This window comes from Rattus norvegicus, chromosome 1 (genome assembly GCF_036323735.1).
Source record: "Rattus norvegicus strain BN/NHsdMcwi chromosome 1, GRCr8, whole genome shotgun sequence".
NCBI classification, from domain to species: Eukaryota; Metazoa; Chordata; class Mammalia; order Rodentia; family Muridae; genus Rattus; species Rattus norvegicus.
Window position 1 is genome coordinate 178,707,006 of NC_086019.1, and position 72,089 is coordinate 178,779,094.

The 72,089-nt window shown below is 40.8% G+C and overlaps 1 long non-coding RNA gene across 1 annotated transcript; it reads left to right on the top strand.

Moving 5' to 3' along the window:
- The first annotated feature begins 6,672 nt into the window (after positions 1–6,672).
- On the top strand, positions 6,673–29,294 carry LOC134484912 (uncharacterized). Its single transcript, XR_010062722.1, has 3 exons — positions 6,673–6,791; positions 27,530–27,656; positions 29,113–29,294. It is a non-coding gene; the product is annotated as an uncharacterized LOC134484912 (long non-coding RNA).
- Positions 29,295–72,089: the final 42,795 nt, after the last annotated feature.

The window sequence follows — 72,089 nt, forward strand, 5'->3', positions numbered from 1 at the left end:
TTTTTGGAAGGTTGTAGAGTCTTGATAGGGAGAACATTGACATTGTGCTAGGTCACTGGCAGTGGGCCTTGAGGCTTTATAGCTTGACTACCTCTTGTCTACCCCATGCCTCCTCTCTGCTTCTGGCTGCTCATGTGAACAGCTTCCTTACATTATTGCTGTAATGCCTTCCTTTACATAAAGGACAGTATTCTTTCTTAAATCACAAGCCAAAGTAATCCACCCTTTTTTAATTTCTCTTTTTATTGGGTAATTTTTATTTACCTTTCAAATGTTTTCCTCTTTCCCCCACTCAACCACTGACCTCTTCCCACCTTCCCACCATGACATTCCCCTACACTGGGGGTCCAGCCTTGGCAGGACCAAGGACTTCTCTAACCTTTGGTGCTCAACAAAGCCATCTTCTGCAACATATGCAGCTGGAACCATGAGTCTGTTCATGTGCACTCTTTGGATGGTGGTTTAGTCCCTGGGAGCTCTGGTTACTTGGTATTGTGGTTCTTATGGGGTTGCAAACCCCTTCAGCTCCTTCAATCATTTCTCTAACTCCTCCAATGGGGATCCCATTCTCAGATCAATGGTTGGCTGCCAGCATTTGCCTCTGTGCTTGTCATGCTCTGGCAGAGTCTCTCAGGAGACAGCTATATCAGGCTCCTGTCAGCATGCACTTCTTGGTATTAGCAATATTGTCTGGGTTTGGTGACTGCATGGAGGATGGCACTGGGGAAATTTTCCTGAACAGAACTCTAATGGCTTATGCTCTAAGATCAAGAATTGACAAATGGGACCTCATAAAATTGCAAAGCTTCTGTAAGGCAAAGGACACTATCATTAGGACAAAACAGCAACCAACAGACTGGGAAAAGATCTTTACCAATCCTATAACTGATAGAGGGCTCATATCCAAAATATACAAAGAGCTCAAGCAGTTAGACTCCAGAGAGCCAAATAACCCTATTAAAAATGGGGTATAGAGCTAAACAAAAAATTCTCGGCTGAGGAATATCAAATGGCTGAGAAGTACCTAAAGAAATGTTCAACATCCTTAGTCATCAGAGAAATGCAAATCAAAGCGAACCTGAAATTCTACCTCACACCAGTCACAATGGCTAAGATGAAAAACTCAGGTGACAGCAGATGCTGGTGAGGATGTGGAGAAAGAGGAACACTCCTCCAGTGTCGGTGGGATTGCAAACTGGTACAACCATTCTGGAAATCAGTCTGGAAGTTCCTCAGAAAATTGGACATTGCACTACCCGAGGACCCAGCTATACCTCTCCTGGGCATATACTCAAAAGATACTCCAACATGAAACAAAGACACTATGTTCATTGCAGCCTTATTTATAATAGCCAGAAGCTGTAAGAACCCAAATGTTCTTCAACAGAGTAATGGATACAGAAAATGTGGTATATCTACACAATGGAGTACTACTCCACTAGTAAAAGCAATGACTTCATGAAATTCATAGGCAAATGGATGGAATTAGAAAATATCCTGAGTGAGGTAACCCAACCACAAAAGAACACATATGATATGCACTCACTGATAAGTGTATATTAGCCCCAAAGCTAAGAATACCTAAGATACAACTTATAGATCACATGAAGTTCAAAAAGAAGGAAGACAAAAGTGTGGATGCTTCAGTACTTCTTAGAAAGGGGAGCAAAATACTCACAGGAGGAAATATGGAGGCAGAGTGTGGAGCAGAGACTGAAGGAAAGACCAATCCTCTCTTTCCTACGTGGCTTGTATTGGGTATTTTATCATAGCAATGAGAAAAGTGACCAAAACAACCAGATTGAGAGAGAGAGAGAGAGAGAGAGAGAGAGAGAGAAAGAGAGAGAAAGAAAGAAACAGAGACAGAGAGACAGAGATGGAGAGACAGAGACAGAGACAGGCATAGACAAAGACAGAGAGAGAGAGGAAGAAAAGGAAGAGGAAGAGGAAGAAGAAGAAGAAGAAGAAGAAGAAGAAGAAGAAGAAGAAGAAGGAGGAGGAGGAGGAGGAGGAGGAGGAGGAGGAGGAGGAGGAGGAGGAGGAGGAGGAGGTGGTGGTTATTGTTATATTATTCATTTTCCAAGTGGAAAAGTGACTTGTTCAGGCCCACATGGACCCATAAGCTATAATGTTGGATGCTAAGGTCAATTCTGCCCTACAGATTCTCTCATTTTTTTTATTACACCTGACTACACCTAGCATTGCGTACATAAAATACTTCAGGAACAATTTTCTATGACATCATTTAATATTCAGTTCCCGCATTGTGCCAAACTCTGTGCTGGATGAATGTGAACAAGTTGTTAATTAAACATCCCAACACATTAAGTATACAGATTATTTTGATCAACTAAAAGGTATTGTGAGATGCTATTCATGAAAAAGATAAATAAATAAATTCTCTGTTTCCAATTTATACTAGTTACTAGTTGACCCTACAACCAAGTGATCTCATCTCCCAAGCTTCAGCTTCCCATGTTTCTGTGCCAAAAGCAATAACAGAACCTAATTCATAGCTGTAAGGAATATGAAGTAGGTTACTATATATACAGTGCTTATGGTAATTATTCAATGAATGCTAGTCATTCATGTTCTACACTAACTTTCAAATAAAAGGAAACTCTCTTCAGTTCTTTCCTGAGTTCATATTCCCAGGCTGGGTTGTTGTGTATCTTTTTCTGGGGAAGCCTAAACTTTTTTCTTCACTCAAGGTAGGTGTCTTAGAGTTTTACTGATGTGAACAGATACCATGACCAATGCAGCTCTTGTAAGGACAATAGTTAGTTGGGGCTGGCTTACAGATTTAGAGGTTCAGTCCATTATCAACAAGGCAGGAGCATGGCAGTGTCTAGTCAGGTATCATGCAGGAGGAGATGAAAGTTCTACATCTTCATCTGAAGGCAGTTAAGAGAAAACTTGCTCTCACATGGTTAGGAGAAGGGTCTCATTCATTGCCCACCTCCACATTGACACACTTCCTCTAACAAGGCCACACCTTCTCCAACAAGGCCACACCTTCTCCAACAAGGCCACACCTCCTAAAAGTGCTACTCCCAGAGCCACGCATATTCAAATCACCATGGTAGGGTACCAATTATAGGCCAAATGACTATTCCAATCTAGTTTGGTGAACCCCTGAGGGTTACTAGAGTTACTAACCAGATATAACTGGCTCAAAAGCAGGTGCCCTGCTGTAAAGACTGCTCAGATAAAGCAGATGATAGAATTCTGGTGTCCCAAGCAGTGGTTTACTGTTTACATGATCAAAGATAAGGCCCTTGTGAGTTTAGTAAGTTTCATGAGCTTTCTGAGTCTTATGAGCTTCCATCCTTGAAAGAAATAACTACATATCATAGGCACACTGCATTCAGCCACTTGTTTGGGAGGCCATCAGTCTCCACCAGTAGCTACACGTCATGAAATGGGTCCTATATTTTCTAGAATTGCTTACCTACTGGTTATATTCCAGATCTTTTATATTTGAAGGTCTTCCTACACCCAACTGGTCCCGGATTGCTTCTAAGTCATCTCTCATCTTCCCTTTCATGTGAGGGAAGTGATTAGGGCCCTTTCTTGGCGGCTATGAGTACTGGATCTTTGAGTACAGCTTGACCTTTTCCTCACATGTAGACCATGCCCCATACTTGTAAGGCTACAGGATACAAGGGTCAGGATGATTGGGAGGAAAAAGTTTTGCTTCCTTATATGGATTGCTTTTGGTTCTATAACAGAGTGTATAAGAAAATGAAATTGAAGCTGCCATTATATTTTAAAAAAATCAAGACATTCAGTTATGAAACATAGAACATATAATTAACTTTATTGAGCAGAACAAAACGTTTTATAAAAACTCACTTAGACTGAATTAATATAAGGATGCTTAGCATAATGTGTATAGTTCAAATTACCGCCTACTAATCATCAAGCAGTTGGCTGGGAAAGTTGTTAGACTTTCAATCTGCAAACAAGCAGAAGAAGCAAAGGCCTATTTTTACTTTCTAATGATCACATAGAGGAATGGTTATGTGGTTCACAAGATAGAGAGAAGGCTTCTGTTCTGAGACGTGATATCCTAGGTTGGTGGCAGTGTTTTGCACACTATGTTTCATGTCTGTCTTTCAGCCACCGTCAGTTTGGCTTCTGGCCCCATGCAGCTGCTGTCTTTCCATAAGGAATCTCTCCCATGCTGTGGTGGGAATAAGTTTCCCCATCTTACCCATGCTAATCCTGATCCCAAATGATGCTCTAAAGACTGTAACTGCATGACTCAGTCTCACTAGGTGGGCTAGGCTGGCTCCCACTGTTGCTTCTGCTTGGAATGTGCTTTTTTTCTTTCTTTCTTTTGACAGCCTATGGTCCTGGAGTTCTACATGACTGTTTCCTAGAATATCAGAATCTGCCTGTTTGATCTTCACTTCTACCATCTTCATCTAAAGCTTGCCGGACTCAACAAAGACACGAGGGATTAGAAAGTTACATTTATCCAACTGAAAGGACTCATATAGCAGAGAAAGTAGAAAGGATTTGGAACCAAGTGGGTCTTCTCAACTTGGAGACTAAACACCCCGGGGATCCTCAATAAGTCTATTGCTATAAACAAGTAATAAACCTTAGTATTCTTTGACAAAATACTGTTAAGACTAGCTTAAGAAACAAAGAGGAGGGAAGCTAGAGAGTTTGCTCAGTAGTTAACAGCACAGGCTGATCTTGCAGAAAAACCAGGTTGAACTGCCAATACCATATAGCAGCTCTAATTCCGGTCCTAGGGAGCTAAAACCTTCTTCTGCTCATATATGCATGCAGGCAAAATGCTCATACATACAAGAATTAAATAAATAAATAATAACTAAAGGAAGAAATGAAGAGGAATTTGTTCCTTCTGCAATGGTCAAAGATAGACTTTGCTCATCTTCTATGTCTAAATGACATCATGAGACTTGTATCTATCTCACCCTTGTACAATGTTCCCTGATGGTGCAATGCTCAGGTGAGCTTATCTCCAGTGGATGCCTCTGTCCTTTCATAAATATTCCATTGGCTCAAAATGGTTCATACATATTCATATAAGAACTATAGTCAGCCATTAATATGATGGCTAACTTAGTCTACCCAGAGTTATTTCTGCACCTCAATTGTCATTGAGCTTGAACACATTGGACTTTTATTCAGAGATCTATTGATTCTGCAGGGTCTTCTGGGGCTACCCAAGAGAAAAGAATATTATTCAGGCTTTTTGCAAGATAGTGGCCCACTATCTTTCTTCTTCCCTCTTTTTTAAATATAATTAGTAAATGTATCACTTAGCTTCCACTGCATAACAAATATGAGAAAGCACAATGGCTCAAAATAAATGCAGCCAGCGATTCTGTGTCTTCAGTAGTAAAGCTGGACTCACCTATGGTTCATCTTGGCTGGACTCACCCTAATGATTACTAATACTAGGTGCTCAGTGAGTTTGTAGCAACCTTGATCGGAATGCCTAGAATGGCTGGGATGAATGAAGCTTCCTCTCCACATCCTGTTCACTTCTCTAGCAAGTTAGTCTGAGCTCATTCCCATGATGACCTAAGAGTTCCAAAGAACAGAAAAAGATAGCAAATTTCAATGATCAGATACTAGAAAAACATTTGTCTACTTCATATTTGGTAATATTCCATTGATGCAAACAAACAACAGGACCAAACTAAGTTTAAGGGATGGAGGCACACACTGTTTTTTGGAAGAAAAAACTTCAAAATCACAAAAACCAAAGGGTCAAAGAAAAGACTGGTATGATTTTTTTTAAAAAGAAAAAATACAAAAAAAGCCCTGTTTTTATAACCCACCAAGATAAACTTGAATGACTGTAGAAAAGTGGGTTTTGTATTTGTTTTGTCTTAACATCTCTAAGAACTTTTACTGATTGACTTTTTAAAAATTAGATTATTCTATAATCAAATTCTGGACCGCACTGTACACCCAATGTTCTTCAGCCATGTCCCCACCTTTCCTGAAATATCTATCACAGCTTGGGGTACTCAAAGTGTGAAGGCAAATTAGTGTGGTCCAGGTCGCTGACCTAATTCAGTGTGAGTCTCCAATTCATGCATACAGTAGGAGACTTGTTAATTTATAACGTGCTCCACTTTAAAAGTTCTCATCCTAACTTGATCCAGATTTTATGTTTTTTTAAAACAGAAGTCTTTGATGTATAGGCAAGAACTTCGCATCTTAAATAAATAACAGGTCAAATTCATATTTAGAGACATGGACCCAGAGCTGTGCAGTTTTATCACTAAGATCTACTTTATGCTGGTTTCTAAATTAGAACGCCTCCCAAGGAGCCTAAAGGTTCACCCTTTCCATGACTCTGAGTGGCTTTACACGTGTCTTCAGTGTGGCCTTTCACCTCTTATCCATGGCTTAGGGATGTGAACAGTTAGGGCTGTTCTAAGTACCCAAGATCCTTCCTATCTCTGAACCTTTGCCTTTATTTGACTAGTTTGGACCAGAATAATTGACGTTCACACTTGAGGTACTCAAGCTGTAATAGAACCTTTCTGCCTGGGACTCATTCTGAGAGCTCTTCAGGGTTCCCTTTATCTGGACATTTCATTGTGTTCTCACAACACAGGTTTCTATGTGACCTCCTTCAGAAATCTGTAGCGTCTCAACACTGTACATAGGGAAAGGGTCTCTATGACCTTGTTATTCTAAACTTAGCCCAATCGATGCAGTCATATTTGTCTCTTGTTTGGACTTCTGGGATGTGAGCTTTGGAGACTGAGGTCACTTACAGCTATTGTAATAAGGTTTGACAGATATAGAAGAGTCTCTAGATATTTGTTGATTGAATTAAACCTCTGTTACAGTCATGAGTTTCCCTTAATTTTATGGGAGAAAACCAACATATGATTTAATAATAACCTGGTATCAATGACTCACTAGTATTGGACATTTATTATTATACTGTCTTATAGCTCATTTAATCTGCTTAAAATTTTTATGTGGCGAGACTTAATATTTAAAAGTTATAAAAGTATTACTTCTGTAGTTAAACTCCCTGATTTTCAAGTATTATTATTAATACTTAGAGAGTATTAACTTTGGTTTACAAACTAAAACCCAGAACAATTAACTTTGCTAAAAACAGGTACTTTATGCTAGTTTCTAAATTAGAACGCCTCCCAAGGACTCTGCAGGTTCCTTCTTTCCATGACTCTGAGTGGCTTTACATGAGTCTTGTGTGTGATCTTTCACCTCTTATCCATCAATTAGCATGCCCCAGCTACAAATATTAGAAACACCAAAGTAAGATGACTTAAAAATATAGATGACTTTTTCTTTTTGACTTGTAACATATCCTCCCCAATTGGCACCCCTACAAAATTAGATAACTCAAAGGGTTAACTTTTTTTCTAGAATCTTAGTGTTTAGATTTTTCTGTTCTATCTTGTTGTCTGTCAATCCTATCTTCAGACTGACTCACCTAACAGGAATTAAAATTCCAAGCCAACACTTAGCCAGAACTGCATCAGCATAGAGAAGAGGGGCGTCCTTTCTCTAATCACTTGGAGAACCTTTTCCAAAAGCTGCACAATGGGTCTCTATCCTTAACTCACTGGCTGGACTAGATCACACTTTATTCTCTAAACCAATCAATAGGAGGATGAAGAGGTTTAAGTCTCAGGATTGCCTGAAGATGGAGAGGGAGTCACCAAAGAGAAGGGTAGGTGTGACAAAAATCAACGGATTCCTGTTGAAGGCAGGGGCTTGGGAGACCGTAGAGTTTTAGGTGAGAACTCTCCATTTGCTGAAGTTTTCAAGCCAACATTTGAAGATGAGAAAGTTTAACTACAGAAGTAGCATTTCTATTATGTTTAAAGTTTAATGTACCCAGTTCTTCAAGACTGTGTGAGGCTATTGACTAGGTTTTTATTGAATTTACAGATAAATTTGGGGTGAATTGATGTTCTAACAATATTGAATGGAACATTTTTCCTGCTTATTTAGGAATTTAATTCCTTTCAGCAATGTTTTGTGAATTTCCATATAGATTCTGTATGTGCTTTTGTGAAATTTACTCTCAAATTGTGCTTCTTGATGCCATTATAAATAGCACTAGTGGTTTCTTTAATGCTAATTATTTGTTGCCAAATATAGGAATGTCATTGATTTTTGTATGAGTCTGTGATTTCACTAACATAACTTATCAAATCACTTTTGAAAGTTCCTTGAGATTTTAATATAACCATGGCAACCAAGAATAGGGATAGTTTCCCCTTGATGTTTCTGATCTATATGATATTTTGTGCTGGTTAGGTTTTTTTAAAAAATATTTATTGCATGTGTATGAGTGTTTGCCTACATGTGTGTATGTGCACCTGGTACATGCATGCCTGGTACTTATGGATGTCAGAAGAAGGAGATTCCCTGGAATTGGAGTCTTGGATGGTTGTGAACCATCAGGTGGGCACTAGGAATTAATCCTGAAATTTTGGAAGAGCAACAAGTGCTTTTTACCTTTGAGCTGTCCCTTCAGACTTGATGCAACTAGATTCATTTGGGAATAGAGTTTTAATGAGGAATTATTTATGTCAGGCTGCCCTATGGGCTTGTCTCTGAGGGCTGCCTTGATTGTTCTTTGTAGAGGTAAGACCCACTCTGAATGTGGGCAGCGCCGTTTCATGAGCCATGTCAATATGAAGAAAGCTAGCTGAGAGCAAGCAAGCAGGCATCACGGTGCATGCACGTCTGTAATAGCTGAGAGCAAGCAAGCAGGCATCATGGTGCATGCACGTCTGTAATAGCTGAGAGCAAGCAAGCAGGCATCACGGTGCATGCACGTCTCTAACCTCCTGTTGGTGCGTGTGAGATGCGTGACTGCTCTAGTTCCTGCCTCAACTTCCCTACAATAATGGACCAAACCCGGGAATTGTGAGCTAAAAGAACCGTCTCTTCCCTACGTTGCCTTTTGCCATAAAGAGAAGTGAAAATAGGGCATAACCTACAAGATAGTTATTTTATTTTCTTACCCATTTTGTCGCTAATGCCTCCAATATTATGCTGTATAGAAGTCATGAAAGCTGATATTTTGTCTTAAGAAGCACACAGGTTTTCCTCTCTAAATATAGCAGTAACTATGCATCATATGAAAATGTACTTTTTCAATACAAGGACATTTTATCCTAATACCTTCACTTGTTCAAGTCATAACTAAATATAGAATTTTGTCTAATAGTCTCAGTGCCTATTGAGATGATCATATCAGTTTTCTTTTGGTAGTATATTGTTACAGTACATTATAAAGATAATTTCTGAGTATTCTTTCAGTCTTATAGCTCTGAAATAAACCCTGCTTAGTTGTAGCCTATTCAAGTATGGGATTTGATTTCTGGAGCTTCATTGCAAATTTTGACTTTCTCCATGAAGCCCAGTTTTCTCCAGCTTTCTTTTCTTACATTTCTATTGTCCTTTTGTGACGGAGTAATGCTGGCCTCAAAATGAGTTTAGAAATGGTCTTTCTTCCACATTCTGGAAAAGGTTGTGTGTTATTGTTAAAATGACTATAATTTAGTTCTCAGACTTTGGTGGAACCTGACAAAGAGGCTCTCTGAGCTTGGGTTTGTTGTGTGGTGCGTGTTAACCTCACATGTAATTATTTAACAACTATAGGAAAATTTGGGCTATCTATTTTGTTTTGGTAATTTATCAAATTTATGGACATCAAGTTTTCATAATACGTGATATCTGGCCTGATGGTATTTCTCAGAATAATTGCTTCATATATGGAGGCTTTCAGTTTAATTGCCAGTACTGTAAAAACAGCACTCAGAGAAAAATACCATGGTTCCCTTCCATATAGCTCAATGCACACAATTTCTATATCTTTTCTCATGCTGCCCATTGCTGTTTTCTTTCTCTTCATTTCCTCTACACTCACCTGCCCAGTGTTATCACCACAGTGGTCACATAGAGCCTTCCCTTTGTTCTACTGGCTTTCTTACTCTTGACAGCTTGTACTGTTACATTTACTCTGACCTTTCTCTCTCCATGCTTTGGATTTGTTCCTTGTTTGCTGCCTGACATTGAAACCCCATTTATTGGCTTAAGAAATTGGTTTTGTTTTGTTTTTCCAAGACAAGGTCTCTCTGTGTAGCCCAAGCTGTCCTGAAACTCACTCTGTAGACCAAGCTGGCCTCTAACTTAGAGATCTGCCTGTCCACCATGACCAGCTGGCTTAAGAAATTTGATTTGAGAACTTTCTTGGTATCTAACAAAAATGACATTCTTTGCTTCCTTTTGTGTCAAAGAATTGACATTTCTTTTTCTGAAGGAGTCAGATAATAAATATTTTAGAATTGGTGGAATACACAATGAACACCGTCTTGTCCTTGTCATCTCCTTTTCTACCTCTCTTGTTCATAGCCATTTAAAAGCACAGAACTTTCTTACTTTGAAGTACATATCATTATAGTTTGTTGACCTTTGCTGGAAATGGTGCCTTAATTATACAATACAAACCACAATACATTGCAATTTTATTGCTATTTAATTCAACATATTTTTTAGTTACTGTTGATACTCCTTTTTGACCTAGATATTATTTTGGACTAGACTGCTTAATTTGCAAATTCTTGGAAAGCATGAAACCATCTTCCTGGTATTTGTCTGTAGCTTAATTTAATTTCATTAGCGGTTTTACTTAACATGCTTTCAAAGCCTTAGAACCTTGTTACAGAGTATCTTATGGTCTGTCTTGTTTGTACTAAAAAAGGAATGTGTTTTCTGCTCTTATCTAGAGTGTCCTATATAAAAGTGTCATTCAGGCTGGTTGATATAATTATTATTATTGTCTAAATCCCTACAGATTTTGTTTTCTCCTGGTGTCTTCATTTATCAAAAAGGATATTGAACTTCCACACAATAGTCATGGATTTAGATTTATAATTTAGATAAATTAGATTTATAAAATTTATTTATTTATTTATTTATTTATTTATTTATTTATTTATTTATTTATTTATTTATTTATGTGTTTGATCTGCCCTATATGTCTTTATACCATGTACATGCCTTATGCCCAAGGAGGCCAGAAGAGAGAGTCAGATCAGATAAATGGAGTTACAGAATGTTGTGAACTACCATGAGGATGCTGGGAGCCAAAATGCAGGTCCTCTGCATGAACTGCCAGTCTCCTAACTGCTGACCCAGTACTCCTAACTGCAGCCCTTTGGACTCACTTCACTTCTTTCGGTGTCTATTTTAAGAAATAATGGGTGAATTTGATATTTTACTGGCTTCTTAAACATATAGGCACTTCTATTCATTTGTAGGCTTCTTTATATATGGTAATACTGCTTATTTGAAGTTTATTTTCTTCTGACATTAGTACAGCCAATGTGCTGTCTTTTGCATGGTATGCATTTCTTAACATTTTCTTAACAATACTGTGTGATTATTTAACATAGACATTGGAGAATTATTTCTTTTCCTTTTTCTTTTTTTTTCTTTTTTTGGTTCTTTTTTTCGGAGCTGGGGACCGAACCCAGGGCCTTGTGCTTCCTAGGCAAGCGCTCTACCACTGAGCTAAATCCCCAACCCCTGTAGAATTATTTCTTGATTTTTAACCCCAACATCACAATTTCTGATCAACTTATATTTGATAATCATGTCAGAGTTGTACTTTAATTTACTATCTCTCTATTTGATTCCTGAGGACAGGGACCCTGCAAGTATCCATGGAAGGCAGGGAAAGCATCTGCAAAGAGGGGAGAATAAAAACTTGGTTCAGCCTGTCTTAGTCTGCCAGACTGCAGTGGTTCTCAACCTTCCTAATGCCATGACCCTTTAATACGGTTCCCCATGATGTGGTGACAACTCCCTGTGCGCGGCCCCAATCATAAAGTTATTCTCTTTGATACTTCATAACTGTAGTTTTGTTACTCTTATGAATTGTAAACATCTGATATGCAGAATATCAGATATGCAGAATTCTGATATGCAGAGTATCCCAAAGGCACCATGACTCACAAGATGAGAACCACTGTTCTAGAGTCTCCTACCAAGTGGTTTATTGTCAACACACTAACACAATATAATTGGGGAAAAAAGTTTACTGGTGTAACACAATTCCTGGTTCACAAGGAGGCAATAATTAAATCAAAGCTTAATTCAAAGTTTATGGTTTATCTTCTAAGAAGATGGGTTCTAGAGATAGGCTACCATAATAGCTTAAGGGCCTAAGAAGGATCTGGCCTGGTCTCAGTCATACAGATAACTCAGAGGTCAGTAAGCTGGTTGCCGTCTCTGATTCTGGTTCTGGGAGCCTGATATGGGCTGGCCCAATAGACATTACAGATCACCGGGTACTAATCATCTCCAGCTCTAGCCTCTGGATGGAAGAACAGGTTTTACATCTTTTCAATTGAAAAGACAATTCTAGGTGTTTAACGTTCCTGCTTTCCCTGGAGATCTATGTGGTCCCAATAGATTCCTAGTTATACAGGCATAACATGATCATTACTGTTTTAAACGACGCCTTGCCTTTTGGGGGCCATCACTTGACTTTGTAATGTTTCTTTTTGTCACGATTCAGTTATTGGGCATACCTTGTGTGGTTATCTCAGGGTTTACAATATGGATCTTTAAAACATCACAGCCTACATCAAAACTTTATAAATGGTTTGTGTCTACTGAGATCTACGTCGTCTTCCCTCTACAGTCCTGCTGCTGGACTCCGTGCTGTGCTTCTACTGTGCATTGATCTCTACGCATGCTTAAACTCACAAGATGTTTGCTTTTACCTGTTTAGATACCCACTACTTTTAAGGACACTAAAAATATAAAATAAAAATAAAAGAAAGAGGGAGAGAAAGAAAAATGGTATTTTAATGCATTTCTATAAACTTAATACCATCTCTTACTTACACTGTGGAGCTCTGAATTTTCCATAGCTATCAGTTTTCATCTGCCCAAAGAAAATCTTGTTGAAATGCTGGCAGTAATTTTTTTCTAGGTTTAAAAACAAATGCTTTTATTTTGCTTTCACTTTTGAAGGATGTGTCTCCCTTGGCTGACAGGTTTTTTTGTTGTTACTTCCCTCCCCCACCTCGGCATCTGAAAGATGTCTCTGGTCTGTGTACATTTGAACAAGAACTCAGTTGTCATTCTTGTCTTACCTTCTCTGTCCCCTCCCTTCCCAGATTGTGGCAATTTGATTGTGTTCTAGTTTCATTTTCTTTCCGTTTTCTCTGCCTGCATGCAAATGAGCGGCTTGCATATATAGATTATTTTTTAAATAAATTTGGACATTTGATGAGATTTTATCAATTTATATCAATTTTGGAAAAATTCAGCTATTAATTCTAATACTCTCCTTGACATCCAGGTTTATCCACCCGTCTGGTTTAGTCACATGTGTGCTCTGCACTTGATCTTTTCTTATAATGAATTGAAACTCTGTTTTGTTTTTGTTTTTCCATTCTTGCTCCTTTTACAGGTAGCACCTTTTGTGATGAAAAGCCTCAAAATCTACCTCAGTCATGTTCAAGTATACAATACATTATTAACTAGTCGTTGTGATAGTCAATGCTGCTGCGGAATTTCTTCTTTCTGAATAACTGAAATTTTTCTTTGATCAACATCTCTCCCAACTCCCTCCCCCTTCACTGACTCTTCACTATGATAACCACTATTTCTCTCTCTCTCTCTCTCTCTCTCTCTCTCTCTCTCTCTCTCTCTGACTCTACAATGAAGTAAAACCATGTGGTATTTATCTTTGTGTATCTGGTTTATTTACCATCACAAAATGTCCCTTGTGTTCAATCGTGTTGTAAATGACCAGGTTGCTTTCTAACAGGCTATTTTGCCCCAGAACAAGTACTCCTCTCCATTTCAAAGCCTAATGCTATTACGTCATTTATGTCTGCTCCATTAGTTGTGGTTGTGAATCCACTGCTGGGCACCTATGAGGATACCTCCTCATGGTGTGAGCAAGGCTGCAATATGCATGTCCCATGCAGACGTCTCTTCAACAAACGACTTTTCATATGCTCTGTAGATGAGACTGTTCAATTGTTCTATTTTTAATAATTTCAGAATTGTCCGTTCTGTTGACTGTTCTAATTTGCCTTCCTACCCAGTGTTTCAGAGCTTCCTTTCCCTGTGTTCAGTCAACCCGTGCTCCCTTTTATCTTTGTATAACAACCACCCCAGCAGGTATGCATGGTGTCACCTGTGGATTTAAGTCTGCATTTTTCTAATTGACCATGTTTTTAATTTCCTGGTCACCCTTATGCTATCTTTTGACAACTAACCACACAGGCCTTCCTCCTGTTTTGAGTGAGCTATGTTTTAAATATAGAATTGTTTTACTCCTTGAGTATAGTAGGTCCTGACCTTTTATCAGATGTGTGGTTGGTATAGGTTGTTTCTTTACTGTAGTATTTCCTTTTCTGTGGAGAAGTCTTGTAGAAATGACACCACCGGCTTCCTTTGTTATACATTTAGATCATAAAAAAAAAGAAGAAAAAACAAAACAAAAACAAACACCCTTTCCCTACACCAATCTCAACTGTGTTTATCTGCCAAAGTCTTGTGTTTGGAGGTCTTATGTTTAAGTTTTTTATTCATCTTGAGCTTTGTATAGGGGGTAAAATTAGGATCTATTTTCATTTTTAATTACTAAATATGCCTAGTTTTCCCAGCACCATTTATTAGAGACATTGTCCTCCTTATAGATGTTTCATCTTTGTTGAAAATCAATTGATCATAAATGTATAGAGTTTATATTTGAGCTCTCTATTCTGCTCAATTGGTCTACATAGCTATTTTTTTATCTCAATACCATGGTTTTAATTACAATAGGTCTGTGCATGGTTGTGAAATAGACCATTTCTTCTATGTTCTTTTGTTCAAGATTGCTTTGGGGTCTTTTTGTAGTTTTATATAAACCTAAGGACTAGTTTCCCAATTTCTGCTAAAAACCAGTAATTGGAATTTTGGTAAGATTTTCTGTGGATTTGTCGATGACTTTTTGTAGCATGAACACTTAAAATTATGATTTATTTCTACCTTTGAACATAGAATATCTTTTGTTCCTTGTCTTCCATTTCTTTAGTCAATGCTATTGATTAGTGAAGATGTCACTAGTTGCCAGTGAAGATGTTCATATTTTGGTGAAATTCATCCCTGAGGGTTTTGTAGCAATTATAGGAGATGTTTGTACTCAGTTTCTTATTCAGGTAACTTACTAGTGTGTGGCAAAGCTACTAGATTTTGAAGGGTGGTTTAATATTTTACAATTTTATAGGATTTGGTGGGATCTTTGGGATTCTGTATATCCCTTTGTTTGTAAACATCCAATTTATCCCATTTATTTTCATGTTATAAAGCACAAAGTTTGTTAAAGATGTTTTTGAACAAATGTTAAACACAATGTATTTGCTGTTGTGCCTTTGAGCTCACTGAATTCTTTGAGCATTTATTCTTTAGTGTTTAATCTGTTATTCCCATTTGATTTATTTTGTTTTATACTTCAGAGTATATTTTCATCACTATAGGTTCTATTTAATATTATTTTAGTGTCATTAATTTCCTTTAATTATATTCTTCCTTAAATTTACACATTAAACATATAAACTAGATTTATAATGACTGATTTAAGGTCATTTGTCTAGTAATTTCATCAACTTTTCCTTTGGTCTGTGCGCTGTACCCATGAAATTTTACATGTGTAGTTCTCCTCACTCTATATCAGTCATGATGACTTTATATTCTTGTGAGAGAGACTTGGCTAGATTTAGAAGCTGGAATGTTTTGGGGTATCGCACAGCAAGCTCTGATTGGATGGACGCCTTTGAGGTGTGCTTTAAAGCTTTGTTGCTGCTGCTCGAGTGCAGTCTTTAACACTAGGAAAAACCCTTAGTCCAGATCATATGTTATGCACCTTCTGAATAGTCTACCTGATGGCTCCACCATCCTGGAAGGAACCAGCACTCTTCCCTTTGAGTGGGAGCTCACACCTCTATAACACTTAGTGTGTTTTAGTTGTCTTGGTTATTTTTTTTTTGCACTTTATGTAGTTTTTGCTCATGCTTTCATATGTTCACCCAGCATCAAGCTAAGTAACTTCTTTAGAAGTTCTAAAGTCTTTAGAAGTCTATGTAGCTCCTTTTTCCTAGTATTGCAAATTATAGCCATTCTGAACAACCTTATGCTCTGAATTGTTTCCTTAAATGAGGCAGATTAGCTACTGAGTATGACTTTCCTTTGCACTGTAGCATAGAAATACCTCCTGGTGCTAAGATGGTGCAAACATAGGGTTAGTTTTCTTTCTCTTTCTTATTGAGCTCAGAGTCTCACTTTGGTGTCTGTGAACCATGTTTGCGTATTTCTGACTAGGTCTCTAACATTGGTGCTGAAATAGGAGCACGATTCTCCTGCCAGTCAATTATTCTTTACTAAATAAAGTATAGGTCTCCCTAGTCTTCATATGTAATGATACTTGAGAATGGTTCTGTCAAGTCTGAGGAAGAATAAGCCAAACTTGTAGGAGTGTACAACTTTTTGAGATACTGCAATCCATAGTGTTGTGGTTTAAACCCAGTTCTGTTTTAGGTCCTAGCTTGGACCCATACTAAGTGTAAAAAATGGCATTGTCCTTGACAGGAGGTGAATATATGCTAGCAACAGAAAAAATAATTACAGTAAAACATAGTGGCACCATTGTAAATCTGTGGTGATTGAAACAGAAAAGGCCATGCCTTATTTACTTTGATTATCATAGTACAGATGTGGCTGGATATCAATACATACTCAAGTCAATATTCACTGCTTCTAAAACTAGTAAAATCACAAATATGGGCATTCATGCCTTCCCCATGCCCAAGGCCAATGGTGAAGGGAGAGCCTATAGCTCGATTCAGCATCTGGAGTTACTGAGTAGAGTCAGTAGGCCCTGCAGTAACAGAATTCTGCCTTATGCTTACAAGCTGCTGCCTGATTCAAATCCACCTTTGGAGAGTACAGCTCAGGTAAGGAAACATTAGGAAGCCTGGTAGATTTAGCAATGAACTTTAAAAGTAGTGCTACACAAGGCTAGTCTGCAAGGATATTTAAGCACAGCATTATCTATTCAAGAGGTCTTTTCCTGACATAGACAAGTATCATGTGCCCAAAGATAGTTTCTAGACCCAAGCCACAGTGGTGGAAGTACATGCCACACTAGGCTCTCCTCTTTTGCTCTTTTCCTTGTCCTCTGCCTCCTTCAGCTCCTTCCTCTCCTCCAGTTGGCCCTATTTAGATTCATTGTACAAAAGTCTAATCAACCAATAATAGAATAATCTAACTTAGTTACTTGCTTATCATTGATATATGTGACTATCTTACAGGCTAGGAAGAGCTGACTGGATATGCTGAACGGGCATGGATATATATATATATATATATATATATATATATATATATATATATTCAATTTTTAAAGTCAAAACACAAAACAATTGATTTCATCTTGGCACTTGGAGATACATATAATTATACTTAAATTCTCTCATGAAAGCAATGAAGATGTGGTTAGGTCTCAACCTCCTAGAGGCCCAAAGAAGCATCCAGAATTCCTGTGTCTGGGATTCAGGCTTAAGAAGTTACTAAGTTCTGAGGACATAGCTTCTCCATGAATTGAGGTGTCACCGTCTGAGTCTCTAAGGGAAGCTAGTTCATCTTATTAGTGGCAAATCTATTCCTAATGAGAGGGGTTTGCAGGATGATAGAGGGTCACATGTTCATTGGGCAGAAATATGATGTGAGGCTAGTTGGAAAATTGGAGCCAGCCCTAAATATTTCTTACTTTCAACTCTATCGTGGAGGAGGTAGCTTGCTTTAAAATATGTTGACTATATCTTCTAATTAAACACTAAAACTACTTTTTAATATATATTCAAAATGGTACAATAATTGCTAAATTATGCAGATTTTTATGGTGGGCCTGAAATAAGACTATTTTTTTAAATTGGCACCTTTTGCTGATTCGAAGATGTTAATCACCGGGACCCTAATAGGCCTATCAGACTTCTCTAATGTACTCAAATAAAATGAGCAAAATCATTAAATGTCCAAATATTGATTTAAAGTGCTCTAGTTGGTAATGAAATTTGGCTCTCTCCTTGAGACAAGGCACAGTGGCTGTGTGCTTTAATTTCAAGAAACAGCTGTATGGTGAAGAAGGCAGAGGTGAGAGAGGGAGAGGCACAGGGTTGGGGAGATTGTCATGACCTTAAGAAATATTATACACTGACCTCACAACTGGAATGGAACCATTGATCTCAACAGACAGAAATAGTCGAAGGTTTGTTAACTTGGTACAAAAAAAGTAAATATGTTGTCACATGAAAGCCCAGAGAGAGTGCCTTCTAAATGGAATGAGAACATGTCACATGACTAACTCCAGGCTCCAGGTCCTTGTACTCAAAGGATAGCATGAAATGAAATTCAAAATAAATGTTCATCACAGGTGGAGTAACTCCATACCCAATCACCTGTAATTAATCTCTAATGGTTGCCATAGTAAATTACCTCAAAGACTCTAGCTTTGACACAAATACATATTTTCAGACTTTAGAACGGAACTGTAAAGTCAGAATGTCACCAGTACCATGCATTTCCAGAGGTGCAGTGGTAAAGTTGATTTGTTCCACTCTTCTAATGGGGGTTGCAGGCTTTCTGGGTTTGTAGACACAAAACTCTAGTCTTAACTTTTGCTTCTCCTCCGAGTGTGTGAATCTTCTTACATCAATATATCTTATGAAGTCAGTTTTTACTGCCATGAGGGTCCACCTACATGAGTCAGGAGGATCTCGAGATCATGAACAACACCTACAAAGGATGTTTTCCCCAACAAGGAAAGAGTCAAAGGTTCTTGGAATTACAACACGGCCCTGTTTTTTCAGTCACTAGACTGTTATTTCTCATGTGAACCTTGTATACACCTTTAAGGAGTAGGAAGATAAACCATAAGATGTTTTGTAAGTGCTGAGGTTGGGCATAAGCTCAGGTCAGGGTTCAGGAAAGATTGCATTTAAGACAAGCAGAGATGATACACAAGGGAGAGGGGGTGGTCATCTGGGAAATGATAGCAAATGAGGAAGAGCAGAATGAGGGGGACACTCATAACAGAGCTCAAAGCCATACAAACGTTGAGCAAATCTTGAGGTTTAAGTAGAAGGCATAATTTTTGTTTCATCTGACACAGGTCACAGTTTGCATTTTAAGTGCACGGGGAAGCATGGAAATTAGCAGAAGCTGGCTGAGAGCCTGCTGTCACCTATGTAATCTGGACCAGGATGGTGGCAATCTCTATACGATGAAAAGGAGCTTGATCACTAATACAAACAACACGGAACTTGCTACAGACCTGAGTTTCAACCCTTTTTCCATCCCACTGTATTCAGGAGTAAGCAAGTAGCCAGAGGATTATGTTGAACAGAAGAGCTTTAGGGAGGAATATAGATGCCCCTGACCATGGCCCTCTGGCAGACAGTATTGTCCTTATTTAAAACGCACCTGACTTAGACTGATGTCTGGTGTTGCTACAGCCCGACTCCTTCCTCTGCCTCATTGGCACAGGCTTCAACCAGTCATTTGAGGTCTTTGTTATTTCTTTGGAGTACTCATATGCTTGAGGGGTCCTAGCATGCTCCCCTGGCCCTGCCTCCAGCTTCCTGCTCTAAGTTTCATATTAATATCACCGATACGTCATCGGTGAGAGATTGGAGGGGATGGGGACATGCAGGTCAGCTGAGACTAGATCACAAGTCCAACTCCTCCCACCTTGATTTTCCTATTAACACACTCAGCTTGAGCACCAAGTCCAGGAAAGGGACAGAAAGGGCAAAGGTCATGGGGCACATGTCTAAATGACAGAGTAGAAAGTAAATTAAGACATTTTTGTTGAGGTGGGGACTGAGGTGAGTGGAGTATGGGTATATGAAATGGTGTGTATAGTTTGACAAAAATATTTCAGTCAAGATACAAGTTTGAATGTGAAGAACCCATAAATCAGAAGTGTAACAGAATAAAACAATGTGCAAAATGACAAAAAATATTTACCATGAATTTTAAATTAAGTAGCACTTGTAATTTGTGTTTTGGTAGAATGTTATTTTATAATAACTGTAATAACCACCCAGTAATAATCAGGATCTGAAATACAAAATCAAATCAGCAAAGGAAACAGGTAGGAAAATCTACTATGTCCTCAGTTCCTACCTAAGATTAGAAAGAATCAAGATACTGAACAGTGATGAAATTTTTTCAACAAATGTAGACAAATTATAACCTGAAACTAATTTCCAATGGAATAAAAGTAATAGAATTCTTTCATATTAGTAAGCAAAAAAGATCCTACTGGAAACACAAGTGTAGATCCCATAGGCACATCGGTTTTGATTACATCAAGTCACCTGTCTGGAGGACAGAGTAGCCAGCAAGGTCCACTGGACCCACATCCTGAGTTGAATCATGAATCCAATAGTTATAGAGATCAAAGATCTCCAGGAGTGTTGGAAAGTTGAATTTGGAAAAACCTGAACACTCTGGCTTGCCATCCTAAGAGATTAAGTTCAAGTGAATTGAAACTCAGAGGCCAGAGAGGCAGGCAGAAAGATGGGAGCCTATCAGCCCATCTGCAGAGGGAGACGGACCCAAGCTCAGCCATAGATGCTCATTTCCCATATCCGTAAAGTAAAATTTCACATCTAGAGGAGGCACATAATTATCAAATTATTCAATCTAGAACAATGTTTGTGAGCAGAAGATAAAGACATAAAAGCAATAAATATAGTTAACTCTGGTGGCATGAAACAATATTAAAATATCAGAAGCAAATGGGAGTTCAAATTTGCAAAACAACAACAACAACAACAACAACAACAACAACAACAACAACAACAACTTTGAGCTGTCGATCTCAGGCTGCTCCTCACAGACAAGATACTGGATTAGCAACATGGTCAATGCAGCCAAAGAAATGGCATTTGGAATTTAAAAAGATGACATAGTAAAGGAGTGGGAGAGAAAAAAAGAATATTTCTAGGAAAATAGAAAGCAATATTAACAAAATTGGAGAAAGAACGAAAGTCTCCAGTCCACTTTATTCTACTTGGGGTGATATGTGTATATTCTCTGTCCTTTCCCAGAATAAGCTGCTCCTTGTTGGCGTCCAGATGAGCAACAACCCCTCACAATAGCTATAATCATTACAAAACTTCCAGAACTATGCTTGTTCTTACAGTGATGTATAAGCAGTGAATGAGATTATTATGTATTGTGTCATGTGCCCCAGGAGTTGGTACATAACGGATGTTTAGTGCACAGCTATTGAGCTGTTGAGACATGCCCCGCCCCCCTGCAGCCATGACACTCATAGGGGAAGCAGCCTGCACATCCCCACTTTCTTTTCCCTTGATGGCTGTTTCCCAAGACTCCTCCTCAGTGTTGCACCTTACTTGCTACTTCTCCTTAGTCTGAAGCTGGAAATATATTAATGAGATACAGGTAACAGCCCACATGTTCCTAGTGGCAAGAAGCCCTGTCCTCCTCTGGCCTTCTACCTCATTTGTATCTTCCTAAGGTGTATTTACTAAGTGGCAGGTTGAGGAGCAGGGACAGTCATGAGCCTAGACTCCTCATGACTCCTCTTCCCCTTTTACTGTGCTCTCACAGGGCTCGGGCTCTCCCCTCTCTTACCTTTAAGATGAACTGAAAAAATGGGGCTAGGGGAAAGTCCCAGTATGTCAAGTGCCCGCTGGGCAAACATGAGGACACGAGTTACGATCCCCAGGACCTACATAAAAACACTGGACAAGATGGTGTGCATCTGTAACTTTCATGTTTGGGATGGGGATGGAGACAGGGATTCTTGAAGCTCATTTGGCAGTCTTTCCAGCCACATCTGTGAGGTTCTGGTTCAGTGAGATGGCCTATGTCAAATAATTAGAAAATCCAGCAGATGCTTTATGTGACCTCTGGCCTCTGTGTTAATATTCCACACCCAAAACAATCTACAGGAAAGAATAGTTGCAGAAACTCTTCTCTTGGGTGAGAGGGAGAGGAGGTGGAAGGAGGAAGGGAGGGAAGGAGGGAAAGAGGGAGAGAGGGAGGGAGGAAAGGAGGGAGAGAGGGAGGGAGGGAGGGAGGGAAGGAGGGAGACAGCATGTGAGCACAGTGAAAGGGTGGGAGGGAGGGCACTGACAGTCTTCAGCACTGGTAGGGCTGGGATGTATAGTGCTGTCCTCTGCCACCACACTGGGATGCCTACTGTTGCCACATGCCTAAGTCACTTTGACCTAAATCTGGAAACTAGGTTGTTGTTTTGTTCTTTATTTCTGAACCCTTTTTGTTCATTTGTTTCTCAGTTTGGGGTTTTGGAAACAAAGCATTATTTCAGAGGTCTTGTGGGGCCATTCAGGGTCTCAAACAAGAAGGCACTCGGCTACAAGCTTCTTTCCCTGTAAGATCTCTCAAAGCAGCTGCAGGCCACCCTGGATGGGAAGGGGATGACTGTAGCCATTGTCTTCTGAGTGTCCATTCTCTGGTCATTAACCTCTTTCTATGAGGTGCCTCATGAAGTCAGACACAGGTCATTCCAAACACGTTACTTCCTCATATTCCACAACCTACCAAATCCTGTCAGTTGCTTCTTTTAGAGACCTCTCACAGCTCTGCATTTCCCTCCTTGTACCACTATTACTGTTCACAGGAAAATTGGTCATGGTGACTCCCCTGTTAAGACCCTTGTCTTTACCCTTTATCTCCATCTGTGCACAATCCCAACAAGCCAGTTTAAAGAACAAATGAGATCATTCGTTTCTTCATTACTCCATCCTATCTCACTTTGGTTTGATTTGTATTTCATGAATGACAGTGTGCTGACATCTTTCAGGGCTTCATAAACCAGCTGACTACCTGTATGTCTTCTTTGAAAGTGTCTTTTTCAGTCCTTTGCTCCTTTTTAGTAGATATTAGAGCTTTTTGTTTTATGGTTGTTTATCTTTTATTTTAGAGTTGTAACTATGGGATGGAGACTATATATACACTATATATACATTATACACACACACACACACACACACACATATATATATATAGTATGTATATACACTATGTATATACACAAAAATACATATATACACTATACTATATATATGTAGTGTATATATGTATATATATAGTGTGTGTGTTTGTTTTTTATGTATGTATTTCTCATGCTCTTGGTGGATTATCTTTTCATTATGTGTACTGTTTTCTTTGTTTTGCACAAAGAAGAAAGATGCAAACGAAGAACCAAAGAAAAATGAGTTGGCAAGGATGTTGGCGAACTCTTGTACACTTTTGGTGAAAATGCAAAATGTCGCAGCTGCTAAGGAAGGCAGGATGGAAGCTCCTCAGGACAGTAAGAATAGAATGACTCTGCACTTGGTCATTTCTGCCTCTTGTGATATATACAGAAGAATTTAGAGCAGAGACAGGGGCAGGCATTTACATACCCAAGTCTCTAAGATTGTTATTCAACATACTGAAATACATAGAAGTCATATTTATCATTACATGAACAGGTGAACAAAACGTACTGGGCACACATGTCAAAATGTCAGAACTGCTACAGCAAAGCATCTTCAGCTGCATAATTGACAGACAATGGAAATTCGTTGCTTACAATTCTGGTGGTAGGAACCCATGCTCAGGGCACCGGCAAAGCTGGTGTACAGGGAGAGCTGTACTTCAAAGCTGTTGGCTTCCAGCTGCATCCTCTCATGGTAAAAAGAAGAAATCCTCTTAGTAGAACTCTTTCTGAAAGAAGTTTGAGGCAGAGTCTAACTATGTAGCCCAGGCTATACATGTGTTCATAAACTTCCAACATCAGCCTCGGGAGTGCTGGTGGCCCTCAGCCTCTGAGACGGTTTTGACTAGACAGGCCACAATGCACTGAATCTCCTGAACTCACTCATCCTGTGTAACTGCAATGCTATGCACCTTAACCAGAATTCTCTGCTTCCCAGGATCCCCCTCTACCAGACTTTAAAAACAGAGCCGACTATTTTAGGGAAGGGTTTCTCAAACTTCTCCCACTCATCTCCCCTCTCACCCCAGAAATTTTCACATGACCCTGAATATCCAGGAAATAAAATAGGTATACAAATCAAACATTTTCTGATAATAAGAATTGAATTTAAGACAATTTTCTAGCATACATATAATTTTACTATTTATTAAAGACAAAGGCAAATTTGCATACTAATGAGATCGATGTGCTTGTTTATTTTTACATAAATAATTAAATCTTCACTGAATACATGATATTTCAGGATGTCTATAGAGTATCTTCAATATTTTCTAGAGTTGATCCATATTCTGATTTTAGAATCATTGATGCTATGAATGCCACCTGGCACAAACATGTTGCATGAAAGCATCAGAAATGTATTTGGGGTCATTTCAGGAATCCTTGGAAATTCTGTCCTAATCCCAAATTCTAATTAAATCAAATTAAAAATCTAATGATTTTTAAAATAAAAATTAAGAGAACAATTTAAATGGTAACTTGTATGTATTTGTATACATGTTCTCGTGTATGTTGATGTGCATATGTATGCACAGATGTTAATATCAGTTGTCTTCCTCGACTGCTTTGCACCTCATTTTGGAGGCTGTCTCTCATTGAACCAGAGCTCAGGACTGGGCAGCCTGAGTAGCTCCTGGGCCCCCAGAGATCCTCCATTCCGCCTTTCCAGCTCTGCGATTACAGGAGCCCTCATGCCTGGTCCTTTTGTTCGCTACAAGGAAACGAACTCAGATCTTCATGCTTCGGTGGCATTTACTAAGACATTCCCTCAGGCTCTCCGAAGGTGATTTTAAAAGTTAGACATTCTGATACAGTTCAGCCTGCAGGTGTACTAGTCAGATCCATACTGAGGAACGACAGTAGGAAAATATGAATTTTTTGCTTTTTGACTCGGAAGCATTTTGTTTCTGTAAGAGCAGAAAACACGGTAGTAGTAAGATTGCTGGTTTTCACCACATACCTTGGACTCTGAACTGAGATGTGTTATCTCCCATCGGCGCTGCCCGAGTAGTGTCATGCGCAGTGCGAAGTGTTTCAGAAGGGAGGCTGCAGCGACATCTCTGGTGCTCCACTGCCAGGCACGCCGCAAACTCCTTGAATTATAACACATTTGATTTTCTAACTGACTTTGGTTATTGGGTATATTTTACCTTTACTGTTGCTAAAGGTTTCATGGCCCCCATGTTTAGTCACATGACTTCACATGCCAGGTTAAGAAGCTGGAGACCTATGAAGTATTCTTCCTTCTAAGGCTATTCCATTTTACTTAGCAAAATTTATTCCTATTGCTGCATATTGCAGGATTATTTTCTTTTATACACACACACACACACACACACACACACACACACACACACACACACACACACACACTTTATATATACATGCACCATTTTCTTTACCCATTCATCTACTGGAGGGCATTTGTACCTTTTGGTCAGGGAGCGTAATGTTGCTGTGAAGAAGGGGATGATGCTAATATTTGTTCAAGATTTCACTTCTCTTGGGCACAAACCACAAAGAAGAGCTTTGGGGTCATGAGAAACACTCTCTTTACTTTTCTGTAGACCTTATGGATTGTTCCCACAACAATGTTCCATCAGCGATGTTTCCTCATGGTTATATTTAACAACTGGCTCACGGAATTCCTGAAAACGTCAGGCAGCACCACAGGCCAGGGCAGGCCAATCTGACACCAGTGATCTGGGGGCAATGCTGTCATACACGGTTGCACCCCTGTAGTCCTTCCCAAGCCTGGCTCAACTGCCACATGCTTTACACACCTTCCATGACCCACCTGTCACCTAGCCTAGACTATCCTCTCTTCTCTGGCCTGTCCCTGCTTCCCCCGTGTTCGCCTCTCATGACTCATGCTCTGGTTTAGATGTTTGTTTTTCTGTCTTTCACTCTCAACACACTGTGACCTTATTAGCTCAAGCATACACATTTTTGGCCTGGTGCCCAGAACAGATTAGGGCCTTTAGTATATGTTTGCTGAATGGCTCCAACACATTTGCCTCCTGGTTATGTCTGAGAGGAAAACCAAGCAGGCAGCCTCATGCTCAGATCCCACAGCGGCTCCTCAGGCCGTGGTCAAACATGGTCTGCACCCTGAAGAAGCAGCAGTTCATAAGAACGAGGTTAAGGCAGAGTTGTATCTCAAGCAGTGTCTCTGTCTGAGAAGTGGCCAGGATTCCACAGAGAGCCAGAGGCTCAGACATCATAGAAGAATAGGGTGAGCCTCCATCTTAAGTAAGAAGTAAATGGTTCCCAGGAGTTCTGGGCTCACCCTGGGAGTTTTGTCCATTCTAGGAGGTGGGAGATACTCTGAACTTACTCTAAAGATTCTCATCTACTACACCTATGTGGCTAAGACCTTCAGAGTATGCTGCTGTGAAGAAGGGGATGGAATGAATGGAACTGGACTCTGATCTTGGTAAGGTCCTACCTCCCAATTCCTTCTGCTGGCCGTGGCTGTTCATAGCATCAGCAAGAAAGGACGAGGCAGAGCTGTGGTTCGGAGCTTTCCCATTGGATGAGTAGATTTCCTCCTCCAGACATCTCCTGGACCACTTAAACATCTTGCACATTGTCTTTAACTCTCATCTGTGAATGTGTATGCCATACCTGTCTTAGTGCTGGCTTTGTGTCTGTGTGAGAACACCACCTCCCAACCAGCTCGCAAAATGAAGTCCCATGTGACAGAGAGACAATGCTTCCTCAATGTAGGATCCTTGGCTGGCCTTGAATATCTTTCTTTATATCAGTGGACTTTGGAAATCCAAAAGAGCATGTTATTCCATTTCAACTTTGGCTTGAGAATTGTTAAGGAATCACTTCTTGTCTGAGCCTCTTAAATTTTGTCTCATTTCCATTTCTTTTTTGAATCTCTATCCAGTTTCTCTCTCTTTCTTCCTCCAAATTTGATTAAGAAAACAATAACAATACAACTCCTGATGGGTTATTTCTCCGCCAGTGAAATGAGTCAATTCAAACCAGATTAGATTATATTAAAGGAAGGTTTATTGGGAAGCTGCTCTCTGGCGGGCAAGTTCCCTGGCCCAAGGACCTAGGCAGGAAGTCAGCATGGGAAGGTGGGGGGTAGGGGAGGGAGAGAAACAGAAGGAAAGGGCACACATGCAGAGAAAGGGGGAGGGGGAAAAGGGGAGGGGAGAAAGAGGAGGAGAGGGGGAGATCAAAATGTTTGGATTATATAGGGAAGAGTCAGTGGGAGAAGAGCTGCCCAGAACCCAGGCTGGAAAGTTCAAAGTTGGGGTTAGGTATGCCAGGTAGGGACTGAGGGATGCTGGGAGAACTTGGTGGCCAGGTCAGATTTGCTTTGGTAGGTAAAATATACATCTCAGTCCCTTTCCCTATAGTCCAAACCAAACAAGTCCCCACAAAAATGAAACTTCTTTCCTTGAACAGGCACTGCTGTGTATCACCAACCATTGGTTCATTGCTGCTTCCGCTATGCATCACGTACCAAACACCACCCTTGTGAATGTGGGTTCTCCTCTCATGGTCTGCTCAGCTTCCTGCCACTCCACCACCAGTAAGTCCTGAGCATCTCAGCTCATCCAGGTGTGGATTAGCCATGTTAGAGTTCTGTATTTACTACATTTAATCCTCAATGTTAGATTCTGCTATCCCTGTTTTACCAAGTAGGGAAATATGACCCAGACATACAAATTGTTCATCTTCATAATTCTGGAAAATAGAAAGCAGGACTCCAAAATGAAACAGCAGCAGCAGCAACAACAGCGAAAACAACAAAAACAGGTTTAACTTATTCTAAAGTCTTCACTCTTCGTATTTCAATAAATATACACACATGTACACACCCACACACACTCACACACCCTCACATGCGCTCACACATGTACACCCCTACACTCACATGTTCACACAATCACATGCAAATGCACACTCAAGCACACACACTACGCACAGTCACATGTGTGCATGCTTGCATACACGCATAATCACTGAATGAAGAACCATGTGAAAACATCCTCTTTCCTAAGTGGCTGTTGGTCCTTTTTGCCAATGGGCCCTGTCAGAGGAGAGCCCGTCACTGTGGAGTAGTTATTATGCACATTACAGTCCCATATTTCTGAGTTTGCTTCACTAAAAGGAGGCACCAGAAAGCCAGCCTTGTTTTCTCTTGTCTTGTGGACCCCACACAGTGACTGGCATTAAGTAAATACCCAGTGATTTATGTGATTGGCACACTGGGACTGGAAACCACTGAGAAAGAAAGTATCCCCTTGTCCTGAGGTACTGACCTCTGTCCTCTTCCATTGCAAGTCAAGACCTGCCCCAGGCAGCTAACATTCTTCAAGCAGTTAATTATCATGATAAATGCCCACCCCTACCCTGCTGAGCCTTGCATCTGCTGATGGCATATTGTTGAATTAGAAAGCATAACTAATTAAAGGTGACCTCACACCAGGCTGCTGGGTCTCCTGTGTCAGGACTAACCACAAAACTGGCCTTCAGTACATTTCTTCCTTCCCTTGCAGAGCTCTCTCTCCTTTCTCCTCTCTCTCTCTCTCTCTCTCTCTCTCTCTCTCTCTCTCTCTCTCTCTCTCCTCTCTCTCTCTGGGTGTGTGTTAATTTCAACGCTCTCCCTGCATCAGCGAGCAGATGAAACCCTCAGCCAGCTTTCATCTTTCAGAAAAATGAATAGTGCAGAGAGAACATTATCAAATGAGCTGTTGAAGAAGTCAGTGAATATGTCATTGGGTGTGACTGCTCTGTGAATGAATTTAGATTTATCTCTGTTATCCTCCTGCTTCCCCCTCAGCCCCCCCTTGCTGGGAGGCCGTGGGGCAGGCCTGTGTGCCAGGAATCCTGACCCACAGCTGTCTGTCTTGGCTGACAGGTCCAGCAGTGGCCTCTGAGCATGCTCAGGAATTTGTTTTGTTAACGTTGTGAACAATGCTGGACAGCCTTATTAAATGCCCCACACCGGCTGCCTGCATTTCTCTTGTGGATTTTATTTCTAGGAGCCACATGTGCCTCGGGGACATCAGTAAGTACGCAGGATGGGGGCGAGCACACTCTTACTCCAGAATGATCCTGTGCTGCCAGGAGCTGCTGAATGATAGTGGTAACACCAGATGTAGAAAGCCATTTTCTTTTCTTTTCACATTGCTACATTGTTACATTAAAATTGAACTTTCCTTCTTGGGTCATTCATTCATTCACTAACCCCCTGGCCCAGTCATTCATTCATCTATTCACCAAATATTTACAGAACACTTGCTCCTGGGAGGCAGATCTCAGTGAGTTGGAGTTCATCCTAACCTACATTGCAAGTTCCAGGCCGGCCAGGGCTACATGGTGAGAGCTTGTGTCAAGATAGGTAAGTAAAGGAAGACGAGGGTGAGCACAGTAAAAGTATTCAGGTGTCTGAAGGAAAAAGGATAAACACAAAAAGGGGAGAAAATAAAAGAAAATGGGCATCTGAGACGAGAGACACAATAGAGGAAAGGGAGGTGACACACTTCTAAGACAAAGAATGCAGGAAACCCCGTCAACTGCAGAACCTGCTTTCTAAACATGAGGGTGGATTGAGTTATGTGGGAAATATGGGAAATCTTTGAGAGTGACAGAACTTTTCTTGACTCTTGATGAGCTTAGTTACCTCTGGGGGGTTGGGTATCCCCAAATTCAATAGTTACCAAAGCCTTCCCTATCCAGTCAGTGGGTTCTTTGGATCTTGCCTTGAGATTTGAAGAGTACTGTTCACAGGTCACAGAGGAAGAGTTTTAGAACTCCTTTATTATAGGGACTTAGAGAGGAAGAGAGGAAGAGAGGATGTGTGTGTGTGTGTGTGTGTGTGTGTGTGTGTGTGTGTGTGTGTGTGTGTGTGTGTCTGGAGTGAGTCACTGTCCAGCTGCTAGTCTGCAGGCTTTTATGTGGCTCACCGTGAGATGTGGGGAGGGAGATGAGCTAGTCAGTCCAATTGTATCTGACTGTAAGGTATGCAGTGCTTCCTGTTGGTAAAAAGTCAAGAGTGGCTTTCAGGCAGGGTTAGAGAGGATGGAGAACCAGGAGCCAGCTCCCTTCTGGCACTCCTGGCCTTCAAAAGGTCATTCTTAGAATTTATGCTTTGGGGTCCTTGCCATGCCTGACCAGTTCCTGTCTTCTGCTTTCACCTACAGGCTGTTGGAAAGTTATCCCTGAAGACCCTCATTGCGGTCTCAGAGTGTACGGATAGGAAATGGTCTAAAAGCTACAGGGTTTTCAGGATGGAGGGAACTGAGGCGGTGTACTACACTGGGTAGCCACAGGCTGGCAGCCGTGCCACCATCAATAAAAGGAGAGTCCTTGGTTCACCTCCACCCATGATGCCTTTTGGAATAAAGTCTCAGGAGTGCAGTTCCTTCAAAATGACTCTGGGATAACAAACCCTGAGATCTTTGAAATGCACACAGGAAATCAAGGGGACCAGGTGACACCAGGAAAAGCTGTGGACTCATTTGTTTATTTACCAACTATTAAGCACCTGCTTTGTGAAAACGCTTCCCAGGAAATCTGCTGACCTGAGTTACACAAGCTTTGGATGTCCCAGTGGGAATGGGAGCACAGGAGTTTGGGTGCCGATGATGATGACTTCACAAAATGGGGAGGAGTGGGTCAGAGAGACTAGTTCAGAGCCCATTGTAATTTAGCCAGGGCTTGGCTGTAGCCAGTGTGAACGCACATACCCACACCAGAGAGGTAGGTGAGAATGAAGCAGAGAAAGAGCACAGAGACAAAGCCAGTAACAGGGTTAGCAGAACTCAGTGATACTATTGAGAAAGGGGAAAAAAAAAGAAAAAAAAAAAAAAAACAAGGATTTCGTTAGCATTCAGTAGTATAAGAGATAAAAAGGAATATCCAATTAACACACCATATAATTGCTTGCAGACATTCTTTTTTATTTAAAGATGAAATAGGAAGAGTTCTAATCAAAACTAGGGTCACAGCCTACATATTAAATGAAAGAAATTGATTGGGTTTTTATTATGCCCTGACTACTGCCAATGTGCCTGGATCACAGATTGCCATAAATTTATACTTATAAACTACTAATTGCCCAAGTCATAATGGTAACAATGGGATAATGAAATCACTCTGATCAAGCTGAAGCCAAATTCTGCTTGACAACATGGGGACTGTGTGAGGGGGCGGGAGGCAAGCAAGAAGGACGCTCCCCTTCGACAAACACCAGCAGGGAAGCACAAAGACCTCTGAGGTCCCGAGTCCTGTGCTAAGGCTGGGGGCTTCCTTTCCAATAAATCACTTAAGAAGGAGGGCGTTTACGTTTTTAATATAAGCACTTGTATCCTTTATTTGTCTTGAAAAACTAATGACTGACTTAATCACATTTGATTAAAGGAGATGTGTTGATGTAGTCATGTGTTTCTGATTGCATTAGGCTTGATTGAAAGTGGCAGGGAGAGTATGTAAGAGTCTAACTGGCCCCTATATCTTGTCACTGGGGCTTGGCAGGCAGGGTATGGCAGAATCCTGAGGGAATCACTGTGGTGAACAATGTCATCTTTCAACTAGGGGGAGGGAGTCTGGGGTAGTAATCTGCAAAGTAAAATCAGGGTTTCTGTATCAGGGTTGATGAAGGACTCGAAATGGATTCTCCCACACTTCCACTTTTAGAGGATTAAAAATATTAATAGAAGGGGAAAGGGGCAAGCATGCATACAGATAGCCTCTTTCTAGAAATATGGATACTGAATGACAAGTTCAGGAGCTTTAATTTTCCCCCATTAACATGCACAAGAAGCCAAGTGTTTACATTTAAGAGTTAATAGTTAAGTCCAATTTTCAAAATGAATTTATTGAAAAATTTGCCTTTTTCTAAAGGTCAACATTGATACAAAACCAAAAATAGACTCTTAAGCCCTGCTATAACAGTGTCTGAATGTGTAGATTGTAGGTGTTTTAAGTGAGTTCATGAGACCATGGACTCAACCAACTATACCCTGGACACAGCAGGACGGGCTTCCCACAGTTTTTCTTCAGTTTAGATCTTTCTTGGAGAGATAACTTCCACCTAAGGTCATAGCATCTCACCAGGATGAATGAAGGGACCTCCAGTTTATCTGTATCCCCTCAAAATATGTTTTCTAGTGAATCTGAAAAAACACTAGACATTTTCAAGGTCTGCCATGCCATGCCAGGGTATCAGTGGTGAACTTGATAAAACATAGATTTTACTTATTTCTTTAGTGTTTGTGTATGTGTATGTGGCATGGGTTGTGCACTCACATGTGAGTATGGAGACTAAAGGACAGCCTGAGTGTCATTCCTCAGGAGCTATCTGCCTTGTCTTTTTCAGACATTTTTGTTCATTGGCTTGGAGCTTATCAAGTAACCTAGGCTGTGTGGCCAGCAGAGCCACCTGTCTTCCTCTCTCACACTGGGACTACAAGTGTGCCCCTGTACCCGGGGCCCCTGGGGTTCAAACTCAGGTCTTCATACTTGTGTGGCAAGCACTGTACCAACTGAACTATCTCCTTAGCCTCAAAATTTAGATTTCTTGGTGTTCCCATCCGAGTCTTCCACTAAACAAGTCTACAATGAACACCAAGAATTTGTGTTTTTGACACGTCCCCTATGACAGGGGTGTCAGAGCTGAGGTTGGGGAACATCATGCCGGGGGAGTATTTCTCATTTGTTAATAAGACCATATTTCACACAGATGTTCAAAACTCTTCAGCATTTCCCACAGGTTTATTGAGTATCTAGTCTTTATAATTTTGGTCACTTCTGAAAAGTAGGCAGGGGTTGGGGCACAAATAAGTAGTTAAGAGACAAGCACATCCAACAGACAGCCAATATCTCAGCCTGTCGATCCAAAGGTTTCTATCACTGAGTCCTGAATGACTTTCCTAATGAACGTTTTATGTGCACTTAATAAAATAATCACACATGATACATAAAGAAATTGGACAGCATAGGGATACAAAGAGGACAAGAGTGCGTTTTCTGGCACAAGCAAACATCAGTAAATCTGTCCTGACCTGTCCTGGGCAGCACTTGGCAAGCATCCTGGGCGATTTTCCACATGCAAATGTGAGCTTTTCTTTGTGACAACTGTGCAATAATTTTCTATGAAAAATAAGTTAAAGAAATCATCTATATTACTTTTAAACATGTAATTCATATGCCTTTTCTGGTGTAGCTGAGTTTTCGACGTGAATTTTGAAATTTGTAACTCTCCGAATTCAACTTGAATTCTGGACTGCTCTCTGCTCTGATCTTTTTGACCGTGAGCAACTGCATCAACATTGAATCCAGTCTAACTCGCTCGTCCATGATTGGTTGACAGCACTGCTTTGGGCCTGTGAGGGTGCAGGGCAGTTTGACTAGAATGCATGGCAGAGTGGAACTGTTCCTCATGTAGGAAGCAAAAGAGCAGAAGAGAGATAGCACTGCTCCTTTGGGGACACAACCTCAGCAACACCATGACCTCTCCTGTGCTACTCCCAAGTTTCTTATAGCTCCTAATACTGTGACTTGAGATTAAGCCTTTCCCACAGGAACCAATTTCAGGACATTAAAACCTCAGCCTGTAGTACAGGTGTCCACAAGCCTCACTCTCCTCTTTATCCCATTCCCTCACCCTACGTTGGAAACGGTCCTTCAAGGGCTCAACTTCACCTCATGAGGCCACATGCAGCCAGATGTATTCTCAGGTGGGTTTCTGCTATTTGGAGAAGGGAAAAAAAAAGAATGCTGTGTGAAGTGTTAGTATTACAATTTGGAGTGTATAGTGCTGGGCCAAGTGCATAGAGGTGAGGATCCTGGGTTTATTTTCTAATCCAGGTTTTGTTGCTCGGTAGCAATCCTCGTCATGGAAATTATGCCCTCAAGAAGCTGTTAGGGAGCAAGGCATGGTGGTTCACACCTACAGCCCCGAACCTGATTGTTGGGTGACCATTGAATAAGTCCTGTCCTCTCTGGAACTTTCTGCTCTCCTCGCCTCTCATTTGCTCACCCTTCCCTCTGTACTACAAAGAAGTTAAACTTGACTGACTTCCTCACCAAAGTCCCCCTCTTTCCTTTTGGGTCCTCTATGTTCTAACATCCTCTGACGAGAGTTTACAGAGGTGAAGGATGAGCTACCACAGAAGGAAAGGGGAGCTGGCAAAACACCAGAAAGAGGGGCTACCAAGAAAAGGGAATGGGGGAGGTAAAAATTAAGGGAGAAATGAGGAAACAGAACAACAAATAAACAAAACCAGAGCCTCTCCTGACTGCTGAAAGGGGCTCCTGGCAGCATAGCCACAGGGAAGATAGACAGACACATTTCTGCTCAGCTATTTTCACACTTACATACAATGAAGGCGAAGCCATAGTTAGCATTTTTAGTAGCTTCAAGCTAATTTAAACTTCACCGTTCTGTTTGACTAGCATTAAAATATCATATAGATTTTTCTCCAGTGGGTTTGTACATCACCGCATAATTGGCACCCTCAATACCTGCTATTACTCTCTCCCGCACAATAGAAGTGGTCAGAAAGTTCAGGGGAAAAAAACCTCCCTTCCGCATCTATTTGATTTCACAACACAGGATGAATGTGAGACAGGGATCTGGTTTTAAATAAATTATTAGCACCATATAATTTCTTGTCATATAATCGAGGGTACATTTCATGTGGAGGAAAAAAAAAAGAGGAGAAAATAATTTGCAAATAGATTTCAGCACGAAAACATGTGAGAATAATACCTCAAACAGAACTTCCAGCAATGAAAGATGCTTCGTAAAACATGGGTTTTCTTCCTCTGCTCATTTTGACATTTTTTTTTAAAGAAAAAAAAAAGACGTTTAGGTTAGAGGTAGCTTGTCTTTATTCTGGTTACTATTGCCTTTTTTTTTTTTTTTTTTGCATTTGGGGACTCTATCACGTGTTCATTTCAGTGTCCTTTTACCTTTGGTGAACTGGGGACACTCAGAGGGAGCCAGACCCCTTTTGCTGCTCCTTTATGTTTGGACACTCTGCTGTCTAGCTTCCACGACAGACCACCTTAGTCCGTACCATCACTGCTTTCAGTCGGGGCTCAGGACTTGAACCCCAAATTTAGCATCTGCACTCTGAGTGAGCACGAGTAAGTCATTTACCCTCCGTTCCCACTGGACCACTAGTCCGTGAAGAAGTGAGATAACATGCCTGACGTCGGTGACGTCGCCGAGAGCAAAGGGCTTTGGGAGTCTCAGCGGGGTGTCGACAATGCAGTGGCTGCTGAAGAAAGTCCAGCCTCGTCCATACAAGGACACCATGTGTTCTCTGGCTCACAGATACCTTTTTGCTCTGTGCCATCTGATAGTAAGTGGAACTCTGCCCCATAAACTGTGTGCTGACGGAGCTCTTGCCTGTATAAGACAGAAAAGCTTGGAGGGAAGGTCTGCAGATTGGAGACCTAGAAGAAGCTTCTAGTTGCTCATGCATTTAGTTCTTTACCCTAACCCATCTCTTCTGAGTCTGTAGCGGCTTCATCCTCCAAGCGCTTGCAGCTAATGAATTATGCAGCACACCTAAAAACAAACAAAGACACACAGTGGCATCTTTAAATGGCTTCATATATACAGTTTTAACCAAATGTTGATAAATAAGCCACTCATTCCTGTTAATTTTAGACAGAGTTATTTAGATGAAGCAACGCTGAGGAAAAGTCTAACAAATGACCTCCCAGCAGAAGCTACTCAGGACCTCATGACAACCTTCACCCCATCTTTCTTGCTTGGTTACCAGAGGCCTTGCCAGTGTCCTTTTACAAACCAGGCTCGGCTTGCTCCAACCTACAGGCTTTCAGTGGGCCATTTTCTAAACTCTGAACTCAAGCACATCACTGTTTTATTTCAGATTCTCCTTCTGTCCTGATGACATCACAGAGCATAGTATCACACACTGTACTCATCAAATTAAGAGCCGATTCTGACCAAGACGTCTCTCCCTCCATCCGCCCGCCATCTTGCTTACTGCCCACGACTCGCTGTTCTTAGCTCTCTGTTGCCCATGCCACTCGAGATTGGAAAAACCCTTTTCTCTGCTTCCTCTGGATGTTTTCCATTCTTTACTTTGTAAGTCAAATGTCTCCCTTTCAGGGTACTCTGTCATGACTTAAAAGCCATCTGTCCCTGCCAGCACAGCATGTGGGATGGACATCTGTATTAGAACTCAGTCCACCATAACCTGTCGACTTTCTCCCCCTGTGGCTTTTATAGAGTATCTGTCCTAGTAGACAATGCATTTGATACCTAAGGTTCATACCCTCATTTAGTTTTCTCCATACCTGTGAGACAGGCATTTTGGTACCACTTTATAGGCAGGGTGGGGGTTAGTGGGTGATGTGTTATTAAATGTCCTGGCATGGGCTGTGGTAAGCCAGTTCAACATTCTCATCTCCTTGTGTTCAAATTCAACCATCTTTCTTTCCTCTTGGTACTCTCGGTACTTGCCAATTACACTTATTATTTATCCCTTATCAATGACTCTTATATTTTCCTCATCATTTATCCCCAAACATTTCTCCAATAGCTTCTAGCTCCTTTGCTCCCATCTCAATTCTCACCCTAACTCCTTTCCTCCTCCCCAGCTTCCTCTCCTCTTCACTCTCCTCCTCTCTTCTCCCTTCCTGGGTTACTTTTCCTAGTCTAGTAGTATTCCTTTAGGAAATGCCAGAGCTTTCTTGCTCTATGCTTGGTCTCTACCAGCCTCCATTTCTTAGGCTGTGCCTATTTCCTGGTCCATTGCTCTCAGTCTAATACCTAATTCCAACAAATACAGCCTAAGTCCCCAAGGTGAAATACATAGTCCAGTTTCTGGCCAGGTTTCTGCTGGCTTCTGAGGGTGGCAAACCAACAGCTACCTTAGAAGTGATTTGCTTCTAATATCTTGTCTGAGAAAAGACTCACTTCCATAGTTTAAGTTTCTTGTCCCACGGTATTTGGAATAAATTCTATAGAGCCATAACGTGACTTTTCAGGGGGATGTGTTGATTATGTGATTGCAAACAATTTTGCTCATTTAACTGTTCATTAACATAAAAAGATGAAAAATTCTTAGAACATATTTTGCATAGATTTCGAACTTAAAGAATTTAATCAAAAGTAAATATAACCTTGAAAATTAAGCAATTAAATATTAGAGAATTAAAGACTACACTGGTGTGATTAATAATTGTGGGTATTTTGTTTTTTTTCTCTTGTAGGGGAAGGTCCTTAGTGATTAAAACCTGGTATGATCATCAGGGACATAAGTAGAAGCAACTCGGTCCTCAGCATCCAATGGGAGGGGCAGAGACAAAGCATCTTGTCCTGTGAGTGTGTCTGGTAGATGTTTGCAGACAGAATTAGTGATGGGAGATCATCCCCATGAGAAGCGAGAGAAAATTCAGCTGCCAGGAAGTAAAGAAAGGAACTTCCTAAGTATCTGGAAAGCACAATGACTTTAGCTCTAGACCCCATGACTCTGCTTCATATCACCATAATCCCCATAAGGCTTCACTTATGTCTAATACATCTTTGTAACTCCAAACCTAACCTAACACAAAAACATGGCATAACATATGTTCCATAAATATTTGCTGAATGAATAATGTTTCACGCTTTTTTGAATGTTTATTATTTTAGGCTTGTCTAAGGGATGTATACGTGTAGACATATACACACATAATATATATAATATATATTATACAATATCGAATATTATAGATACGTTTATTTATTTACATATTATCATATCTTTACAAGATTGATACACTTATCCTTTCCATTTAAGAGGAAGAAACTGAGACACGGACTTTAAATGATTTATTCAAGACCACCTAGGTAGTTAGGGATCTAGAAAGTATTTGAGGCCATAGAGATTGGTTTTAATACTTAGGCTATTGGAGAATCCTAGGAGCACTATATATGGGCACTGTATGAACCATGCCAGGAAAGGCGAGCAGAACACCAGCAATCATGCTTTGGAGAGGTGTAATTCCTCTGGAGGGACTACCTTGCTTAGGGTTAGGAAAAAATAGCTTAATCTTCTTTAGTCTTATTAGTGACCTGATGTCCTCTGTAGTAGTATTCCTCTGGAGAAAGCTGAGAGTTGGGAAGATGGAGAACATGAGACAAGACACAAAGCCAATAAACTAGAGTCAGTTCCTCCTGTCATCTTTCTGTTACTTTAAAAAACTGTAGTTCCTGGAATGTTGTGGTTTGAAAGATGTCACCCCTCTCTGCTCCCAGACCCCGTGGGAGAGAGACCTCATCGCCTGGTCAGGTGGGCACTCCTGAGGCTGCAGAGCGGAAGAGACCACCAACACTGCCCAAACCTGCCCACATCCCTGGCCTAAGAGGAAACTGTATACGGCCTCTGGGTTCCCGTGGGGGAGGGCCCAGGAGCGGCAGGACCCCTGCGCCTGAGACACCGCCAGAACCTGAAGGGACAGACTGGATAAACAGTTCTCTGTACCCAAATCCCGTGGGAGGGAGAGCTAAACCTACAGAGAGGCAGACACGCCTGGGAAACCAGAAGAGACTGCACTCTGCACACATCTCTGACGCCAGAGGAAAACACCAAACGCCATCTGGAACCCTGGTGCACGGAGGCTCCCGGAAAGGGCGGCGCAGATCTTCCTGGTTGCTGCCGCCGAGGAGAGCTCGTAGGCAGCACCCCACGAAAAAACTTGAGCCTCGGGACCATAGGTAAGACCAACTTTTCTGCTGCAAGTGACCTGCCTGGTGAACACCAGACACAGGCCCACAGGAACAGCTGAAGACCTGTAGATAGGAAAAACTACATGCCCAAAAGCAGAACACTCTGTCCCCATAACTGGCTGAAAGAAAACAGGAAAACAGGTCTACAGCATTCCTGACACACAGGCTTATAGGACAGTCTAGCCACTGTCAGAAATAGCAGAACAAAGTAACACTAGAGATAATCTGATGGCAAGAGGCAAGCCCAGGAACCCAAGCAACAGAAACCAAGACTACATGGCATCATCGGAGCCCAATTCTCCCACCAAAGCAAACACGGAATATCCAAACACACCAGAAAAGCAAGATCTAGTTTCAAAATCATATTTGATCATGATGCTGGAGGACTTCAAGAAGGACGTGAAGAACTCCCTTAGAGAACAAGTAGAAGACTACAGAGAGGAATCGCAAAAATCCCTGAAAGAATTCCAGGAAATCATAAATAAACAAGTAGAAGCCCATAGAGAGGAGTCACAAAAATCCCTGAAAGAATTCCAGGAAAACACAATCAAACAGTTGAAGGAATTAAAAATGGAAATAGAAGCAATCAAGAAAGAACACATGGAAACAACCCCGGATATAGAAAACCAAAAGAAGAGACAAGGAGCTGTAGATACGAGTTTCACCAACAGAATACAAGAGATGGAAGCGAGAATCTCAGGAGCAGAAGATTCCATAGAAATCATTGACTCAACTGTCAAAGATAATGTAAAGCGGAAAAAGCTACTGGTCCAAAACATACAGGAAATCCAGGACTCAATGAGAAGATCAAACCTAAGGATAATAGGTATAGAAGAGAGTGAAGACTCCCAGCTCAAAGGACCAGTAAATATCTTCAACAAAATCATAGAAGAAAACTTCCCTAACCTAAAAAAAGAGATACCCATAGGCATACAAGAAGCCTACAGAACTCCAAATAGATTGGACCAGAAAAGAAACACCTTCCGTCACATAATAGTCAAAACACCAAACGCACAAAATAAAGAAAGAATATTAAAAGCAGTAAGGGAAAAAGGTCAAGTAACATATAAAGGCAGACCTATCAGAATCACACCAGATTTTTCGTGAGAAACTATGAAGGCCAGAAGATCCTGGACAGATGTCATACAGACCCTAAGAGAACACAAATGCCAGCCCAGGTTACTGCATCCTGCAAAACTCTCAATTAACATAGATGGAGAAACCAAGATATTCCATAACAAAACCAAATTTACACAATATCTTTCTACAAATCCAGCACTACAAAGGATAATAAATGGTAAAGCCCAACATAAGGAGGCAAGCTATACCCTAGAAGAAGCAAGAAACTAATCGTCTTGGCAACAAAACAAAGAGAATGAAAGCACACAAACATAACCTCACATCCAAATATGAATATAACAGGAAGCAATAATCACTATTCCTTAATATCTCTCAACATCAATGGCCTCTACTCCCCAATAAAAAGACATAGAAAACAAATTGGATACGCAACGAGGACCCTGCATTCTGCTGCCTACAGGAAACACACCTCAGAGACAAAGACAGACACTACCTCAGAGTGAAAGGCTGGAAAACAACTTTCCAAGCAAATGGTCAGAAGAAGCAAGCTGGAGTAGCCATTCTAATATCAAATAAAATCAATTTCCAACTAAAATTCATCAAAAAAGATAAGGAAGGACACTTCATATTCATCAAAGGAAAAATCCACCAAGATGAACTCTCAATCCTAAATATCTATGCCCCAAATACAAGGGCACCTACATACATAAAAGAAACCTTACTAAAGCTCAAAACACACATTGCACCTCACACAATAATAGTAGGAGACTTCAACACCCCACTTTCATCAATGGACAGATCATGGAAACAGAAATTAAACAGAGACGTAGACAGACTAAGAGAAGTCATGAGCCAAATGGACTTAACAGATATTTATAGAACATTCTATCCTAAAGCAAAAGGTTATACCTCCTTCTCAGCTCCTCATGGTACTTTCTCCAAAATTGACCATATAATTGGTCAAAAAACGGGCCTCAACAGGTACAGAAAGATAGAAATAATCCCATGCGTGCTATCGGACCACCACGGCCTAAAACTGGTCTTCAATAACAATAAGGGAAGAATGCCCACATATACATGGAAATTGAACAATGCTCTACTCAATGATAACCTGGTCAAGGAAGAAATAACGAAAGAAATTAAAGACTTTTTAGAATTTAATGAAAATGAAGATACAACATACCCAAACTTATGGGACACATTGAAAGCTGTGCTAAGAGGAAAACTCATAGTACTGAGTGCCTGCAGAAAGAAACAGGAAAGAGCATATGTCAGCAGCTTGACAGCACACCTAAAAGCTCTAGAACAAAAAGAAGCAAATACACCCAGGAGGAGTAGAAGGCAGGAACTCAGAGCTGAAATCAACCAAGTAGAAACAAAAAGGACCATAGAAAGAATCAACAGAACCAAAAGTTGGTTCTTTGAGAAAATCAACAAGATAGATAAACCCTTAGCCAGACTAACGAGAGGACACAGAGAGTGTATCCAAATTAACAAAATCGGAAATGAAAAGGGAGATATAACTACAGATTCAGAGGAAATTCAAAAAATCATCAGATCTTACTACAAAAGCCTATATTCAACAAAACTTGAAAATCTGCAGGAAATGGACAATTTCCTAGACAGATACCAGGTACCAAAGTTAAATCAGGAACAGATAAACCAGTTAAACAACCCCATAACTCCTAAGGAGAGAGAAGCAGTCATTAAAGGTCTCCCAACAAAAAAGAGCCCAGGTCCAGACAGGTTTAGTGCAGAATTCTATCAGACCTTCATAGAAGACCTCGTACCAATATTATCCAAACTATTCCACAAAATTGAAACAGATGGAGCACTACCAGATTCCTTCTATGAAGCCACAATTACTCTTATACCTAAACCACACAAAGACACAACAAAGAAAGAGAACTTCAGACCAATTTCCCTTATGAATATCGATGCAAAAATACTCAATAAAATTCTGGCAAACCGAATCCAAGAGCACATCAAAACAATCATCCACCATGATCAAGTAGGCTTCATCCCAGGCATGCAGGGATGGTTTAATATACGGAAAACCATCAACGTGATCCATTATATAAACAAACTGAAAGAACAAAACCACATGATCATTTCATTAGATGCTGAGAAAGCATTTGACAAAATTCAACACCCCTTCATGATAAAAGTCCTGGAAAGAATAGGAATTCAAGGCCCATACCTAAACAGAGTAAAAGCCATATACAGCAAACCAGTTGCTAACATTAAACTAAATGGAGAGAAACTTGAAGCAATCCCACTAAAATCAGGGACTAGACAAGGCTGCCCACTCTCTCCCTACTTATTCAATATAGTTCTTGAAGTTCTAGCCAGAGCAATCAGACAACAAAAGGAGGTCAAGGGGATACAGATCGGAAAAGAAGAAGTCAAAATATCACTATTTGCAGATGATATGATAGTATATTTAAGTGATCCCAAAAGTTCCACCAGAGAACTACTAAAGCTGATAAACAACTTCAGCAAAGTGGCTGGGTATAAAATTAACTCAAATAAATCAGTAGCCTTCCTCTACACAAAAGAGAAACAAGCCGAGAAAGAAATTAGGGAAACGACACCCTTCATAATAGACCCAAATAATATAAAGTACCTCGGTGTGACTTTAACCAAGCAAGTAAAAGATCTGTACAATAAGAACTTCAAGACTCTGAAGAAAGAAATTGAAGAAGACCCCAGAAGATGGAAAGATCTCCCATGCACATGGATTGGCAGGATTAATATAGTAAAAATGGCCATTTTACCAAAAGCGATCTACAGACTAAATGCAATCCCCATCAAAATACCAATCCAATTCTTCAAAGAGTTAGACAGAACAATTTGCAAATTCATCTGGAATAACAAAAAGCCCAGGATAGCTAAAACTATCCTCAACAATAAAAGGACTTCAGGGGGAATCACTATCCCTGAACTCAAGCAGTATTACAGAGCAATAGTGATAAAAACTGCATGGTATTGGTACAGAGACAGACAGATAGACCAATGGAACAGAATTGAAGACCCAGAAATGAACCCACACACCTATGGGCACTTGATTTTTGACAAAGGAGCCAAAACTATCAAATGGAAAAAAGATAGCATTTTCCGCAAATGGTGCTGGTTCAACTGGAGGGCAACATGTAGAAGAATGCAGATCGATCCATGCTTATCACCCTGTACAAAGCTTAAGTCCAAGTGGATCAAGGACTTCCACATCAAACCAGATACACTCAAACTAACAGAAAAAAACTAGGGAAGCATCTGGAACACTTGGGCACTGGAAAAAATTTCCTGAACAAAACACCAATGGCTTATGCTCTAAGATCAAGAATCGACAAATGGGATCTCATAAAACTGCAAAGCTTCTGTAAGGCAAAGGACACTGTAGTTAGGACAAAACGGCAACCAACAGATTGGGAAAAGATCTTTACCAATCCTACAACAGATAGAGGGCTTATATCCAAAATATACAAAGAACTCAAGAAGTTAGACCGCAGGGAGACAAATAACCCTATTAAAAAATGGGGTTCAGAGCTAAACAAAGAATTCACAGCTGAGGAATGCCGAATGGCTGAGAAACACCTAAAGAAATGTTCAACATCTTTAGTCATAAGGGAAATGCAAATCAAAACAACCCTGAGATTTCACCTCACACCAGTGCGATTGGCTAAGATCAAAAACTCAGGTGACAGCAGATGCTGGCGAGGATGTGGAGAAAGAGGAACACTCCTCCATTGTTGGTGGGATTGCAGACTGGTACAACCATTCTAGAAATCAGTCTGGAGGTTCCTCAGAAAATTGGACATTGAACTGCCTGAGGATCCAGCTATACCTCTCTTGGGCATATACCCAAAAGATGCCTCAACATATAAAAAAGACACGTGCTCCACTATGTTCATCACAGCCTTATTTATAATAGCCAGAACCTGGAAAGAACCCAGATGCCCTTCAACAGAGGAATGGATACAGAAAATGTGGTACATCTACACAGTGGAATATTACTCAGCTATCAAAAACAATGACTTCATGAAATTCGTAGGCAAATGGTTGGAACTGGAAAATATCATCCTGAGTGAGGTAACCCAATCACAGAAAAATACACATGGTATGCACTCTTTGATAAGTGGCTATTAGCCCAAATGCTTGAATTACCCTAGATGCCTAGAACAAATGAAACTCAAGACAGATGATCAAAATGTGAATGCTTCACTCCTTCTTTAAAAGGGGAACAAGAATACCCTTGGCAGGGAATAGAGAGGCAAAGATTAAAACAGAGACAGAAGGAACACCCATTCAGAGCCTGCCCCACATGTGGCCCATACATATACGGCCATCCAATTAGACAAGATAGATGAAGCAAAGAAGTGCAGGCCGACAGGAGCCGGATGTAGATCTCTCCCGAGAGACACAGCCAGAATACAGCAAACACAGAGGCGTATGCCAGCAGCAAACCACTGAATTGAGAATAGCACCCCCGTTGAAGGAATCAGAGAAAGAACTGGAAGAGCTTGAAGGGGCTCGAGACCCCATATGTACAACAATGCCAAGCAACCAGAGCTTCCAGGGACTAAGCCACTACCTAAAGACTAAACATGGACTGACCCTGGACTTTGACCTCATAGGTAGCAATGAATATCCTAGTAAGAGCACCAGTGGAAGGGGAAGCCCTGGGTCCTGCTAAGACTGAACCCCCAGTGAACTAGATTGTTGGGGGGAGGGCGGCAATGGGGGGAGGGTGGGGAGGGGAACACCCATACAGAAGGGGAGGGGGAGGGATTAGGGGGATGTTTGCCCGGAAACCGGGAAAGGGAATAACATTTGAAATGTATATAAGAAATACTCAAGTTAATAAAAAAAATTAGTAACTCAAAAAAAAAAAGAAAGAAAGATGTCACTCAAATACTGTCCCTTATTTTGCCCACCTAGAATCAGCCCAGCAGAAATTCTCTTCATCTGAACTGAGATGGGTCAGTGCAGGAGGGGCAACGCAACATGGCTGTATGGAAGAGAGTGGGTTAGTTGAAAGGCGATGCTCCAATGTAGAGCCAGTGTTTAGAGAGCCATGTCAGTGGCTCCAGTTGGGTAGATAGGAATTGCTCCCCTCTGGGATAATATTACTTAGTCTGAGAAGTCCGGAGATGAGAAGCATAGCTTGTTTGGTACTCACCGGAGGGCTCAGTGTCCCTGAGAAGATTACTGGACACATTTCTGCTCCGTGTATGTCACTCCCTGTTTTCAGTTTCTGTCCCAGGAAGACCTTCACTTTGACTCACTGAACCTCAACATATGACCACACCAAAGGTCAAAGGACATCATGACTTGATTTAACCAGCCAGACTCACAGCTCTGAGCTTTTGAGCTTGGAGTGAGGAGCAGAGAAAAGCCCGGGAACTTTGCCCTCTCCAAAGAGAGTGCTTTGGCCCTGTTTCTTGCAGCAATTTCTTGAGCTCTTTCAAAAAAAAAAAAAGGTCAGTTGGTGCATGGCCCAGGGTAGGTGTATATACTCTCTTGCCCAGCTGCATGTTGTCCTGCAAACATTGGTCCTCCTTCAGAGATGGAAGAGAAGTGACAGTTGGCTGCATGTTCAGATTGTAGTAAGCTTTCCTTGGAACTAGACAACTACATATTAAACAGGGAGATGACAGCATCGTCAGTAGGCTACCTTGATGTTCCTCTTCCCATGATTCCTACCTACTGAGCTGTTTCAACTACAGACTCCAGTTGCAGCCACCAGTCCTCATTCCTAGAGTAACCCGAGCGGAGTGTTCTATTCTAGTTCTAAGACATTGCTCATTGGTGCCCCAATCGCTAGCCCATCACATCCTTTGTCTAACAGATCTCACAGGGACTGAGACCATTCAATGTCTGTCCATTTCCAGCTCTCTTAGGATGGACGGAGCTCAAGCATGTGGTAAAGGTGGGGCTGTCTCTAAATCTCCCAAAGCAGAAGAAAGAGACCTGTGTGGAAGATTATTTACCTCACAACAGCTGTGTGGTACAATCTCTTAAAATTCCAAATTTGATGCCTATAAAATGTAGTTAGAAATAGCACCTACCATCAGGGTTTCTGAAGGTGGGGCAAGATACTGCATGCATTTAGGATGTGCAGGGGTTCGATGAGCAGCTCCTTTTGCTTGAGCACGTGCCATCCATGTCTTGATGTCGCTCGTGATATACGGGAGCATCTGAGTAGTCTCTGAATCTCTCTCATGACACTGTATTTTGCTATGATTTTACAAGAACTATTACCCTGCATTTAAAATAGTTCCTCTGAAGAAGGCATTAAAGAAATTATGCCCATTCTTCTGCCTTCTGCCTTTTCCAAATGTTAAGATTCAAATGACCTGCTCCATGGAGTGGCTTGCTCCATGCTTAGATGTGGTTCCACTCATTGATGGTCCAATTTATCCATAGTCCATACATGTGTCATTTGTTTCTATTGTACTAAGAATTCAACTCAAGGTCTTCAGAATCCTCAGCCAGTGATCTATCTACGAATAGCCTATATCCATAAGCCTACTGTTTGCTTTTAAGTTTTGAGCTAGCATCTTACTAAGTTGCCTAGTTTAGGCTTGAACTAATCCTGCAGCCTAGACAGGTCAAGGGCTTGCAATCTCCCAGCATCAGCCTGCAGAGTAGCTGGGGTGATAGGTCTAGACCAGCCCTGTTCGTGATCTACCTGTCTTACCTCTCAAATAGTCTTGTGAAGTGTTTTTCACTCAGATTGTTAGAACTCAACTCTTACAGGCTGTTCATATGCTCCAGGGTATCAGCCTACCTTCATGTGCCACCGCTGGTGACCCTAATTCAGTAGAGGACTTACTATCTAGCTGGCTCTCTAAAGACACTTGCCTGCGTTCCTTTACAGTTTGTATACATTTTATTTCTTTCTAGCTATTCATGTACTGAGTTTATATATCACTGCAGTACCTACTCAGAATTGTTCCTTCCTCAGAAAATAAACACATAGGCTGCGGTAGCTGTAGGCTCCTGGCACGCTCAGTGAGGTTGGAAGCACTATGCAGCATATAGAGTCTCTCTCAACTTCAAGGCCTGGGTCTCTAGTGGGAAGTGTCTGGTATTAACAATGGCCCTGGGCTAGTTTGGGTTGTAGCCTAATCTTTGTTTCTGAATTGATGGTACATGGCTGTATTATTTTACCTCTGTGGATTTCAGCATTTTTTCCTCCGTGATACTAAAATAATTATGTCTGCCTTGATTAACTCCCAGGGTAGTTGTGAAGATCCAAAGATGTGTGAATGTATTTCAAAAAGTTATAAAGTAACATACAAATGCATGATGTTCATATTATTAAATTTAATGCTAATCAAAGTAATTGGGTAGGAACCGAAATGATACTGAGAAATGAACCATTTTAAGTGTTGGTCAGATGTTAGTTAACTCCTAAAGTTTTTACTTCAGGGAAATAATTTGGGACTGTTGGCTGCTGCTGAGGCCAGATTCAGATTTTGAGAAGATATGTCTAAGTAGATGCTGAGTAGTATAGATGTGGATAGTAATCTCGTGTGCCTTAGTGAAAAAGGAACATGGGCACAACTACACGGAGGCTCGCGTGTCCTCGCCTCACCCCTCCCTCCCTCCCTCCCTCCATTCTTGCTCCCTCCCACATACTTTTTATGAAGAAATACCATTCAAGTAGGAATTAATGGAATTTTTCTAACTATGTTTGAAAAGGATTTTTTTTTCAGTGCTCCCAGCAGGTAGGAGCAATGCATTAATTGCAGGAAATAACATTACACCATGTGGGGCGCCTGATTATCCACAGTCTGTGGATGAAGATATTAGAGACCCACAGCCTGCTTCTGGCCACACTGCTTGTAGATGTTAGAACTAGTATTCACACCTATGCGTGCATTTCCAACCTCCCCTCCCCCCAGGTTGCCACCAGGCAGCTTCTCAGATGTGCCTTCTCTTGACTGATTTCTATGTAACAGCCCCATAAAAGTCACAGTGCAGGCTTGAAATAAAAACTCGGGCTCTGCTACTGAGAAGTTTGCTCTAGCAGTTCAAGGCAGAGGCCTCCTCCAATATCTATGTGCTTAGCAGAGCTGTCAGGTTTCATGCCACATGATGCTGCTACGTCCACTAGGTCACCTGAGAAAGGATCAAAAGTAACAGTAATTTCTCCAAAGCTGCAGGACATCCATGATACAGGGCATCCATGATATCTGAGAGGAATCCCCTATTGTGAGGATCCAGTATTGATAGTGAAACAGTAGCCAGAGGTCTCAAACCACACCCATGGCTCACTGCAATGAACATTTGCAATAAAGGTATGTAGACAAAAGGGTGTACTGTGACACACTACATCTTCCACCATAAGAGGTTTCTTATGTTTTGTTGTTGTTGTTGTTTTTGATATTTATTTTCTTCTGTGGGGAAGGTTGCAAGGGCTGAGGATGGATACAAAGGGATGGGGACATAAGGGGATTGTGGTGCATGATATAACATTTACAAAGTAATAAAAAGTTATAAAAATGGGCAAGGGTACTTGAGAAAACAAACAAAAGCACATGTACTCAACACATGCACACATGCTTGTTTTCTCTCTCTCTCTCTCTCTTTCTCTCTCTCTCTCTCTCTCTCTCTCTCACACACACACACACACACACACACACATCTTCCTTACTCACAGATACAATAAATTCCTCATGCATCCCAATGTCATCCAAGGGCAGTGGTTGTCATTTCTTTGTGCCTTCCAGTGCTCAAAGCAGTGTCTGCTGTAAAGCTGATGCTGTGAGTGTTCGAGAAATAGGTGAATGAAATTCACTCCTCTCCTTGGCAAAGAACTAAACGTGCAAATAGCTTGGGTCTCTGGTTCCATGTTCCTTAATTTCTGTGTAATTTTTTAAATGGTTAAAGCCTGATGCAGATGTTCTAATTCAGCAACGTGTGGGTCCTTTCCACAGCTCTGTAAACTTCCGCCTGAAATTATTAATGGAAGTTGAAGATGAAACATACCACAGTTCAATTCAGATTTGGACTCCTCAATCCCTTTGGCTCATTTCCTCCCAAATTCATGAGTTCAGGAGAAGCTTGTCAATTCTCTGAACGAGACGACTGTGGAAAACCAATTTATGAATCCAATCAGAAGCAAGCAGAAGTGATTCCACTGGTTTGATGGATGTACCTCAACGAATTGCTGCCTCCCTTGGAAGCTGGAAGCTTGGATGAAGTTTGAGGAGGGGACATAAGAGATCTATTTATGATGCGATATGACTCCCGAATGCATAGACCCAGAGGTGGGAAAGCAGCAGTCTGCATCCATTAGCATCGCCAACATCTGTCCTCCCTTCCAGCCATCTCCACCGAGGCCAGCTGACCACGATCTGTCACCGGATCTGGAGCTCAGATGTCCCACTTGAGCAGAGCATCTGTAGCATCGGTATTAGAGCAAATCTTATAAGAGAAATGTAACTGGGGTGGGGAGAACATGGAGGATTTAATTCGTGAAACTCTCTATGATGGCTACCAGGTTGCTAAGGGATTCGGCATTGCACAGGATCAAATTTCATGCTGTTAACTACATTGTCCCATGACAGCAGCACACTTAGGGTCCTACGTTTTACTGATGTGCCTTTATTTAATCTTGCACACTCTATGCCTGTAGATTTCTCCAGGCCTAGCCTTTGCCATTGAGGAATAACCAGGTGATTTTGAATTATCCTGGTAGGGTTGGAATCTGAGTAGCCATATCTAACTAATGGAGATGTTCATACTCACAAAAGTTAAATAATGCATCCAGCCATTTCACAAGGTCTTGCCTCCTCTAGAGTCTGGGATAATTCTCTCCCCATTATCACCCCCTTGGACTTGCACTACCATAGAGACATTTCACCTCCACTTCCCTCTGGCTTTGAGGTTTGTCAACTCCCTGTCTCCCTTACCTCAACTTGGGTACCCACATACCACATAGCCCCTTCGTGACTAGTCCTGGGTCTCTTCTCTGCAAATCCCCCTCAATTCTGGTGTCTGATATTCCATCTGCCCCCAACAACCTTACTTCTCTTAGCTTCTAGATCAGGAGTTGTAGTATGACTCCTGGAATTGCTGTAGACAGGAAAAGCGAAGTGAGAGAGGGTGCACTCTAATATTAGAGAACAATGACTTGGAACATAATGGGTAATGGCAATAGCACCACAGAGAGGTGACAGTGTCTTTGGGAATTGTACCAGTCAAAAGTTGCTAAGGAAAACTTGCAGAATTCCAGGCATGAACCAATTGCTGGGTTTTGCAGACTAGTGGCTTAACTTCTCTGTTACTGTGACTCTGAAGGTATAAAAAGGAGGAGAGGTGTCCTTTTAAGACAGAACAAAGATGCTTGCAAGGGTGACAGACATGGACTGTGAGGCCCATTTTCTGGTTCCTACAGACTTCATGATTTCTTTAGCCATGCTGTAAAAAAAAGGCACCATCTCATGTTAATGCAGGCTACTCTCTGCCCCCTGCGGCCTCGCTGCCTCCATGGCTAGCCCCATGCGGTGACTGCCCATCCTCACATTTAGCTGTCACAAACCCCCACAACCCAGTAAAATCAAAACTCTAGAAGTTTGTAATTTATCAGTCAGACTTATTTTTTTTCAGATTTATATCAGTAAATTCTCACCCCACAAAACAACCACACAATGAACTCAGAGTCAATTGATATCGATATAAACTGCCCACCTAGAAAAGACAAATTGTCCCGTAATTATCCACTCCTTATAAGATATTCATAGCTACCTGCGGCTATTTAATGGAATCTGGATCGTCTTTCTCTCCCTCCATCTTCCTTCCTTCTCTCTGCCTATCTGTACTCTCTGTACTGTCTCTAAAATCCTCAGCCTGCCTTCTTTTTCCACTGCCCAACCACAGGCTCTCGCCGTATCTTATGCCTACCCTCACCTGCGTATAGACAACAATCCACATGTTTTCTCACATTAAGCCATTTTGTTTCTATAACAGCAGAAAACTTTGTGTATAGAGTAAAATGCTGCAGTTCATAATATACAGTAGTCTAGGACATAGGTGAGCAGAAACATTGTGGTTTGCTCCCCAGGGCATTGGAGGCTACGTTGGCACGGCTTAGTGCAGTATGTGAGTGTATGTTCTGATCAAAGTCAGCAGTGATATGCGTGATATACAGCATAGGCAAGTGCTACCCATAACTGATTGGATTAAGGTTTAGTCATTGTGTATCTAGAAATATTTTACTGCTTTGAACATTTTTACAACTCCATTTGGGGTGACCCCTATAGGGTGGTCAGACCCACAGTTTTAGTGGCTGGCATCATTGTGGTTACATGTGGACTCATTTCTTCCTTGTTTTCTGTTTAAGATGGCTGCAACACTTATGTGATGACGTTTGTTTCAGTTAACATAATCATCCCACAGAATAGCATTCAAAATTGCAAAGTGCAAATCCAGGGAAAGGAACACCTTTACTATGTCACATGACATTGGAGTCATACATTACCTTAGTGCTATTTTTCACTTGAAAAGTGTCATTTAAGCACAAATCCAAACACCATGGCTTTCAGTAGAGTAGGGTATTTTGTACAAATTAATATCACTTGAAATTATACAGTTTCTCCTTTTAAAGTTGGTCTCCGCATGCAGAGCACTATGGATCACAACCATAGGGCACCTGAGTGGCTTTTCCACAGCCAGAGCATCCTAGTGTTCGAAAGCCGGTAAGAGTCTATCTTAAGGAGACTCGAGATCAGCTCCAATTTCTTTCAACTACTTTTAAAAAACAAACATGTTCCCAGGACATCCAGTCTGTCCATTTGCTCCCTTTCAGTATAATTTCTGTTTAAAATTTCAGTTTAATCTCTGGAAGCATCCTCCTCGGAGTACTCTCCCCTTGCCACCATATTCCCTCCGGCATCGCATTCTGCCTTCTGTCCCTGTGGGTGAAGGGGTTTCCAAGAGCAAAAGACAGAGGGGGAAAAATTCTCTGTATCTTATCTGATTCTCAGCTCATTCTCGATGTGGTACAGAGGTCTTGCTTAGCGCTAATGCTGAGTAAAAGGCTAAGTGTTGTGGTTCGATTCCCAGCAGTCTTCTTTATAGAAGTGCACTGACTCATGAAAGGGTCAGATCAGACAGGGTTTGAGACCCAGTTCTACCAATCTCCAGCTATGCAGCCTGAAAGGTTTTACTCAGACTCTTGGGTCCTTGATATCTTGTTCTGGGACATGATGATCTTGATGGAAAATGCTTATACTGTATTAACTGACAAAATGTCTACTAGATTCTTCCAAAAATTACTGCTGGGTTATTTTTAGCTCCCTATCTAACTTTTTTTTTCTTCCAAATGACATATCTGCTATGATTTCTTTCCCCCTGAGATGGATACATTGTTCAGAATCATTGACTCTGGAACATCCTTTCCTTTTGAAAGTTACAGGTGGAGAGCTATGTGTGGAAGGTGAAAGGCCCTATTCAGAAGTGCCATGATCTGCAGTCAGATAGTGTCAGCTCCCTTGCTTTTTAATACTAGGCACATTTGACCATGTGCTTCCTTCCTCTTTCTCCTTACTAAGCAGTAGGGAAGAGAGGAGAGCCCTGGCGAGTACCAACTAAACACCCATGAAACAAACAAAGCAGGTCTGGTCTGAAAGCTTAGGCACAGAAGTGCAAAGCAAAACATCAGCTGGTGTCCAAGCAAAGCAGCTCAGGAAACAGAGCCAGGCAATAAGACCAGATGGAGAGGCTGATTCTCAATGGAATGGAAAGTTCAGTCACCGGGAACTCATATCTAGTTTTTAAGACCCAACTAGTCTTAATATATTCATTTCTCTTGGGATTGGATAACGTGCTAGATAGAGGTTTCTTCCCTGGAGAAGGCTGTTCTCCCCTCTCTTGCAAACATTATGTTCTTCTTCTAGGGATGAAGCCTTGTGAGAATGCCCCCATCCAGGTTGGCATGTCAACTGACATTGTCTGTCACTTTTTAGGTCTTGTTTAGGGAACCATATTGTTGAAATCTTCCAGATGCAGCTTCCCTGCCGTGTATAGATGATGCTATCACACAGCAGACATCTTGCCCTGGTCCGCTGGCTCTCACAATCATTCCATCCCTCGTCTGTGATATTTCCCAAGCTTTTGAGTATATGTTGTATTACAGACATATCAATTTGGGCTGGATAACCTATACTCAGTGGTTCTCTGAATTTTTGATCAGTTGTGGCTTTCTCTAATGATCTCCATTTTTCTGCAAAAAGAAGCTTCTTTGGTGAGGGGTGAGAGCTACTTTGATCTGTAGGTATAAGGATGAGTATTTGCAGTGTAGATAGGAATTATACTGACTTAGGAAAAGTGGTTGTATTAAGTTCTCCTTTGCGTTTTATTACCTCACCAGCAATGGGCAAGTTGGCTAGGTTTGTAGTACCAGGCATGAGTTTCCTTCTATTTAGTGGACCTTTAGTCCAATTAGATGGTTGTTGGTTACTGCCAAGATAGACATGCCACTGTTGCACCCTTGGAGATACCTTGCCATGTTGGTTGTGGTGGTTCGGATGCTTTATAGCTGAGTAAGGCTATTGATTGCCTCTCCCCACCCTCTTAGCAGATTGCATAACACCTTCTGATACTGTGAGAGCTGGTATTCAGCAAGGACACTTCCAGGCCAGTTTCAGCTCAATTCCTGCATGGCTGGGTCAGCAATAGGACCTTACGTTCAGGTTCTGGGAGGCGACCAAGGACAATGGCACTAGCCTATATGATTTTGTGAGTCTCTGACTCTCCTGACCAACAATATGAAGAAAGGTTTCCTATGTCTGGCACTGGGGCTTTGTTACACGGTCTATGTTGTATTTCTAATATAGCTTTACATACTGTTCTGGGAGAAAAAGTCGAGGCTTAGAAACATTGTACCTTCTTTTGCCACTGATCTTGGTATTGGATTCCTCTGGCTACTTGTAAAAGTGTCAGGTGGCTGCCTATTTGGGGAGGTCTGATTGACAGTTAGCCTCATGAACTCATCTAATAGTCCAGGACCCATGCTATCAACTTAGCTCAGGGCACTGAGTGCAAGCCTCTGATGGGCCAATCAGCTGATTTTTCTATGTGTGGAGAAACATGGAGCATCCTCATGATAAAGCAAAACAAGACAAAACTGAAGTGTTTTAGGTAGATTTTGAAAAATCCCAGATGGCCTTCATTTGCATTCCTCAATGTTCACAAATGCTTGGAATAGCTAGAATCATTTCCATTCTGGCTTGGGAACAGGGTACTGATGACAACAGAATGGTTGGCTCTGGCCCTGGGCATCTGTAGAGGGAATCCCCTTGTCCATGGTGAAGCACTGATGGAGTGGGATCTTTGACAAACGAGAAGCTGTGATTATTTTTATGGGAACCAATGGAAGTGTGAAAGATGTGTTTATGGCACCTATAAGAAATATAAACAGGAACTGGAAAGGGAGGACCCTGTCTCTCTGTTTACGCACCATGCTATCTTTGTATGTCAACAAGTCCCCTCTGGAGTTTATATGTCAGCATGTTTCTACAATGTTTGAAAGACATTAGAGAAGAGTTTAAAAATACATAGATTTAGATCTATCTATTTACTTATTCATCCATTAACTTGATGAATATTAATTGCACTTCTGTTCTATGATAGAGAAGGGCTGAGATACTTAGAGAAAAATAGAGAAAGAAGGAGTGGAGGCTCCTACCTTAGGACCTTCTCCCCAGGAGAACTCTGTTCTGGTTGGACAAAGATGTTAACCTGACAGTTTTAGAAGCAACAAGGATATCTTAAAAAGCCCACTGGAGGAAAAGCAGCATCTCTGCTCACTCAGGATTCAGAAGACAATGTCACAGGCTATGTGTACTGGTACCCAGATCCTCTGATGCTTTACTTACAAAGATAGAGAAATCCAAGTTCACATCCTCGTCTTTCCTTTTAGCAGCTATGTGACATAGAAAAGTCATATAATAAACCCTAAAAGAATGAGCTTCAGAATAGGGATGCTACTGTGAATCTAATGGGATTTTGTGGATTAAATAAGATAGCAGACATTCTTGTTCTAATAGGGAAAATACATGTGGTGGTCAGTATTATGCTCAGCTTTTATCTCTGAGGCATAGAAATTCATGTAAAAATTAAGTACATATAAAGTTTCTTCTCTTTTTAAGAAAAATGCTTCGAGTCAGCACGTGCTGTATGCTATACAAGATCCATGTCCAAGAGCTCATAAGATGGATCTACATATTCCTAGATATATACATGTTTCAAAGGTCATGCTTCCTTCTAAATTTCCTTTACACCAAGTGTCCTTGTTTTTGGAGGTCTCCAAATCCCAACTGTGAGAAATATGGTCACAGATAATTTCTTTTTATTTGTGTCCTCAATTCCCTCAAGGATCAGGTCGGATGCTAGAGTTTGAAGGCCTTTGTTGACATACTTTATTAAACCAAATATACTTTTGGAGAATATTGTTTTAGCAACAGATAATTAATAAAGCATTAATTAAATATTTTGCATCTTTAGCATTAAATATTTTATTGAAAAAATTAATAAAATATATTCTGATCATGCTTCTCCCCTCCTCCAACTCTTCCTATGTCTTTCCCACCCACCCAACTTTGCACCCTTTATCTATCTATCTTTTTGTTTAAAAAACAAACGAAAGCAAAAAGACCTGATGGGAACTAGGGATGGTTTCTGGTAGGGGGATTCAGTCAATTCTTAGCTGAATCTTTTTTCGGAGAGAGGTGAGAACAAATATTCTCATTATATCATCTCTCTACATGCTTGCCCTCTCAGTGATACTTATTGACCAAATACACCCAAGAAGCCACGAGGCAAGGGAGACTTCAACAAGTTTCAGCATCCTTCTGGAACATAGAATACAGTTCAGGCAAGAATGAGCTCAGGTGACTTGAATATCCTCAGGTTGTCTAAAGAGAGGAGGATGTCTGTTCATTTGTCACCCAAGCCCTAAACTCAAGCCCCTTGACAAATAGGGAGCACTTCATACACCCTGAAAAAACTGAATGGATATAGGGATGGTTGAAATAGGTGAGTAATTCAATGGCCAAATGAATGAATGAAAAAAGATGGGCTAATAGTCTTCCCCACTGGAGGTTTTCAGATCAGGTTCTCTGAGACTCACCTTTGAACACTGTGTAATTAAAATATCCAGCATGTTTCTAAAGGCCTTGGTCCCTGGTGTGATTTCCACAGTCCGTTTGGATGCCTGTGTACCAGATGAAATTGCTTCCTTCATAGAAGAGATGAAGCATCTCCCACCTCCTGTTCCCAAGGCCTCAAATTCTGAATTAGGAGAGACATGAATTAATGAGTTCTTCGCATAACAAGAAAAACCTCTTTTAATAACTGGGAGTTAAACAGAGTTCGGATCCCTGCTGATCTTATTGGCAAAATTAAATAAAAGTGACATTCTGCTGGCCCAAGCAAATTAGCAGCCAGCCCGTGTAAAGGCTCAGTTAACCCGAGACATTGTGTGATGTATTACCCATTGTTTGACGTACTTTCATAAGAGCAAGACAAGTGTCCCATCCTTTAGACTCTGGTAATGTGCCTCATTGTTAAATTCAATAGGAAAAGCGATTCATACTGTGGTATGATTGAAAAGAAAATTGAATCCTTTTGATGTTATAAATGTGTCTATTACTGCGTGTGCACACAAATTTTCCATGGAAATTATGGTGAAAGTGGTGATTCTCCTGGAAAAATGCATTAGTGTTGACATGTTCAATTTTATCTGCATCAGAATATAAATACCCTTTAACCATGGTCAAATTGTGCGGAATGTATGGACTGCATCTGCATAAGTCACTTGTCTGTCCATCTATGGGGGGAGGGGAGGACACACCATATTGAACTGTGAGAGCTATCCTGGTTCACCATTTGCAGACTCAAAAATATGTATTACTAAAAGCATTGGCATAGGATTTGTGAGAGGGCTTTTCTAATTTCAAATACAGTTTCATAAATCAGGGGTCTGTAATTTGGCATCCTGGGTACACAAAACAAGTTAGAAAGCTCAAAGGCCTGGTAAGCACCATTAGAATGTCATGCTGACACTGACCACCAGGCCATTGTTGGCTCTGCACTAGCTGAGTGTTCTCAGGCCCAGAGGTAATGCCAAGAAGCTCATTGTTCAGTTCTACTGTGTCTTCAGACGAAGATGGTAAAGTTCCTGCCATCTATTATTTCTTCCCCAGAACCAACTGCATTCTTCCTCCTTGTTCCATGGTCCAGGTCCTTTGTGAGTATAATCTCTGTGGTCTTCAATCTTCCCTATTGCAAGTCAAGGGGAGGGACTCCATGTCCTTCAAAGTTACACATGTAATATGATCAGGCACATTACGTTCTGTTGGGTGACATCCTTACATCACTTGGGGGGCTTTTCCATTGCAAATGGTAGAAAATGGAAGCACAAATGGTTTAAAAAAGAATGATTATCACTGCTTAGCCCTCTCCTCTTCCCGGACACAAGCTGAGGGGCCTCTCTAGCGGAAGCATCACTCAAAAAAACTTGACCCTGCTCTGGCTTCTAGATGAGTAGACCCCATCTATGGACACTTCTCCAGAGATAAAGGTGTCTGTGTTCCATGTTTGAATCCTTCCTACTTCCAGTTGGGCAGTGCACAAAACCACCAATACAGTTTTGAGCAACATCCCTTGATTGACCTCAAGAGGCAGTCTTTACCTGCCAGTTTCTGCTACTCCTTAGCCAACTCTTCCCCTTCCCTTTCTAGACTCCACCCCAGGCGTCAATGCAATATGCCACACAACCTGGACAATCTCTTGCTTTCTAGAACCTTAAGAGAACTAATAGCAGTGCTTTGCACACACTGTACCCATCACAAATTGTGTCAAGAGGAATCATGCGCTCTGATTTGCTCCCCTGGGGTCACATCCATTCACAGAGGCAGCTCAGGCCATGGCATATGGCTCAAGAATGGGAAAGCAATAGTAGCTTTAAGAAAAGATGTGTTCCCGTAACAGAGAAGAGTTAACATGCAGGGAAGGGGGCAGGGGCATGTCTACTGTGATGTGTTTATGCAGCAGTTCCCTCTGCCTGAAATACCTCCCCTTCCTTATCAGTGGTGATCCTTGCTTCCCCTCAAGATCAACTCAAACAACCTGTGTCCATGGAGCCTCCCAAACACCTATCTGACTTCTGTATTTACTGAGTCCTGGAGCACAGCACTGCTATAAATTGGCCATGTTCCTACATCACTTCCAGCAAAGACTTATTGCTCATCTCCTAAGCTCACAGCACTGTCAGTAATTTAGGCAGTGAAACATTGTGCAGGTGGTGTGGTATGCTATACGGATGTCTGGGGTAGAGCTGGGAAGAGAGGGATGGTAGAGTTGGCAAGGACTAGCAGAAACTGGTAGGCAAAGTGGTAGGTAGGCTCTTCGAAAGGGCATCAGCAAATCAAGATGAAGAAAGCGTGTGGTGAATTCAGTCCGTTTCATGAGGAGACTTGGAAGTGAGAGAGAGAGAGAGAGAGAGAGAGAGAGAGAGAGAGAGAAAGAGAGAGAGAGATTAGAGTACTATGCTAAAGTTTCCAGTTGAGTTTCTAAGATTTTGAAAAACTGGATATAGGATAAACAGGATGCAAGGCAGGGATCCCAAGTACCCAGGAGATCGTGCTTGTAAAGGCCATGGGGCAAGCTTCTCTCCCATGGGATCTCAGACCAAGAGCATAACCTTGAAAGTTGAAAATGTTAGCCATGACATTCCCAGTCAATGCTTCCTGACTCAAAGCTTTTGGGGCAGGCAGGCTCCCCCCATACCTTATATTAACCTTCCTAACTGTCTATACTTTTCTCACCTCTTAGCATGTGCAACATCCTAGCTGGGTTATCTTCCTTTGGCTCAACTACCATTTCTGATCATGGTCATCCTTCCTGCTTCAAGATAGAATTGACTTACTATTATCTTTATCTGTCCCTTCTGTACCTACCAGTTCATTCTGCCTTCTGTGGCTTTCTATAGCCTACAGGCCTACCTTGGAGCTAGTTAGCTCCAATGACACATATTGCTATCTTCATCTTCCCCTTCTGTCCTGTCTGTCACTCACTAGCACCATCCCAATAATATCTGGCATATTTCCTCCAAGGCAGCTACAGATAAGCCCAGCTGGCTAGCTGTGTGTCATTAGCAATGATCTGAAGTTACCAGTACACAGTATCTATGGACTTAGTAACATGGGGTCAGACATAGATCTGATTTACAGATATGTTGCTGCTTCAGTCATAAAGGGCAGCCTTTGTTATGCATAACTATTTATTCAACCCATACCAACTGAGCCCCTGCTATCCACAGATAGCCTCTGCTATGCCTTCTCATATCCATCATTAATTAAGGCCATACGGACTTGCCTGTAGGCCAATCTGATGGAGGCATTTTCCTCAATTGAGGCTTCCTCTTCTTAGATGACCCTAGCTTGTGGTACGTTGACAAAAATATAACCATCTTGAAGGTGAACTATAGCCATGTCTCTACCTACCATTTGTCACTGGTCAGTTATTTATATTCTCAGGGTTCCATCTGTCGGATAAACATGAGAACATCTATTCAATGTTGTACAGTGATATTGGGTATAAACTGTGAAGCATAACACAAGCTCTCTAACCAGTCACTGCTCCCTTCTCTAAGACTTTTGTTGGAATGTGAACTTACTCTGCTGTCCACTGGCAAGTGGCCCTTCTCTGAATCATAATTCAACTGAATTCTTTGGCTTCTAGAGTCACCAGTCTTCTCGACTTTTCTGTCCTGTGTCACCTTTGTTTCATGTTTCCTACTGCCACGGCCAAGGACATGCCCAGTATCCATGTATTTATCTGGACACAGAATTTTTTTTTTTTGCTGTCACCATTCCTCACTAAGAATAACCAGAGTATTTTCCCCTTGTCCATCTTGGTTCCTTCCTAATTTATTTCACCTTTCTCACCCTGTGAACCTGGTGGGACCATCTAGGACATGCAGCCATGTATCAGCAGAATCATGACATGCGCCTGTCACAGTTTCTCTTACCCAGAGACTCCTTTAGGCACTGTGTAAATATCCTACCTTTTCTGTTCCTTGTGTGGTATGGGGCAGGGGCCCTTCCCTAGGGGAAGAACAGATAATTCAACCAACGAACAAGTGGTCCTTTGTGGCATTTCTCTGCTTCCCCCTCCCTTTCCCCCCTGCACAGGGTAGCCAGAAGTCCCTGCCTCATTCCTGAATATACTATGTGAACGTTGCCTTGTAAATTGTTCAAAATCCAAGTCTGGGTGGGATATTTACCCAAAGCGAATTATGGCTGGATGTATTCCTATGTCAACATGTGCCACGCTCATTTCTTATAAAGTAGTTCATTATTCTGTGGGGCATAAATAGTATTACCAGATTGATATGATTAAAGCTAGTGAGTCATTAATTAGCATCTAATTAAAAGAGATGAGATACATACCCATGTACAGTAGCTAATGTAATGTTTTCCCTGAAAAAGAAATGATTAAGTGTATAGCAATTGTGTTTTCAAAGAAACCACACCAAACCACATGTGCGCTTCTCTGGGAATGCAGGGACCAAGTCTGCCTTGGGGCATCAGAAAATTGAATTTGGTCCCTCCCAAAGATATGAGTGCCAGCATGGCGTCTCTAGTCAAAAGAAGCTGGCTTAAGTTTTGTGTGATTTCCAAAAAAATAAAAATTATCAACAGGGAAGCCATCAAGGCAGCTTCCTGGGGCATGAGCTCAGGCTTTAATTTGGCATCTCTTGCCCAGCAGTCTACCATGATATCAACTCATGGTGCCGATCCTCACATTCCTTACCTAACTCAATTTGACATGGCCCACATCCCTAGTTTATAAAGGAGAAAGCCAAACCTCAGACAATACTTAGTTACTGTCAGCCTGCCGACTCTAAAATTCCTGTTAAAAACACCAGGCACACTCCAGCTTCCTGGGCCATCTGAAGCCTCTGGATTTTGGTTACAGCATCTCCTAGCAGCCTCTTCTTACTGCCCACACTTCCCCTACTGAGTGCCTTACCGCCATGCTTTTTTTAGTGTTCCTCCTAACTTTGATCCATCCACATCTAACCTAAATGTCTGCATGCAGGAGAATCTTAATTTCTGCTGCATGGAGTGATCCAAACTCCATCCATGCCTTTGGGGGATTCTGACTGATATACACAATAGATCCCAAGTGAGGGACAAACTAGGCCAAACTCAAGTTCCTCTATGTAGACATTTCTGTCATAGCATCCTATTTACATGAACACTGAGCCTACTTTAACAGCAATAGAACGTCTGTCCTCGTCAACTTTTCTTAGGTTTGATGTACAGTCATTAAGGTCCCCAGTGACAATGGCAGCAGACAAAAATAATAATTTCTGAAAAAAAATAGGGTGGAAATGAGAAGCGAGCAGGACAGAATGTCAAGGGGAGCACTCATGTGCTATTGGCATGTTTCGCATCGCTTGTGCACTCATGTGCATCTTATGGAATAATAAAAGTAACATGCTCATTCCCTTAAGAGGAATCTAGGATATTTATAGGAAGGAGAAATAACAAAGAGAATGAGAACAACTCTCTTGCCTATTGATCAGCTGCTACTGATATTCGATAGTGCTCTTCTATCCCATTATCATTAAATTGTCATTTAGAGCTCATGACATTCTATAAGAATAGGGAATTCTTATTGTGTTTAGTATTTGGAAATACATATATTCCCCATTTTTAACTGTTTCTATCGATACCATTTCTAATTATGGAATCACATTCCAGTGGAGGGGTGAGCTAGCCTTTTCCTGTGGTCGGACATGTATGGTTTTAATGTGTTTTCAGTATACATATTGCTGAGGAAGACATCTGTTCTTAATTGGAGAGTTTAAATTATTTATACCACTTGTCATGTCTGATCTATTCATTTGTTCTTGTCCTGTTATGTTTATTATATTTGATCTTTCCTTTTGGTTTCTTTTGGACCGTCTTCCTTTTCATTAATTTTTCTCTATGGTCATTTTGAAGCATAGTTGGTGTTTTTAGCTCTACTAAATATTTCCTTTTAAACTTAGTATTTAACAGTGAGGTATTGAAATTTGTAATCTTATTTCTCTGGTACAATGCTGAACAGCCAATCCTGCTGTGGAATCTGCTACTGAGTTCTCGATTTCAGTTACATCACTTTGTTTCTTTACTCTCGATTTTCTCCCTTCATAAACTGTATAGAGTCTAGTTCTTTAAGTATTTATCGGTTCAGTTGCTCCAGGGTTTTAAAACATATTCTTCAATAAGCAAGGGAATCACCTTAGTTAGAGTTACTATTTCTGTGATAAAACACCATGACCAAAGCAACTTGGGGGAGGAGAGGGTTTATTTCACTCACAGTTCCATAACACAGTTCATCATCAAAAGCAGTGAGATTAGGGTCTCAGGCAGGGCAGGAACCTGGAGGCAGGAGCTGATGGAGAGGCAATGGAGGGGTGCTACTTACTGACTTGCTTTCCATGCATTGCTCAGCTTGCTTTCTTATAGAACATAGGATCATCAGCCCAGGGACGGCACCACCCACAATGGGGTGGACTCTCCCCCATCAATCATTAATTAAGAACATGTTTTATATGTTCTAGATCTCATGGTTGTATTTTCTAAATTGAGATTCCCTCCTCTCATCTTGTGTCAAGTTGACATAAAAGTAGCCAGCACAGGAATACATTAATTTTTATTCATAGGTTTTTAACCAATGATAATAGGTATACATGAGTTTAGAATTTACTAGAAAGGGGCTTTATATAGGTTCAAGCACAGGCTTTAAGGCATACAGGAATAAGAGGGCAGTTTGCATAACCAGGGAAAGGCTAATGTGAACTTCTGAAGGAGGCTTAAAGACACTTGCCCTCTAACTTGAAGTATAATTACATACAGAATGGAGTCTTCCGCTCTTAATTATATGACAATGACTATTAGCATAGAATAGAGGCATGGGTAGGCTCTATTATTAGCAATATAAAATTTCAAGAGACAACTAGTGACACTTCCATGAGTGTTGTCTAAGTTATTTTACTACATTTTAGTGTTTTTGCCTTTTAAAAATCACATTAACACATTTCTGTGCTTAATTACATTTAAATGCTACATGCCTAAATATATTAATGTATGATTTTATATATTCCATACATTACATGCTCTTGGCTCGAAGCTTATTCCATTTAATGTAACAGCTATGAAATTCATTCATGTTATTGCCTGTATCAAAGATTTGTTTCTGTTCGTACCCCATTATATAAAGTACCATATTTTTATTTATATATCCATCAGTTGGTAGACATTTATGTTGTTTTCCAATTTGGGACTATTCTGAATAAAGTATCTATGAATATTCTTGAGCAAACATTTGTATAGACCTGGGTTTTAATTTCCTTTGAGTAAATGCCTAGGAAAGCAATAGCTAAGTCATAAGGGACGTGTTTGTTTGGCTTTGTACGAGACTGCTGAACTATTTTCCAAAAGATGCAGTGCAGTTACCCACTGCTATGAGTATGTCTGAAGATTCTGGTTTTCCACATATTCGGAGAGAGAGGAAACCTCCTTATATTTTGAGTTTTCTGAGAGAGATTTTTTTCACACCATGAGTGTGTATTGAATATTTCAAACTTTTTTCTGCAGCTATTTAACTTATCGTGATTTCATTCTCTAATTTATTCATGAGTTTCCTTTAGTCTTTTAATTATTATTTTAGTGTTAAATAAACTTTATGCTTCTAGAATAAATCCCACTTGGTTGGGATATATTACTATTTTTGTATGTTGCAAGAATCAATAATATCTTATTGTCAATCTCATGTCTTTATTTGTGTGTGTGTGTGTGTGTGTGTGTGTGTGTTTCCAGAAGTGTCTTTTTAACAAACATGCAATTCTGGACATTTAAAATGATTGAAAATATCTTTCCTTTGTGTCTTTTCTTAAGAGGTTCAGAAGGAGTGCCATTATATCTCAGACATATGCTATTATCCACCAGCGAAAGTGTCTAAGTCTCCAATTCTCCCTTTAACTGTTCTCAGCAACAGAAGTGATTCATTCAATGGCCGATGATAGGGTGATTCCAGTATTTCATTCATTCTACGTTAGTTTTGATCATTTGAATCAATACATCCAAGATATCAAATTTATTGACATAAAATCTTTCATAACACCCTACTGCCTTTTGAAAATTGATGGGATCTGTATCTTTTTTTATACCAGGAAAACTGTGAGGATGTATCATTTCTTTTGTTCCACTTAACTAGAAGTTTGACATTATTTTTATTTGTTTTATTTTCCACCAATAGCAACTTTAGATTTTATTGTTCCCTCCACTGTTGACTTTTCCCCATCACTGATGTTTACTCTCAGCTCCCTTTTATTTTTCTCTCGATTTGGTTTGATTTGTTGTCTGCCTGACTTCTCTACAGTGGGAATTTATGATAATGTATCTGCTTATGCTTATGCTCCTCTCACTCATATTTTGAAATTCTAATTCCAAAATGATGGTATCAATACATGGGGCTTCAGGGAGAAGCTGGGGTAGTAGAGATTTTATTAAGGGATTTGGTATTTTTCATAAAAGAGAGCTTGGAAAGCAACCCTACCCCTCCCATCATATAAGGACACAGTGAGAAGCAGCATTCTGTGAACCACATTGGCTGTAACTCTTCAGGCTGTGGAACTGAGAAACAAATTTCCGCCACCCACTCTATGATAATTTGTTATAGTGACCTACTCAAATAAAGTAAGACAGCTTGGGTAGAGTTGTTTTGTTACCTATGTTACTGACAATATTTTAACATTTATTTTTTCACATTCATACATATAAACATTTATCTAATGTATATTTATACATATATGGTACAGCATAGTATAACATCTCAATACCTATAACAAAGTTCAAATTATAGTAATTGATGTACCTTTCACCCCAAACATTAATAATTTCTTTATGTTGGAAATACAAGCTTTCTGTTACTATAGCAAATAACGGCAAGTAACTGAGATGATTAACTTATAATGAAAGAGGGCTTGCTTTAGGGTTTTCAGCATGTAATATGGTGGACCCACTGCTCTTAGTCCTCTTTGTGGGTTAGACGTGCCAGAGGACAGAAGTTGGACATGAGTGAGTGGTGCTGTACTAGTATTAGGGGTTTGTGGTTTACTCTGTTCAATGATGGAGTCCTTCCTAACTTTCCTTTCTTCATCTGTTTCTCTTATGAAATTTATCCTTTGCTGTTCTCTCATGATTGAGACTGTGTCTTCCTTCTTCTGTACAACACTCTCGTAAGCATCTTCTGCAGTGTTCACAGTGTGGTCATGAAGCATGTTTGTCTGGGCTTGCCTTCAGTTGGCTGTATTTCCCATCAGTTTTAAAACACAGCTTTGCTAGATGTGGTCATCATTTTTGGAAGTTATCTATTTTCAAGGTTTGAAAGAAATCATCTTGTACTTTCCTGGATTTCTGGCTGGTGAGCAAGCTGCAGTTTACCTCCAAGAACTGGTATTTTTCCCTGAAAGCTTTTTAATTCTAGCTCTGTAATTTTTGGCATCCCGACTTTACTGTGTCATGGGGACAAGGGCTCTGAATGAGTTTTGTCTTTGGTTACCTGTTTCTTTCTCTATACTTGGGGACTATTTTGCTTGAATGTGATTGAATAGATCCCATACCCACTTTGTGGTTTATCAGCCTCATCCCTCCAATGGGTTCTTAGTTAAATCTCCTAATCATATCTGAGAGTTAAGTTGTTTATTGATATTTCATTATCGGTCTTTACGTATGCATTTTGTCACCCTTCTTCCTCATATTATTTTGGGGTGGGGGCAGAAGCAGTGGCAGATTCAGATTTTCACTGGACTTTTTACTTGATTCAAAAAATTTTTCATTTCCATCAATTGTATTTCTTTAAAAACTCTACTTCCTGGTTTTATTTTTCTTCCATGTTGCCGACTTTCTCGTTTATTTTACTCCCAAATCGAGTGCATCTGATCATTTATATTCTCTTTCAAACCACAGGCGGACTTCTGATGTCCTCCTCTGGCTCTCTGTCCATTGTAGTGTCTGAGTTGAGCAGTTGGGTGATTGCACTTCTTTGAGGAGCTACACCACCTTAGTCCTTCATGTTTCCTGTGATTTTATCCTTGGGCGTGCAAACACCTGGTTTGTTATTTCTTCTGCCTTTCTGTTTGAGGGTTTTCTTATTGAGCAGCCTAATTGTGAAGACTCAGTTTGCAAAGCCACTCAAAGAAGAGTAAACAAATCCTCCTCCCCATCAACACTCTGAAGTGGTTCCGGCTTACTTCCTATCGGAGCACCATGGACTCTTTCTTCCCCATGTTCTAGCTGATTTTCCCTTCCTTTGTGGATTTCTGAAGCTCTCGCTTTGCTTTGCTTTGCTTTGCTTTGCTTCTCTCTCCTCTTTTCTCTTCTCTTCTTTATTTTTATTTTTTATTCTGGCTCTCTCTTTAGCAGGCCACATGAAAGCAACTTCTAGATCACTATTTTACCCCAAAGCCTGGATTCCTTTAACTGGGGACAAGTTTCAGGACTTACAAAGGCTGCTTTATTTATGGGCTGTTATCCATGAGGAGTTCTACAGATGTCTCCGCTGAAAACCCTAAGTCTCCCTGCTCCGCTTTGAGGTTTCTGGAACTCTCCTTGGAATTTCCGTTTCTTATCAGTCACTTTGCTCTTGTTTCTTTATTTTGTACCCTTCTGAGAGTAGATCCAGCTCAGACCCATCAAATACTTTAAGGCAAAAGTCAGGCTGGAGACCCTGAGTTCCTTTTACTTTTCTACCCTGGCCCCTCCATCTTGATTATCTTGACAGCTTACCATTCTAATATTTTGTCTTCCAGGAAAACAAAACTGCCATAAACATTACACTGTCATTTTCTGCTCACTGGCTACGTTCCACACTCTGAGCTGGGAAATGTCCCCCAACCCCAGAGGAAAAGAAACAGTGATTAGAGAACTTTAATGTGTTTCTCTTCTTTTAGAGCCCATATACACCAAGGTCCTGGCTGCTTAGGCTCTTCTCTCCTGCTCTCAGTAAGTTACGTTTCTTTTGTGAGTGCACATCTAACCAGCCTTCCTAGCTATTCTTCCTAGCAGAGTTATAGCAGAGACTCTTCCACATAACCACTAGAAGAACTCTGTGCTCTCATTTTATTCTTTTAATTTTTGAAAGAATTATCGGGGCTGGAGAGATGGTTCAGCAGTTATGAATACTTGCTGCTCTTACAGAGCACCCAGGTTTGGTTCCCAGAACCAGATGACAGTTCACAACTATCCTTAACTCCAGTTTCCTCTTGCGGCCTCTCTGAGCACCAGAAATACCTGTGGTGCACATACACAGAGAGAGAAAGAGACAAACACATACACACTCACAAAGGGAAACATTCACGCATAAAACTAAAGAACATTTTAAAGGGTCATCTATTGTTTATTTCCATGTATCAACAAAGTGCTGTGAGCCACCCAATATAGATGCGTATAACCGCATCCCAGTGCCCTGGGAGAGAGGGAAGTACTCTTGACTGCTAAGCTTTTGTTTGTTTGTTTGTTTGTTTGTTATAAAATATACCATTAGAAATATACTATGAAAGAATTTTTAATTATTTCCTACCTTTGATGAAGATGGACAATGCACTTTTTTATCCTTATGTTACCTGCTGCCACTCATTTTAATTGGTGTAATATGATAATTTTACCCAGCTAATTATTGTTAATTTTACAAATTAAGAACCTTCTCTTTCAAGAATTATTTATGACACTCTCACTCTGTTCTGCAACCATATTTGCCACAGTTACTTAGAATAAATTATGTCCTTAAATGCTTTCAGTTGCTCATTACCAGTTCTTCCACACCATGACTTTACTATTTATGAGTTTTAAATTTTGATTCATTTCTTTTTCAGCTGGCTGAAGTAGATTTTGAAGTCATTTTTTCAGGAAGAGTGTGTGAGTCAAACACTTTGTGAGACTTTGCATAAGAGTATTGGTCTGCTGACTTCGTGGGTGACATGCAGTTTTCAAATAGTTGATAATTCATATAAATAATGAATAAATACATTCCACACTTTCACCAAAGTACTCTGCTGCATGGAAGGAATAGAGCAGTACGCAAAATGTGCACCATTGATCTTCTATCAATTTTATACTCTGAAAAAGAAATCAGAGATTAACAGCCAATCCCATAACTAATTTCTGGCGATTGCCATGACAAAGGAGAATCATGGATTTCTCTCCTAACCACTAAGGGAAATGGTCTCAGGGATGTATTGTTGTCAGCTTGGCTTTTCTCTTAAAATCACACTGCTTCAGATTATATAGGATTCAGAAGGGGTGAAGGGAGTAGAGAGGAGCCAACCAGAACACTGTTTGAAAAGAATCCAGGGATAGATGGAAGTGTCCTGGGCTAGACTGTGACAACAAAGTCTGTGGATATGGTGACGATAATGTTGAAGTCATCTCAATGAACACAAAAGTCCATAATGTAGATTATGTCAATTCTACATTGAAATTTTATGGAACCCAATAGTTTCCTCACCATTTGCTCCTTTCTTCCACAGCCCAAGTCATCATCATCTTCCCTGGGAAACTGTGGTATCTTTGAGACAAGCACTCACCTGTGGACCACTGTACTTCACAGCGCCATCCTCCTAAAATATAGACTATGAAATCATCCCAAAACTCTGTTTCCTATGCACTGAGACTGAGTGCAAGCCACAGTTCTCTGGAGGGCAAATTTGACCCTGCTGTGTTATTTCGGACACAATCTTTTTCACTCTTGGCCTGTCTTTGAAGTCCAGTGACCTTGACCTCCTCATTCCTGGTGTCCTTTATGTTTGATGTTTCATTTGCCTGGAACATTTACCTCTTAAATCCTTGCACAGCTCATTCCCTCAGATCACTCCAAACTCGACTTAACTATCTCCTTGAGACATCCACACTTACTGCCTTAAGGTAACCCTATTCTATTCTCAGTTTTCCTGTCTCCTGCTATATCTTTTGGTGCAGCTCTGGCATGTTGAATTGCTTAGTACGTATTTGATGGTCATCCATTTTCTTAACTAGAGTGTCAGCTTCCCAAGGGAAGATTTATTATTCTGCTTGTAATTTAATTCAAAATGCCCATCCTGGGATCAATGAAGTTGACTTTGTTGTGAGGAAAGCTGTCTGTATTTATCAGCAAGGTTGCTAAGAAGCCATTCACTTGAACAGGGAGCTGGAAGACGGTATCCGAAGAGAGTCTGTAAGTTCAGGGTTGGACACACTGAGTTCAGATACCCAAAAGGCATTGAGTTGGGAATGTCTAGCAACCACCTGAATATATGGATTTATAAATCATTGATCACAGACAATGCAGCCTCCCACTTTATACTTTACTTGGAACTTCCCCAAATTTAGCCCTGAAAGTCTTGCATCTTGGGCGATCCCTTGGTCCTGATACAGGCAGGAAGACTGGTCAGCTACAGTCAGTCAGAAGCTCTGTTACTGAAGGTCTGTTAAATGGCCTGTTGCTGAGGCCATGATTATGACATTGGTTATGATGAAACCTTGAGTACTTTATATCTTTGAAGAATTTTTATATTTAGAATACTCCAATGAGTCAATCTTCTTTATGGCTTGTTCTTTATTTTTTTACCAAAAATTAAAATAAAAAGTAAATATTCTACCCCAAAGTCATGAGGATATTCTATATTTTCTTCTACAATATTTATTTCTTTGCATTTCTCATTTGTGCTTAATCTTCCGGGAGTTTCTTTTCCAAAATGAACTACAGTTCAGACTTTCTTACAAATCAGATGGCTATGCATGTGGGACTTTTGTTAAATCTCTGGTTGCGTTGCTTTGTCTGTCTTTGTCTAACACTGTTCTTCCTCAACTACTGTGACCTTACTTGCTGATCTTTGACGATGCACATACTCCAGAGCTTTGTGTTGGGATGCTGGCAGTGTGTACAGGAGCTTCCAGGGATGCTGCATCTGAAACCAGATGTGAGGTGACAAGATGCAAGGATCTACTTACTCCACCTGTGTGAACCCCCTTCACCTGGGGTGATCCAAGTTCTTTCCCAAAGCCTATAGGACTCCTAGTCTTGTCCTGCCTCTATCTGATTTTACCTTCTCATGTCCAGGAACTCATTCAATCCCCCAGTAGACAGACCTTCTTGTTTCTTAGTGTTTCCAGGCTTGTTCCAGCACAATTCTGCTTATAGCTTTTCTCTGGAATTTTCTTCTCCACACTGTTATGTGGTACGAGCCTCATTATTCAAATTTGAGGAAAGCTCCTTTCTCTAATCACCTTCCTAAGTAATTTCTCCTGCCCTTTGATCACATTTGAGCACGTTATTCTGTGTAATCAGACGACTTCTGATATAAGGAAGAATGTCTCCCTTTATTTGGCATGATATAGTTCCGTGTCCACTAAAGTGTGATTTCCTGTGGCTTTGTGTGTCCTGTCTGTTGCCAGCATCACCACAGGATGTATAGCTTCTAGAATAGTGAAGAATGGTGTTGGGCACAAAGAACATGCCCAGTATATATTTGTGGGTAGATCACTTTGCTTAAAATCACTGCTGCCACTAACATCTGGAGATGAGGTGGTTTTCTTCTTGGTGAGCCTTTTGAGATATTAAGAAACAGAAATCACTTCTTTCTGGAATTTTCACTTGTTCAGATCAAGTTAATTTAGTGCTCCCATCTATTACAGACAATGCATGTTTTGTTATATGATAAATTTGTCAACAGTTTGTGTTCTCTCTCTTCCTCCCTCCCCCTCTTTCCCCTCACATTTCTCTATCTCTCTGTATCTGTCTCTAGGCATCCCAAGAAGCACACTTAGACTCCATGCCCGGCCCAGTGCCAGTCATAACCTGGAGACTAGGGAACTATCTGTCATGTTGAGTGCTGAATTAAAGGTGTCGCCAGTGAAGGACCTCCTTGTGCTTGGGTCTTAGAGGGTGAAGGGATCAAACACTGATTCCTGGGCTGGATTTATGGCTCTCACTTTTGCTGCTTTCTGTTGCCCACACTCTCAGGGCCTTTGTAAATCACTTGGTGTTGCACCTCCACTTATACATTTTTATGGCTGTCCTTTTAGGGCCACATAAATCAAATCTTGAATCACGTTATTAGCAGGGGCTATTTTTTACTCTTCTGTCAACAACCTGATATTTTAATTCACTTTGGACATTTCTGGCTTTACTTGTAACCCTTCCCTTGGATGTCAGATGCTCATGGAAAGATTTGTTGAAATACGGTATTGGGGGAGTTGGAACATGTATCAGACAAAAGTAGATGTAGAACTGTAAGACCAAATAAGAGGAACCTACCAGCTTTGAACTGGTTGTCAACTTAACCCTGACAACCAGGAAACCTCCTGTATTAGCTAAAGGAATGACACGAAGGACTTAACCCAGACCATTAGTAACAGAGAAATCTCAACTTTAGGGCAGAATTTAAAACTCATTCCACCATGCAAAAACACATTTGAGTTTGCATTAATGAGGAAATATGGAGAGAGCAGAGGTTGCTTGTTCAGTTGTGGCAGAGTTAATGGCACGATGTATTATCAGCTCAGGACTTTTAACATCTTAAAGTAATTTTAATCACAAAAATATGAGGAATACAATTATTTAAGAAACATTCCTGATAGCTTGGTGTGGTGTTCATAACTGTGCATGCCCTGAGGATCAGCAGGCAGATCAGAGTTAAGGTCAACCTGGGGCTACCTGAGAACCTGCTTTGATAAACAAAGATTTCATACCCCCCCCCCATTGAGAACTAAGAGTGGTAACCTTTGGCATACAGTCTTGCCTACCCTTTCATTTCTACAATTTCCCCTTTAAAAATCTTTTCATGTACAGTTTCTTTCCTCTACAGAGGAATCTCAAAAGCTTAGTTTTGCCTCTTATGCACGGGGGGATAAATTCCAAGATAAATACCAGATACCTGAAGTCATTGCAATAATGAACCCTGTATGCATTACATCTTTTCCTATATAAAGGCTCATATGACAAGGTTTAGCTCATAAATTAGGCACAGGAAAAGAGTAGCAACAATGCTTGATAATAAAATAGGATAATTACAATAATACACTATAATAAAATTATGTAAATACAGACTTTCTTTTTCTTTAAAAATATTTTTTACTT